This window comes from Vicugna pacos, chromosome 19, assembly GCF_048564905.1.
Source record: "Vicugna pacos chromosome 19, VicPac4, whole genome shotgun sequence".
NCBI classification, from domain to species: Eukaryota; Metazoa; Chordata; class Mammalia; order Artiodactyla; family Camelidae; genus Vicugna; species Vicugna pacos.
In genome coordinates this window covers 1,971,882-2,042,192 of record NC_133005.1, presented here as the reverse complement: position 1 = coordinate 2,042,192, position 70,311 = coordinate 1,971,882, and the positions used below count along the sequence as shown (strand labels likewise).

Genomic DNA, 70,311 nt, shown 5'->3' with positions numbered 1-70,311 from the left:
TTAGCCCTCGGTGAAGTCTGTTTTTATTTCTACAGCACTCAGCCTCAGCACGAACTCTGTTCCGCACATACATTTGTTGTTGCTGTTGTTTGGGGGCTGCTTATGGGAGTCTGTGAGCCTGCTTTTGGACGAGGTCATGACCTAAGCGATCTCTGACTGCCCGGCTAACTCAGACTGCTTAGGTGAGGCAAATCCTAGCAAATGCCTTGGAAGCTCTGCCCTGCCTCCCTGTTTGGCCGGCAAAACGATGCAGGAGACACTGAGAACTAGAGAAGGTCTTTCTCTCCTCCAGAATGGGGTGGGGGTGGGGGTGGGATGGTTAAAGAAGTTTCTGAACCGGTTTCCCATCGTCCCACTGAGATGCCAGTGGGATCTCGCACATCATTAAAATGACAGGGGGGTCGTGACCGAGGGGTCCGGCTGGGTGAAAGCGGCCTCAGAACCAGCCACAGCCAAAATCTAGCCGGGCCCAGGACTGAGGGCCCCTTGGCATTCCTGAGCCTTTCCTGCAGCTCTTGGAAGGGTGGCTCCGCGCGCCAGCGTGTCCGGATGCGCCCGGTGAGGGAACCAGAGGCCCGGATTTTCATCTACCCTGGGGCTGCGAAGCCTGTGGCGTCTCAGCTTCCCGCAGGCCCTGGGCCCCTCAGGGGTCCTCCTGAGCCTGGCACTGTCTGATGGCTTCTACTCCAGGCTTCCCCCAGACAGGAGAAGGCTGGCGGCTGGCTGTGCGCTCAGAAGCCCGCAAAGTGCCCGCAAAGTGCCTGCGAGGAGCCCCAGCCCTGAACGCCAATGGTTCGCAGACCCAAGCCCGAGCCTCAAGCTGGTATTTGGTAAAGAGACAGAAGCAGAGACACAGAGAGAGAGACCCCGCTCTCAGTGTCACGGGGCCTAGGCGGGGCAGGCGCCCTCTGAAGCCATCAAAGACAGGGGTGGCTGTTTCCCCCTCCTCCAGCCTCCTCCCCGATAGATATAGCACGAATTTTTAATGCGTCTTCCTTTCACAGACAACAATACAGGGTTTGAAAGCCGGACACAATTTGGGTTTTGTGCGGGTCCCTCCTCGCGCTCCCTCGGCCCAGCTGGCCATATGGAATCCAGCATGGAGTCCGCGGATGACAAAGGGACCCAGTGACAGGCCCAACAAAACCCCAAGGAGACTTCTGCCTGACTCCGGGATTCACTGCCCGCGATAAGCGCGCTGAATGGTGCGGGGTGGAGGGGGGCGGAGGGCGGGCCCCTTCTCCCTCTTCCCCTCTCTGTCCCCTGCGATCCTTTCTCTGGCCCTTTTTAATATGCACGCCTCTAACATCCTCGGCTCCCAGCTCTCCCATTGTGCCGTTTTGTGCGGCCCGCTGTAGATTGGGCGAAGATAGACTGCCCAAGCGGACCCCGCGCCGGGTGCGCTCTCAGGGCGCTGGGGTTAGGGCCACACAGGGCTTCGCGGGCGCTTTTATTGACTCCATGGGGACCCGAGGACAGAGAGAGGCGGGCGTCGGGCCCACCTCCCGGCCGCACGAGCGAGCGCACACCCTGGCTGCAGGCCCACGAGCCTGGCCACCAACCCCAAATGCGCCCTCAGCGCGCACACGTGAAAGCCTGCGCGAGAACTTGGACCTTCCACTTTGTCTTCTTCCTCTCCGGAGACCTAGGGGGCTCTTGTGATCATTTTTGGCCCCCAGAAGTTTGGGGTCCTGGAATAGCCCAAATCAACCGAGTCCTGGGTCTGTGCCTCAGGCGTCCTGACCACCCTACTCCAAGAGGCTCTCCCCTCCCCTCCGGCGGGTCAGGGTTACAGGGAAGTCAGGAGAGGAATGTTGAGGGGTTGGTATCAGGGCAAGTTGGACGCTGGACCATCGCACGACAAATGATTTGGGGAGAACTCTGGCCTCAGGAAGAACAAGAAATGAAACCTCAAATGTTCCCAAGCCAGTGTGGGGAGCAAAGGTAGACTTTTCCACATTTAGGAAAACCTGGATGAACCCAGTTGAACCCGGAGGTGGTGGGAAAGGACACTGGGGGAAATTAGAAAGAGTCCAGTGCCCTCAGTTATCTGGGGGCCGGCGCGCCATGCGGGAACAGCGTGTGATCACGGCCCTGCGCGTGCTGCGCTCAGTGCTGTCGACGTGTAGATTTGGTTACATGGATAATCATGTTTGCGTTAGATATTGAATTAAATCTGATCATCAGCTAGAAGGAGCGAGAAAGTCAGCTGGGACCGCTCCCTTCACTCGACCTCCTCTCCCCCGCCCCTGGCCATGAAGGTGGAGCTCGAGAGAAAATGAGAGAGAGTTTCCAAAGGGGGCCGATTCTATCCCCAGGCGTCTCTGAACACCGGCGGGGCTCTGAGCTACAGAGCCCCGGGTATTTTCGGAAATCCGCGAGATAGAGGAGACAGGCACCCTCCCCCCGAGTCTGCGGGGTCTCTGAGCTGCTCCCCCTGAGCGGGCAAGTATGCGCCAGCATCCTCCGGGGAGATCTTCCGGCCCCCAGGGTGGGATGGAATCAGCTCTCTACGAGGGGAGGACCAATGCGCCCTCCCCCGGGCGAACGAAGGCTGTGTGCTCGCTTCCCGTTCCCCTCACCCCAGCCCAGGAGACCGGGGCGCACCACCCCACCTCCAAATTCTTGCATTCTAGCAAGCAATTCACCCAGCTTCACGCCAAAGAGCTGGCCAAGGGGACCGCGCGCAGCCAAATGCTAGGAGGGGACGAGGCCTGGGATCCAGTCCAGGGGAAGAGGCTGGAAGCTCAGGAAGAATGGGGATGGGAGGCAGGAGGAAGGCTCCAGCAGCAGGGATGCTCTCTGACTCCCGCTCCCTGGATCTACCGACCAAAGGCCTAGGGAGGCCGCTGCATCCCCTCTGACCCAGCGCCCAGGCCCCCGCATCCCCCCTTGCAGCCAAAGCCTGGAGCGCCCCAAGTCCGCCCCGCCCTCACCTCCTAGACGCCTCCTGTCCGCGGAGTTACAAGGGGTAGGGGTAGAGAAGCCGACCCGTTTCAACCTCTGCCTCCCCGCACCCCAGCACGAGGTAAATCAAATTCAAGAGAGTGGAAGTCACTGCGTGTAGTGGCTTCAACAGCTTCTCAGGCTGAAGGAGCCACTCGTAGATTTGGGCGATCAACTGGGGCTTGTCTTCTTGCCTTTGCGTCTTTCAGTCACTTCCTCCCGAGCCAGGATGCCGCCGCCCGGATTCAGGCCGCGCACAAGGCCGGGACACAGGCCGGGAGAGGGCGGGCGACCCCGGGTGGCGGGCCGACCACTCGCAGGCCTGAGGCCCAGCGCTCCCGCCCGGCGCGGGGACCAAGGCGGAGGCCTGGCCTGTCCGCCAGGGTGAGGCCTGTTCCCGGAGCCTCCCCAGAGCCCGGGGTGCCCCAGGCCCAGGGGCAGCACGGGGTGAGAGCGCGGCCAGCAGCCAGGCGGGGCTTCTTGCCCGAGGTCTCTGGCCCAGCTCAGGGCGACACAGTGAGACAAACGGGAGGGCCGGGCTTGGTTTTTTTAAACACAGGATTTTTATTAAAATTCTTATTTAAAAAATGGAAAGCTTTCAGCACCCGGTGCTCTCGGGGAACTGCACGGAACCGCTGAGCTCCGAGTTCCGAGGCTCAGGACCCAGAGGATGGGGCAGGGGCTTCTCGCTCGCCTACACATTTTTATCCTTTTTCATTTCTGAGAAATGTTTGCACTGAACAAAATAAAGAAAAAAGCAGGGCTAACCAAATGTAAGCAAACCAAAACAAACCACAAAGAAAGGAGTGGGGCCCCGAGGGGTACAGGCCAGTCCTGAAGGTCATTTTGGCAACAATCACCACCGATATTTACAACGAAAAGCGGAATCTGCCACCAGTTGTCAGGACGTTTACATGGCCATAAATATTTAGCATTTTCTTATAAAAAACAAAAGGAGAAAAAATCCTCTATTTTTAAAGTGTTCTCCACTTGCTTTAGAAGAAGACAGCTGACAATATTGCTACTCACACAAACATATTTTACAAAATTCACAAAAGCGAGGGTGGGGGGCGTCTTTTTCTCCTTCTCAAGTGAGGACGTTAACTCTGGGACCATTCCGTGCCCCCAGGGAGAGGCAGAGAAGCGAGGCTGCGCAAACATTCTGTAAACGGCTGATGGTTCAGCCCTCCCCAGAGGTTCAGAGGGAGAGGGCTGAGGCAGAGCTGGCTGGGTGGAATCTGCCTCTCCAAGGAGGCGCAGGCCACCTCCTGACGCCTCCCCAGTGGAGCCGAGAGTCAACTCGACTCCGTAATAATTATAATAACACAGTAACCACCGTTAAGGGCCGAGTCCTCCTTGCCTCCGCCGCCGGGGTGGGGCCTGGGCCGGGGGCTGGGAGTCTCGGAGGGGCAGCTCTCACCAAGTCCACTGCTGGGCCTGGACCAGGGGGTGTGCTGTCGGGTACTGGGGAGTGCTGGCCGAGCTGTACTGGGCGTTGTATTGCATGTGCTGCAGAGACTGCGCGCTGTAGGCCGAAAAGGGGATGCCCGCCTGGAAGGTGGCGGCTGCCAGGTCCTGGGCTTTAAGCGCGTGGCACGGTTTGCCGTCCCTGACCAACACGGGCACGGCCACCCGGCGCGGCGAGGGCAGGGGCGTCACCTCCATACCTTTCTCTGCCCGGGCGCGCTTCATCTTGTAGCGGTGGTTCTGGAACCAGATCTTGACCTGCGTGGGCGTGAGGCGGATGAGGCTGGCCAGGTGCTCCCGCTCGGGCGCCGACAGGTACCGCTGCTGCCGGAAGCGCCGCTCCAGCTCGTAGGTCTGCGCCTTGGAGAAGAGCACCCGCCGCTTCCGCTTCTTGCCGGCGTCCCCCCCGCCGCCCGGGGTCTCCTTGTCATTGTCCGGTGACTCGTCGGCCGAGGGCTCCGGGGACTTGGAACTCGAGTCCTGGGGCGCCGCGCCGGCCGCCAGCCCGTGCACTGGGGAAAGAGATGCCCGTCAGGCGCCGGGAGGCCGCGCGAGGCTGGGCCTGACCCCGCGCGCCCCGGATCCTCCGTGCGCCCCCGGCCCTCTGTGCCCTGCAGCCCGGCCCCGCTGCCTTCGCCCTCACCCTGGCCCTGCTCCACGCCGGAGGTAGCCGCCGGCGTCCCTCCGGGAAAAGAGGAGACGGGACAGGAGTGGGGGCTTGGGGCTCTGGTTTCTGGGGGTTCGTGCAGTGTGGGTGCGCATTTGGGGGGGCGGCGGCGCGCCGAGAAGATCGTCGCGGGTTAAGGGCTCCGGCCCCCTTAAGCAGTTTCCTCTCTGGAGAGACGTGGGCAGATTTTTAAAAGAAAACCCCCACAATCCCGGCATTGATAGACTCGGCCATCCAAGGCAGATTTTTGGGGGCTTTCGTTTCTACTTCCCGACTTGCTGGACACCCTCCGCACGGCACAAAGCGTCCTCTATGAAGCGCAGGGGGCAGGGTGAGCTATTTATACCCGGGCCACCCTCTCCCCGAACCCCGAGGCTGGCTGGCTCGCTCCAGTGCTCCAGGCCAGTCCCTCCCGGCGGTCGGAATGGGGGAGGGGGCTCCGGCTGGAGCCGTCAGTCTGGGTTGACGTCTGTAACCGGCCCTTGGGAGGTACTCCCCTCCCCCTCTTCCTCCTAATTTCTCTCTTTGGAAGAAATATCTGAGAACGAGTCTTTTTCCCAGACTCGGGGGGGGGGGGCTTGACGAGGAGGAAAGAGTTAGGGCGCCGTAAACAAGCGTTAAAAATCTTGCCAGGAGCGCAGGGTTGGGGGTCGGCTCACAAGACTCCTTCCCCTTCCTCCCCCAGGGTCCGGCCCGGGCTGCGGCCGCGGGAACGGAGACGGTCACAGCCACGGCGGCCAAGTTTCGCTACTTACGGGAGTACTGCAGGCCCTCGGTGCTGGCCAGCCAGCGCGTGTATGGGTTGTCGCTGCTGTCGTAGAAGGGGTTCTTCAGGGGCAGGCTTTGCACCGTGTCCAGGGCGCCCTGCCCCAGCGGCCCGGCCCTCTTGGCGGGCTCCGGCCCCTCGCTCTCCTCCTCTGGCCCTTCGGCCACCGAGCCTTCCTCATCGTTGGTGTCCGGCAGGTCCAAGATGTCCTTGACCGAAAACCCCGTCTTTGTGTTGGTCAGCGACATGGCCGGGGCCCCGCAATTTATGCCGCAAAGTTGTAGCTTCACTTGGTCAATTCGCGGCGCTCTCAGTTGGGGCGGGGGAGGGGGTATGGGGAGAGGGGTTGGGGGAGGGGAGGGGGGATGGGCTTTAATTATGGATATTATTATTTTTAAAAAGGAGAAGGAAACTCTGGGAAAGGGGAGGGTGGGGGGAAAAGCCCAACGCGATGCTTGCGTCCTCTCTGCAAGCACGCGGAAACGGACGCGGGGAGCCGGGCGGCCTGCGCGCCGAGCGCCGCGGGCCGGGCCCGAGTTTGTAACTCCAGGAGGGGTGCCAAGGCGGCGTCAGCTCGGGCTCCAGCGGCCGCTCGGCGCGCGGTGGCGGCTGGTGGCGAGGGAAAAATGGGCCATTGCCCGAGCGATCAGTCCATATAAGGCTGGGCTCCACTCACGAACCTGGGGAGAGGGGGGAAGAGGGGGAGAAAGAGAGGGAGGGAAAGAGAGAGGGAGGGAGGGGGAGCGAGAGAGGGAGCGAGGGAAGGGTGGAAAAAAGGAGGGGGGAGACATTAAAACGCAAAGGTTGGACACGTGTGGGCGGGTCTTGGAAGTCAAGTGGATGAAGACTGTATTTGCAGATGTGAAATTGTGGGTTTTGGGGAGCTCCGCGCTCCCAGCCAACGGCCCTCTAGAGCAAGATGAGAGGTGTAACGTGTCAATTAATTGCAAAGACGGGGCGAGCCCTTTTTTTTTACCCAGTATTTACATACAAAGGACCACCGCGTCGCTCGCGAGTCCACACACTTGAAAGGGCCGTTTTAACAAATTGCATCTTTAAAAAAATAAAAGCAGGGGAGGAGGAAAGAAAACAAAACAGAAACCCGGAGGTGGAGGAGAAAAAAGAATCCTCCTTAACATTCACCGGTTCCTACCTCCCCGCCCCCGAGCGCTCGCCCCCAGCAAGCCGGAAAATTGGCGATTTGTGGCGCCTTTGGAAAAGGGGGAGGGGGCGAATGCTGAGCCGCGGAAATCTCTCCTTCCCATCGCGGGCAGTTCCCTAAACAAGATCCGGTTCAAATGGCAAGAGCCCAACTTCTGTAAGCCTCCTAGGTCAATATTTTGGTTGAGGCTTAAGGATGAGCACTAGAAATGACAAGGCAAGTAATTGATTCTAGTCAGCGCCGAACGAGCCCGAAGCCCAGGAGAGGGATCGGCTCGGGCCGGCCAGAGCCACCGCCGAGCGACACCTCCTCCCACCCTCCCCGCTCCGCCCCGCCACCCTTTATTTGCTAAAGACATTTATTTCCTTCAGCCCGCCTCCCCCTCTCCCCCTGCAGCTCGGGGCGGCCGAGCGGGACCGCGCAGTTCACTTTCTGCTTTGCGGGCGCCCGGGGAGGGGCGGTGGGGGTGGGGAAGGCTCGCCCGGGCGGCGACCGGCCGGGGCCCCGCCGCCTCCCGGCCCCGCGGGCCGCGCTCTCCGGGTGGAGGGAAGGGCAGACGGCCCCGCGCCCTTCCTGCCCCCTATTATGCCTCCCTCTCGGGCCTCCAGCGGCGGTGGAGCGGCGGGAAGCGAGAGGGGAGGGGGCGGGGCGGGGGCGCCGTCTCCAGCCCGGGTGAGGACCCCGAAAACCGCGGGGGAGGGGGTCGCAGGGCGGGAGGTGCAGCTGCATTTTCTCTGGAGTTTTCTTCCCAGAGAGCCCTTTCGGACGCCTCAGGGGCGCGTCCGAGGACACTCCCCAGGCTCCCAGCTTGCGTGAGGCTTGCGTGCGGGTCCCAGCCCCTCGCCCGCCTGGGAACTGAACTTTCCCGGAACGGCACCTCCTCCTCGGCGCCGGCAGGGAAACGTCCGCGCCGCACTGCCCGCCCCTCCTCCCGGGATTGCTTTTTCGGGGGAGGAGGGAGAAGGTTTGCTACCTGACGCTCGGGCACCCCAGAGGAGCATCAGGATGGCGCCTTGCCTGGGGGCGGGGAGGGGCGGGAAGGGCCGCCGCGGGGGTCAGGGCTGGCCACCCCCAGCCCTCCGCCGGGGCCGCCTCCTCGCCGGCCGGGCGCAGCGCGCGGGCGCCGGTCCTCCCCGCGCACAGCTGCGGCCGCCGCGCCCCGGCCGCCCCCGAGTTGCCAGCGCCCGGCGAGGGCGCCTCTCCCCGAGCCGCTCGGCGGCTTTCTGCAGCCCTTGCCGCCTGGCCCCCAGTATGTGACGTGGGTGACAATGGCCCAGGTTAGAGCGAGCCCCTCGTCGGCGCGTCCTGGGTGGTCGGACCCGGGCAAACACAAATACAAACCGATTGCTAAGCTGCGGACAATGAGCGAAATGTAGACAAATGTCCCGCTCCCGTTGGAAGCCTTTGTCCCCGCTCGGTTTTTGCATTTATTTCAGTGGCGAAATAATACATGATTGACGCTCTCTTTCAATGTGTCCTAACTGTTTGGAATAAATCTAAGGTTGTTCCTAGTTGTCATGGCATTCAACCCTTTTCAATGGACTATCTCTTCATTCATTTCTGAATCCGTCCACAATATTAAGGAAACCCCTTCATGTGGACGCTCCCCAGTCCTCTGTTTCTCCTCCTCCTTTTCCTTTTCTCCTTTCCCCCCTCCTTTCCCCTTTCTTCCCTGCAAGAATTAGAAACTGGTTTGAATCGTGTTCCTCGAACCCATTACTTTTCGTGCTCTTTTCCCCCCTCTTTCTCTTCCCAGCCCGTCTTTCCCAGCCTCCCTCCGCCTTGTCCCCCCTCCCCCCTTCCACTCGGGAGCTCCCGGGCCCCGTCCAGTCCGAGGAGGGAAGTTGGGTCTCCAGGCGTCTCAGAGGCCCAGAGTTTGGAAACAGAGGCTGTCGGGCCTGCCCCAGCCATTGTTACTCAGCTGCTAAATAAATAACCAGCGAGGAAAAGTTCCTCAACCCAAGCTTTGCAGAAAAAAAATCCTTCTTCCTGGTCCCTCCTCTTATTCCTGTCCCAAGGGAGGGGTGACTCTTGGGGACCAGGGTAGACTCCGGGAATGGGGAAGGGCCCGAAACGATTCTGGGTGGGCCAGGCCAATTCCTGGGCTGGGTGAGAAATGGCCTTTTTGGCAAGAAGTGTCCCTTTTGCATATCCCCGGAGCCATCTTTGGGAGGGGTGTCCTCAGACCCCTCCACGGGGCCTGGTCATGTCCTCACCTCGGAACCACCTATTTCCACCTGGCTCCCAACTTCTCCCTTCCCCCAACATAGTGGCCTTTCTCCCAGGATCGAATCAGCGCTGCCACGGCTGATAACGTCCCCTCCCTCGCATCTGGCAGAGCACCCGGGACACGACTGCTGTCCTACCCAGGGCTCCAGGCTCCTGGGAACTGATCCTGGAGAGGGAGCCTCTGCTGCCAAGGGAGGTCCCGGCCCAGTTCACAGGGGCGGGGCGTGGCCCCACACCTGCCGGATGGTCTCAACGAGCGGCAGCTCTTCCACACCTGAGGTTGCAGGGTCCCCTTCCAGGAGCACTTGCGGGGCCACCCAGCCTCCGCCAGCACAGGCCGCGGTCTGGGTCTCCACTCCCTCCTCACCCTCACCTGGCTGGTTTTCCCTGCCCCTGGCCTTGGGGCCAAGGAGCTGGGAGAGAGCTGTAGGGAGGCTCCGCTAGGCTCCTCAGCCCCGCTCAGTGCCCCGGGGAGCTGAGCCCACTGTGCTCTGTGTCTTCCTCCTAGGACCTCGTGAATCCATTTTGCCCAGCACTTGGTCGACCGTGTGGTTCCCGCATATGCTTCCAAAGCGCTGACATTTGCAATTGAAAAGGCCCAGGGAGACCACTGGGAGGCCCATAATTGAAGGGGAGAAACTCGGCTTGTTAGAGGAAGATCATAAAATGCAAGTCCCCCAGGAGTGGCCTGCAGGGGACCAGCTGGCGGCCAGGGACAGGTCCAGTGCCCAAAGCACGCTCCAGGGTCTCCTGGGTCTCCTGGGTCTCCTGCAACCCAAAGAGCGGGGCCAGGCACCAAAAGCACTTATCCACACAAATTAAACAGGTGATTGCCCCTGGAGGGCTCCGCAAGAGGTCTTGCTGGGAGCAGCACAGCCTGGCCTTTTCCAGCTGGGGGTCTCCTGCCTGGCGAGGTCCTGCACACCCAGCAGGCTGACAGGGCCGAGCCCCGTGCCCCTGGCCTGCTCCAGAGCCCTCCATTAATGTCTCTGCTATCCCCACCCTGTCAGCTCTGAACAGTGTCCTCTGGCATCAGGTCAGCTGTAGGATGTGCTCTAGTCTCCTTATCTTGGGATTCTTTAGTAAATCCTTTCCAGGTTCCATCTTGCAGCCAGGAGAGGACAGTGTGCTGGCTTCCATCATGTTTGGCTTTGGGTCTGGGCTCTGCGTAAGGCGTCGGGGGAGGGTCAGAGCGCTCAGACTTGGTCCTTCCGCTGCGAACTTGGGAAGAAGTTTAGACGGGCGCTGAAGTTTGATGGCAGCTGTTCTGCGCCAGAGGGAGACACGTTTAGCTCTCTTGGCTGTGCGACCACCACCTAGTACCCCTGCCAGAGTCACCCGAGTAGACAGAGGTCCCCTGCCACAGATTTTTATCCTCAGTGTTGGGGCTCCAAGTTCCTTACAAATCTCTAACATCCCTTCTTCCTCGGTTCAGGACTAGCGCAGAGGGAGTCACAGGCCCCTAGGAGCGGTGGGGGAGAGCAGGAAGGGAGTCTCCCTCCCTGGAGGTTGGAAGGAACCTTCTTAGGAGGCCTCTCAGGCCACTAAGCTCATCTGCCCCTCCGGGTTCCCGAGGGATGGAAGCGCAGGCGCCGGGGAGGGCGCGGAGAGCTCAACCGCCGCTAGAGGCCCAGGCGGGAGGCGAGTGTACACAGGCTAAGTGGCCCCACTCCAGGACAAGTGGCCCTCCAAGTCTGCCCAGTGTTTACCTGTTTACTTTCCCAGGTGGCTCAAACACGAACGCCTTTTCTGAGCTCCGGAACATGGGGGCGGCCCCAGACGCCCCTGGCCCAGTCCCACGCGTCCTCACCCTGGGCTTCACGACCCCTGTTGGGGGCGGGGGGTCTCTAAACCGCAGCGGACAAGGCAAGACAGGAAGGCACTTTGGGAAAGTGAGGAGAGGCCTGGGCACACCCCACTTGTGGGAGCCTGCCTTGGGGTGCCTGTGGGTGAGGCGGGCGTTCCAGGGTGCACCTAGCACCCCCTTGCCCCATCAGTCTATCCCTGAAGGCCTCTTGGCTTGGAGGCCTCTTGGGAGGCACTCTGCTCACATCTTTCTCCTTTCAGCCTGGTGAGACCTTGCTGGGTAGGTGTCTCCTCCAGAGGATTTTGGGGGCAGGAAAAGCCCTGGGGAGGGCGCCTTGAGGGTCCACTGTAAAGGGGCGGTGGCCTTGAGGAACCTGAAGCCTCGGCGGCGCCCCTCATCCTCCCCACCCACAAAAGCGCTTCCATCATTAAAAATACAAGGTCTTTCCCATTATTTGGAAAGGCTGATTTGACTTCCTTTCGTTTCTTTCTTTTTTGGAATGAAAAGAGGCTGAAAAGAAACTCCTTCCCTGGTGCAGTACGTGGCTGAGCTCTCGCCCCCTTCCCCCTCCCATCTCAGATAACAGCCTTCAAGTGGATTAGTTTATTGTCTGGTTAGCGCCAAGGTGCAAGCGTTTGTCTTCATTCACTCCAGAGACAAAGCGCGTTGCACCTTCCTTCTCCGCGAGGATTAGCAGCGGACACAAAGGTTTTGTTGGAGGAGGTTTATTTTCTCTCGGGTGTGGAGGCTGACATGCACTCGAAATCAGTGGGGAAGGAAAATGTCGCCCAATCTGGTCCGAGAGCTCGGCTATAAAGACGCCCACCTTTAAGATTCGCTCCTCCGAGGCGGCCCACGGTGGCTCCAACTTCGGGGAGGGGGGCGCTACAAAAAGCAAGGGGTGCCAGATGAAAGAATTCAGGAGTATGGCCTAGGGTGCCACCCCAAGCAGCACCTTTCCCACCTAGAAAATGAAAGGCAGGCTAGTCTCTGGTAGGTCCTAGCACCAATTGGCATCACCTTCTGCCCCCGGAGAAGGAAGCAGAGGTCCCTGGAAGTCCCTGCGGCCTGGGGGAGGGCGTGTGTGACAGAGTGGAGTGGCTGGGTGGGGGAGGCCTACAGCCCTGTGTGAGGCCAGATCAGGACAGGTGCAAGTCTCTGGCAGAAGAGACACGCAGCCATTGGACAGATGGACCAGAAGGTAGAGACTGGTGAGAAGGGAAAGGAAACCCCAGCCCACAATGAGTTCAAGCCTAAGGTGAGTTTTTTTTTCTTTCTTTGATTTATATTGTGTTAACACAGCACGGGAAGAGTGAGGGCATCCTCTGGGACAGCCCACCCAAATCGCCAAGAAGATGCTGGGCGGAGAGGTTCTCCAGGCCCAGAGGCAGAGCTCAGTCCTGCATCTCAGAACCCTCTCCCACACCTTCCCCCAAGCCTCAGGAGGTTTCTAAAGCCTTGGAGAGAAGAATTGGTCTTGGGACCCAGAGCCTGGAGCCCCCCTGCAATTAACTGTGGGTGCAGGATGCAGGCACCCGGGCAAGCTATCTCCCCCCTATTCTTCTTCAAGGTGAAATACACAACACTTTCCCAATTATATGCCTAAAAAAAAAAAGGCAGACATCTCCCGAGGATATAAATTGTAATAGAAATTAGGATTTCTCTTTCTATTAATCAGCCTCATTGTGTGGGCGTAAGACCCCGTGGACATATGCTAGGACTTTGATAAATGGGCTTTAATGAGATCTTTGAAAATGCATCCAATAAAATAAAAGGCGAGAAAAGCCGTTTAACTTTCATGGATGTTAAATTGAACACGAAATGTGGCTCGGGGCACGCTGCAAAATGGAACCGGCCTTCCTCCAATATTTTCTTTAAAAACGTAGCTCTAAGCCCCCCTTAGGCCAAATGAGCCTGTCCCAGCCAATCCATTGTCACCGGTTTATTGGGGAACCAAACACCACGTCCCCCCAGGCGAACCCCTTTGCTTTATTCGTTCGCGCGGCTCTAATGATTAAACATGTTACAAGGAGATTACGCGTCGTCAGTGTTGCCTTCGGGAACGTTCTTCCAGCCCAGCTAGCCCTTCCCCCGATTAGGGCGATTTCAAGGTAGGAGACTTGGGTTTCTCCAGGAAAGACGGCGCCGAAAGCACGTTCTTATCTGAATTTACTTAACACGTGACAAAGCCGTACCACAGGACTTCGAAAAACAAGAGGCCTCTCCTAACGGGTTAGTATCCGGCACCTCAAGCTGGGCCGGGGGGCGATGGGGGGGGCTCATGTAGCCTTCGCCCGCGCAAGGCAGGCGCCCTCCCAGCCTGCGCGGAACCTGGGAGCCGGGGCCGGGAGCACGAGCCGCCGACCCGCGAGGGCCCTCGGGCACCAGAGGGAGGGTGTTCCCTCTTGTTTCTCCCATATGAGCACCGGAGGTCCACAGCCCTCCTCCAGACGCAACGCCCCCTTTCCATCCTCCGAGCGCCACCAAGATCGAGAAGGCGCGAGAGGCGCGCCAGAGGGCCTCCTTGCAGTGTGTGTGTGTGTCCGTGCGCGCGCGCGGGGTGGGGGGAGCAGAGGGGGCGCCCCTCGGAGACCAGGGCTTCTGCAAACCCACCGAGGCCCATTCCTGATCCTCTGGCGAGCTCTACCGACGCAAACGAGAACTGTCCGGCTCCCCTCCAAGTCCAGGCTTGAGCCGCCTCCCCAGAGACCCCCGACCCTGACTCGGGCCCCAGCCCTTGCCCTTCCTGCCTGCGACTCCCGCTCCTTACCCTCCTCCTCGCCCGAACCCCGGGGCCCAGTTCCGCCCGAGGAGAACCGCTTTCTCCAATAGGCGCCATCGCCAAATTACCTTTGGGATCTCGCCTCTGCCTGCAACCCCCATCCCGAGCGCCCGCGCCCACCGGGGAGACTTACCCGGCAGAAGGGGTGCCGGGCTGCGCCCTTCCAGGCAGCGGCCCGGGCGGCCCGGGAGGCCCCGGAGCCTCGGGAGCTGGCAGCGGGGAGGGGCCCGAGGCGCGTGGCGCGCCCGCTCCGCCTCCCACTCCCGGCGCTGCGGCGACAGCCCCGCCGCATCTCCGGGCGCGCCTTTATCTAGTCCCCCACCTACCCGGACCCCCCTTCCAGCGCTCCCCTCCCCCGCCGCGCCCTCCCGGGCGGGGCTCCAAGCCCCGGCGCGCCGCTCCTCCCCGCGCTCCCCGCTGCCCGCACCTGCCGGCCCCGGCGGTCCGGCTCCCCGGGTGCGCGGCGGCGGGAGCACCTGGCCTGGGCCACAGGTAAAACTTTTCCCGGCTGCGGGCGCGGCGGGCGGGGCCCGGCCCCTCCCCGAGCTCCCCTCTCGTGACCAGCGGAGCCGCTGGCGGACTTGAGACGCCCGGCACTTGCCCACCTGCTGCTTCCAAACCCCGCGGCCGGGCGACCGAGCCGAGGCGGGAGCCGCGAGAGGGAGCAGCGCAGGCGGGCGCGCGGGGACGCCGAGCCCGGCACACCCGGGCGGGGCCGGCGGGACCCCAGACCCCTCTCCCCCGGCCCGCCGCGGGGCCCCGGCCCCGAGCGCGTTCCGGTCCCCGGCGGCTGCGGAGGCCCGCGCGGGGCTGGGGCTGCATCGAGGGGGAGCGAGGGTGCGCGCCGACAGCCGGGGGGTGGGGTGGAGACGCCGGGCTCCGGTGCGGCTCCCCGCGCAGCCGCGCGCCCAGCACTCGGAGACCACCCCCGGCCGCGCGCGCGAGCGGCAGGCTCACCTGGAGCGCGGCTGCGCCGGGAGCCCCGGGCCCGCGAGCGCGTAGATCCCCGTCCGCTCTTTATCCTGAGCTGCGGGCGGCTGCGGAGCCGCGGGCGCTCGGGCAGTGGCGCGGCGAGCTCTCCCCCTCCCGGCTCCGGCTCCCGGCCCGGTGGCCCCACCCTCCCCGCTCCGGCCCCGCGGCCGCCGCGCAGCCCCAGCGGAGGGGGCCGCTCCCCCGCGCCGCGCGCTCTGTTTGTTTTCCTTGCCCGACTGACGTGAGTCAAAATATTGGCCATATGTTCAGCGGTAATAAATTGGGTATGAGCGCAAACACACTTGGGCTTCGATGGCTCTTTCAGCTGCCACATGGCCCGCTTGGAGGTAGGGGGGCTGCCACCTTGCCGCGGCCGCCACCCTAAACAGAGGGCAGGTCCCTCTCCTGAGCGCCCCTCCCGAGCTGGAGATCTGGGATCCCTGGGCTCTCCCGTCCGTCGCCCCTCCGCCGTCCCCAGCCACGCCTCGGACCTCGCAGCTCCAGGCCAGCCCGGGCTGCTGCCTAACAAGGTCGCCATCTATAAATTGCTCGGTCGCTAAGACGCCATAAAATCGAAGGGCCAGATGTGGCACGTTATTTATGTGTGAAACCGCGTTTACTCTAGATATGCCATCCAAGGCTGATAGCACGGCTTGGCGGGAGGTCACGGACCTCTCGCCCCAGGCTCCTGGCTCCTCCCCCCGCACCCTCCCCTCCAGATCCAGGGATGTTGGTCTTTCTGGGAAAGGGATTCAGCTCTGCCACCTAGGAAGAAAGTGATTTCAGTGCACTTGTGCCAAGGTGCCACCTGTCCAAGGATTGGAAGCAGCCTCTGGGATTTATTTCTGGAGTTTTCTGTTCTTTTTTTTTTTCTTCTTCTATAGGGCCTGTGAGGCTGGTTTATTTTCCAGACAGTTGATGTGTCCCATGGGACTGTGGTCTGAGCGAGAGGTGGTATTTGAAAACTGAAGTTGCTCAACCCTGCAGCTGGGTGGGATGTAAGGGTGAGGCCTCCTGACCCCCTAGGGAGGGATTTTTTGTTTTTTTGAGGAGAGGCAGAGCTGGAAGTGGAACAGATCACCTGGCTGAGGGAGCACCTGGGATCATCCCTGCCTCATGCCTGACTGTGCACTCCAGTGTCACATGTCACCCACCTTATTCAAATCAAATGGCAGGCAAGGCACTCAGACAGAGGCCATCGTGCCTTGGATGTGAAACCCGAGCCGCCCTGTGTGATTCGGGAAAGAGAGGCCAACACTGTGGAGTAATAGAAACAATTGTTTCATTTTTCTCCTCCAGAAGGCGGCCTCCGGACTGCACGTCCCCAAACTGGTCACCTCACATGAATTCATTAAGAGTCATTGTCTCTCCTGTGCCATTACTTTACTATTTCTTGAAGTGAACCAAATTCTCTCTGTGGTTAATAAGCACTGAGCTGGGCCCCCTACCTTCCTTTTCATCTTCAAAACACCTGGGGTTCCCTGAATGACATCTTCCATCTGGCCAAGGAAAATCAGAGATGAAAAATGTTGCCCTACTGCCGGGAAAAACATAAGCATTTGGCACCACTATTACAAGTTACCCTGGGTCTGTGTTCACTGGATAACTGTCCTTAGTGGCAGGTAAGGGGGGGGGGAATGATGCTGTTGAAAAGGGTGGGAGAGAAGAAGAGAAAGGATGTGGGGTGAGGGAGGAGGAGGGACCTATTCAACAGGTGCAAAAAAGAGCTATAAAATGTACCTCTTAACCCTAAGTGCTGAGCACCAACCGTGCCTCTCCAGATCCGCTCTCCTGGGCCTTAGAGCGAGCTCCCAGAAATCCTCAGTTACCACAGAGAAACCTGGGGCTCCACTCAAGCCTGCAGGAGCTGTTAATCTTGGAAAATTACTACTGCATTGCACTCTTGTTTTTTTCTTGGATTTTAAGTCTTTATTTACGGTTCAAAACAAAATCAAAGTGCAGTTTGCAATTCACATCAACTCCCATGTAAACTCTGTGATCACCGGTAAAGCACGTCTTTGGGTGAAACTGTTGCTTTGTGCTCCAAACTGGACAAGGGGATTTGAAGACAACCTTCATCTGTGTAGTTCTCCCTGGGAGGGGCAGCTCTGTCTGACGAGTGCCCCACGGACAGGCTCGTGCTCTCCCCCTGCCCATGTCACTGATAACGGCTATGCAGTGAGCAGGGACATGAGCTTAGGAAGTCGGTGTTTGGTGGTCTCATGTGGAACACTAAGAGACATGAAGCAAAGGGTACATCGAAGTCAGTCTTTATGTAATTCCCCTTTGGAGAAAAATTAAAAATAGCAAAAGTACCAAGGCACCAACTAGGTAATTGAAAACAAAAACCTGTTACTAAGGCGATGCGGCGGAGGGCACGATTTAGGTGAAGCACACTTGCTCAGGTGAACGCACCCGTGCTCTCTCTGGGCTTAGCTAGCGATCCAGTGCTGAGCTCCAAGCATCCTTAGACCTGAACAGATTTCAAACAGTGACTTTTCTTAGTTCCATGATCTTTATGCTATTATTACTTCAGAGACATTCCTGTTCTACCCATGGACTCAAAATTCATGGGCTTTGTCGCTGGAAAAGCTTTCCTCCACATAGTTCCCCAGCGGTACCACTAGCTGCCAGGTGCTTGTTTTGTTTCCCTCTGGGAGTAAGCAGTTCTCGGAACTTACAAGTAAAACATCAACCAAAACCAAACCTTGAGACTGCTTTGGCCCCGGCTAGGAAGGGTGTAGTTGCATTGTCTTGAGGAGAGTTACACAGTGGTTCCCGCGGAGGGAGTTCCTTCCTCTTCCCAGCTTCTTGGGCCACTACGAGGTCCGGTCAATCAAGGAAGGCAGGTGCCTTGTTTGTGCTTTCCTCGGGCATCCTGCTTGGTGGCCAGAGGAGCCCAGGGGAGGTGAGAGCCAAGATGCACATGGAGGGAGGTCAATGCCCCCCACCCCCGACAACGGGGGCTGTCACAAAGTGTGGTGCACCTGCAAGTATCATCATAATGCAAATGGAGTGTGGAAGAGACTCTGTAGATGGTGATGCCCCTTCCAGGACCTTCAGCAAGTGAAAGGGTCACCTGAGCTCTTCCGGCATGGAAGCCTGGTCCACTTTATCTGAAACCAGACTGGCTTCTTTCCCTCCATGCATCCATCAGCAGAGCCAGAGGGCAGAAACCATGGTGTAATGAGGCTCTTGGGTTCCCAGAGGCTGAGAATGACACCAGCTCCCTCCCATCTCCTGCAGAGAACCGGGGAGAGCAAACACAGCGGGATGCGGAACATTTTGTTAAAAGCATTGGCAGCGGCCAAGGAATTTGGTGCCATGTGTCAGACCTTCAGGAAGTAAAAATCAAGTGCATCTAGAGATAGAAAGCAGACCAGTAGCTGCCTGAGGCCGGGAGGCACCGGGTATCCTGGGGGGTGATGGCTAAGCGGTGTGAGATTTCTTTTTGGGAAAATGACAGTGTTCTAAAAATGATGGTGGTGACGACCACACAACTCTGAATACACTAAAAGCCACTGACTTGTGCACACTAAATTGGGTGAATTGTATGGTATGTGAATTGTATGTCAAGAAAGCTGTTCAAAAAATCAAACTTACCTCTTTTTTCACCCAGGCTAGAAGGTGCTGGGCTAGAAGGCAGGAGAGAATGTGGGAGTTTGTGGAAGACAGGTGATCCTCAAAGCTGTTTCTCATCTTCCCAATTTTCATTCTGAGTATTTTCAAACATACACAAAAAGTTGAGAGAGCAAACATTTGTATGCCCTGGACTTGGATTCAACAATTGTTCGCATTTTGCTACATATGATTATCACTCTATATAAATGCATTTTTTTGGTTGAACTAGTTGGAATTAAGGTTGTAAACACCATAATACTTTTTTCCCCACTGAATATTTCAGCATGCATCGCCTAAGAATAGACAGTCTTCAACATAATCACAATACCATTACCACGCTTCAGAAAATTAGCAATAATTGCATCATTTATCTGATATTTATTCCTTATTCAAATTTCTTGAATTTTACCACCCCCAAAATACATTTTCATAGCTAGTTAATTTCTTCCAAACCCAGGACCTATTCAAGGTTCATGTCCTGCACGGCTGCATTTGATTTTTTTTATTTTAGTTTTTTATGTCCTAATTCTCTTAACTTACAATAGTCTTTTTTGTCTTCCTTCCTCCCTCCTTCCCTTCATTCCTTCCTCTCTCCCTCACTCACTCACTTCCTTCCTTCCTCCCTTCCTTCCTTCCTTCCTTCCCTCCCTCCTTTCTGGCACTGACTTTGGAGAACCCAGATCATTTGGAGAACGCCCTCCTCCCCTTCCTGGACTTCCCAGACTGTTTTCTCCTGGTGTCATTTCCCCTGCTCCTCTACCCCCTTCACAGCCACAAACTGGATGCTAGATCTGGAGTCTGGATTAGGTCCATGCTTTGCGTTTGTGATGGGAATGCCACGTGGCTGGTATGCCACGTTGCATGTTGCTTGGAAGCACAGCACATCCCTCTATTAGTGAGACTAAATTTGATCACTTGGTTGAGGTGGTGATCGCCGTACTGTCCTGTGTGAATTAATACAAGACGAGTCAGTAACCTTAGGGGTAAGCGATGCTTCCGCACAGTTTCAGGGCTCTTTGTCACTGTGTCCCCACAACCTGCATCCGGTGGGTTTTAGTGCCCGTTGCCTGGATTCTATTGCTCTGTTGGTATTTTTCTGAAAGAAGAGCTTTCTTTCCTTCAGCCCATGGAAGGAAAGGAAGCTCAAGGAGTGAACAATTTCAATGTTGTAAGCAATTAACACCGTTCTTTTGATGCTTAGATTATCCCACTGTCCAGGGCGCAGCAGTGGGAGAAGTCAGACAAAGAAAATGAGGAGGAATGTGGAGGAGACCATGAACCTGCAGAATTAGTGGGCTTTGGTGGTTCTTGGCAACCCACGTCATCATGGGCAGCTTCTGTGTCTATTTCCAGCTAGCAGTGAACGGCTCCTCGCAACCACAGAGAAAGCCCACGGCTCCAGGGAGTCCAAACGTGTTCCAGCTGCAAACGACTCATATACTGAATGTACCTCAGTTACATGTGTCGCCATTAAAGCAAAAGGAAAGAGACTGATTTTTAAGGAATCGGTTACATGTAAGCACACAGGAATAGCAGCTTGAAGTTTCAGTTCTGCAGGGTGGGCCGGCGGGCTGGAGACCCAGGGAGAGCCGACGTTGCCGTTAAGTCTGAAATGGTCAGGCTGGAGAACCTCCTCCTGCCTCGGCGAGGGAGACACAGCCTTCGCTGTGCTCAGGCCTTGCCTTCAGCTGACTGGAGGCGGCCTGCTCCCATGGCAGAGGGCTACCTGTCTCACTCAGAGTCTACTGATTAAAAGGCCAGTCTTGTTCAAACACATCCTCACAGAAACCTCCAGACTAGTGTCTGGCCACATGTGTGGGTCCCATGGCCCAGCCAAGTTGGCCCATAAAATTAACCACCCCACCCCCTGATGATGTGATGCCGGAAGTTCCAGCACCCAGAAGCGCTGGTGGAAAGTCTTAAGCTACGTTTCTGAGCAGTTCCAGCCACGTGATGCCACACAGTGCTGTGTCCTCTGCTCCAGATCTTGGCCTAACTCTTCCCAGCATCGGCCTGGCCTCTTATGGTGACATTCCTGGTAAACACTCTTCATTATAACTCGGACTTTTGCATCAGACACGAGACATACTTCCTATAGGACAAATGCACGTGGCCAAGGGAACGCCATTTGCCGCCCGTGAAGTGATCCAGCTGTTTGCAGGTGGGAGGAAGGTCACGGGCCTGGTTTTGGCTTTGGGAGGCAAGCTGAGCCCTGACTGCAGCTGAGACCTTCCTAAAGCTGACTGCAAGAGCGTCCTGGAGCAGACCTAGCCTTGCAGGGTACTCTAGAACAAGGCTGGATTCTGTATTGCTTCTCTGATTGAAGTAAGAGGACTGGTGACATTTTTAAGGCCATGGGATTGCCTGCTTTCCTAATAGAGATGTGCAAGTTTGGGGAAAGCCAGGCTGAACACAAGCTAATACTTAGAAGTGAACGACGGAAACCATGAAATGGGGACCCGCTATAATCTGGGGCCACTTTGGGTAGTTCCCGTTTAACTTCTCGCCAGTGTGGGGGCTTCATCCTAACAGCGCGCATTTTATTGAACACTTAGTATGTGCCGGACACTGTGTGAAGGTCCTTCCAGTGCAGCGTTTGATTTAATTCCCCAAATAACCGCATCAGTTAGGAAACACCAATTATTAACTTTGTTTTAAAGACACGGACACCAATGTTTAAGGAGGCTTCCCACAGATTGTGGGGTCAGGGTGTGCGGCCTGAGCCTCCCCTCCTCCGTGTGACCTCGGGCAGGTTACAGAACCTTTTTGAGCCTCACTTCCCGGCTGTGTGAAATGGAGCTCAGAACAGAGCCGATTCTCAGTTTGTCACAAGGATGAGATGAGACTGTGTAAGTGAGGCGTCTGCTGGCGCCCGGTGGTAAACACCCTCTGTCTTCTTGCTTCAGTCGCCTTCCTTGTCCTTCACTCTGACTACAGGGAGCTGGCATCCCGGCCAGGTCTGTCTGACCCTGGAAGCCACGCTCTGGCCCATCACACTGTGAAGCGTGACTTGGTCACACAGCGGCAGCGGCAGAAATTTCGGAGAGGGCTTCCTTACCCCAAAGGGAACTTTCTTGTTTTCCCCCCTCCAGTCCCTTTTCTCTTTTTCGCCCTGGTACTGTGTTCTTTCTCTTCTATTCCTGGCCCGTTCTGTTGGTGGCCGTGGGGGACCCTCTCTCGGCCACCGATGTTTGGGACCACGCAGACAGCAGACTCACAGGTCCTGCGGCTTCCTGGTGAAAACCTGCAGCAAAGACCCAGTTTAACATGCAAAGTCATGGCACTTTCAGATGCCTTTGGCTTAAAGAGGTGCTGCGTTTTACATGTGAGTTAAGCCTAATGCTGGTTTCTGGTTGGAGGGTTGGTCTCCACGGGGTCTGCCTCTTAGGGACAGGAAGCCACCAGACAGGAGCAGAACCGGGTTGAACGGGGACCTGTGGTTAGGTGGGGCCGGGCTGGCGGCAGCCTGGGGGGGGGGCGGTTTGCCCCGTCACTGCGGTGCTCTGTGGGCTAACCCCTCCTCTCCGGTACGATGTCCCCACTCCCTCCTTTCTCCTGTCTCCCTCTCAGGGCTGTGAGGTCCCCGCCGCAAAGGGAAAGCCGCGGGAGGTCATGCTACTTGGGCCCGCAGCACACAGAGGAGAGCCGACCAGCCTCGTTTCCCTGGCAGGCGCCGGCCTCCCTGCCATGCTGGAAACGAACCGCCCGGCACAGGGCACACGAGCGAGTGCGCCGGCATCCCCCAGCTATCCTGGATTCACGGTCGCCGGCCCCTCACCTGTGATCACGTCAGAAATAGGAGAGTGAAGGTGGGAAGTTATGCTCGGTGGTCCGTTCCCCGTCCCGAGCGGGTCTCCACAGGCGCCGGGCAATCCGGCGGCTGAATTTCAAGTTTGCTTTGAGCCCCCTAGGGTTTTCCTGGAGAAGTTAGTGTTTCTCTGCCCGCAGTGGGCTTAGCCCTCTGGGTGATCTTTTGGGGGAAAAAAAGGTACCACAGTGAAATAAGTGACAATGTCTGGGCAATTACAGCCGTGGAGGAAGAACAAGTTACACTCGGACTCAGTCACAAAATTGTCATCTAGATCGTGGTTGTCAAATCCGACCCAGTGCTGATGCAGCTGCTGGGGAAAGAAACGGGTCACCATCCATCTCAGGGATTCTTTGACAGGTTTCAATTTCAACGGGCGGCATCGTGGAAGGGAATTTGATAAAGGACTTGGCAATGAGGAGAATGCTTTCCTTTTCTCTCTCATCAATTTAAGGATCATCTGAGAATTTATAAATCTCGCGGGGCTTAAGGCTTCAAATTGTTTGCGTGTGAACTATTTATATCGTGAGGATTTCACTCCAAAGGAAATAGCGTGACCACACCACCCTTCGCAGGGAGTGGAAAGACCCTCATTTCTTCTAAAATTAATCAATCAATCATCAGTCTGTCATTAACAAGCTCATTGTTTTTACTTAGACTTGTCTGATTAGCTGGTGTGTTTGTTGGCTGGGGCTGCAGTAACCGATGCCACAAACTGGGAGACTTAAGCAACAGAAATTTACTGTCTCACAATTCTAGAGACTGGAAGTCGGAAATCAAGCTGTCGGCAGGGTTGGTTGCAGGGGAGAGCTGGGAGGGGAGGCTCTGCCCCGTCTCTCTTCTCGGCTGGTGGACAGCTGTCTTCACCCTGTGTCTCTTCTCCACGAGTTCTCTCTGTGCACCTCTGTCCGTGTTCCCAATCTCCCCCTTTTATAATGACACCAGTCATTTGGATTAGGGCCCACCCTAATAACCTCATTTTAACTCGATTACCTCTGTGGAGACCCTACTTCAAATGCAGTCATCTTCTGAAGTACTGGGGGCTAGGATTTCAACGTATGTTTTTTCATTTTTTTCAAATCGAAGTATAGTCCATTTACAATGTTGTGTTAATTGCTAGTGTACAGCATAATGATTCAGTTTTACATATATATGTATTCCTTTTCATATTCTTTTTCTTTATAGACTATTACAAGGTGTTGAATATAGTATCCTGTGCTGTACAGTAGGACCTTGTTGTTTATCTACTTTATATATGGTAGCTAGTATCTGTAAATCCTGAACTCCCAATTTATCCCTCCATTTCCCCTCTCTCCCCAGTAACCATAAGTTTTTTCTCTATGTCTGTGAGTCTGTTTCTGTTTTGTAAATAAGTTCATTTAGGTCATTTTTTAAGATTCCACATGTAAGTGATCTCATGTGGTATTTTTCTTTCTTTCACTTGGTATAACAATCTCCAGGTCCACCCATGTTGCTGCAAATAACATTATTTTATTCTTTTTTATGGCCGAGTAGTATTCCATTGTATAAATATACCACAACTTCTTTATCCAGTCATCTGTTGTGGACATTTGGGTTGCTTCCATGTCTTGGCTGTTGTAAACAGTGCTGCTACAAACATTGAGGTCCATCAGCATATCTTTTTGAAGAGGACTCAGTTCAACCTGCAACATTTGGGGTCGGTTTAGGGTGGGAGTGATGAGGGTGTCATGTCCTGGTGATGCCGGAGTTTAGTCTGATCCTGGCGCCTGCCTCTGAGTATAAGGAACCTGGGGTTGGGTGTGAAGTGGTTGGGGGATACTTAAGGCATATGACTTCAAAAGGGATGAAAAAAATATTTGGAATAGCAATCCCATTGGGAATGGTATGTTAGCTCAGGAAACCGGCAGGAAGTTTTCTGGGACCGTTCTGCCTGCTGACGGGCTTCGTATAGTTCAGCTCTGCCTGCTACGCCCTGTCGTGTCTTTTTTGTCATCTATTTTCAGTATCGCAGCATCTAATTGTATGTCTCAGATAGACATCTAATTCTCACTGAATTAATGAGGGATTTTAGGCCTTTCTAATAACTTGCAGTGAATACTGAGAGGTAATTCTAACACCTCGATCTTTCTGTGACTTCTGACTTTTAGGCGCTCACGGCATACCAAGGACAGCCTTGTTACTGTCATCCTTTATCATCACTTGGACCTGAGTCTGCAAGTCTCACTGCTTCTATCTTGAGGGGGGAGCATCCAGGGAACAGAAGAGCAGGCTCTGTTTTCTACACCATGAAGAGGGCAGTAAGGCCGCCCTGTCCCTTTATTCTGGAGAGTTCTCTGTGTAGCTAGATCGTCTTCCAAAGCAGTCCTTCTGGTCTATTTTAGCATCCCTGTGTACACTGGCTGGTGTCTGGGGCAGGAGCAGTTCTGGATGAATTGAGAAGAAAGCCAACAAGACTTCTATTATAATGCACTGTTTATTATTGGATCAATATGATCGATGTCCACCTGTCAGATCTGTAACATTATCTGGGAACCAGCAGATGGAGCTGTTACAGATAGCATTCAGCGGTTTGTTTATTCTCCTGAGCACGTGCTTCCATCCTGAGGGAAATGCCGCTTCATTGTTCGAGCGGTGGGGTTGTTTGTACCCAGATGTTGACCACGCCTTTCTCTTGGCTCAGGCCCACGTCTGTGGAGCGGGAAGGTCGTTTAGGTTGGGGGTGGGGGCAAGGTTTTCATGTGGAAAAGGTCCGATGGCAGTCTCCCGCCACCTCCTGCAGGCCTCTGCATGGCAGGAACGGGAGCTTGGGGCGCACGAGGAGGAAATGAGACATGCTGCTTTCGGGCAGCCCGACGCTTAGAACCACAGAAACGTTTACATCGGGCAGACTCGGGGGGAGAGGGAGACGGCTTGATGACGACTCATTTCATAAACAGAGCACCAGTGTTGATAGACTCCGAAGGGTGCATATGCAGAGCGTCCCTTGGGATCTGCAGGGACTGCTGGTCCAGGAGAAGACGCGGTTCTATTCGCTCCAGCCGGCTCGACAGATGCCTCTTACAGATGTGTTCTGGAGGGTGGGGGTGGTTGCTCGTCACCCGGGGCTTTTGAGGACACTCAGAAACACTTCAAAGGTATCCGTGTTCTCTTTTCCAATGGAGGGCTTCCTTTCCTGGGGGACGCTTAGCACACGCAAGGCCACCAGAGCAAGGATGGGACTTCTGCTCTCCTCGGGGAGGCCAGAAGGAGAGGGAGTTCATCTGGGGCCGGGATCAAGGGCGTGGAGTGACAAGGTGTTCCAGCAACAGCGTCCTTTTCCTCCAGGGTGGTCCATGAATACCGATTTGGAAAATGATGTACGAAGACCCCCAGGTGCCATAAGCGTGAGACAACGTGGGGGAAAATGAACACCCTGCGTGATGGCTTATGAATTACAGGTTTTTGAAACCTACTTGTTGGTTTTCCTGAGGGAAGACAGTGCGGAGTTAACCAATCAACTACTTTTTGAAATGTTTAGAGCTTAAAAAAATGTTTTTTTCTTTTTAACCCAAACTAGAAACAATTAGTGGGATTTGGGACCATGTGTTCACTTTATTCTTTTCTAAGTTATGTCACTTGTAGAGTAAACATTTAAATCACAATGAATGCTTGAGGAATGAGGCTTCCATGGTTACAACACTTACAATTTAATTTAGAGCTAATATAATTTTTTTTTACTGAAAACATGACCTTATTTTATTTTATTATTTAAAATAATTGGAGTATAGTCAATTTACAATGTTGTGTTAGTTTCTGGTGTACAGCACAGTGATTCAGTTACACATGCATAGACATATATTCCTTTTCATATTCTTTTTCATGACAGGTTATTAGAACATATTGAATACAGGTCCCTGTGCTCTACAGTAGGACCTTGTTGTTTATCTGTTTTATATGTAGTAGTTAGTATCTGCTAATCCAGAACTCCCAGTTTATCCCTCCCCACCCACCCCTTTCCCCCCTGAAAACCATAAATTTGTTTTCTATGTCTGAGAGTCTGTCTCTGTTTTGTAAATAAGTTCATTTGTGTCCTTTTCTTTTTTGATCCCACATTAAGTGATATCATGTGATATTTGTCTTTGTCTGACTTACTTCACTTAGTATGACATTCTCGAGGTCCATCCATGTTGCTGCAAGTGGCATTATTTTATCCTTTTTTATGGCTGAGTAGTGTTCCACTGCATATATACACCACAGCTTCTTTGTCCACTCATCTGCCAGTGGACATGTAGGTGTTTCCATGTCATGGCTGTAGAGCTAATACATATATAAAGGTATTATATGTATGTGTGTGTGTGTGTGTGTGTGTATAGATAGATAGATAGATAGTATCTTTCAACATAGTTGGAAGCATTTCTAGAATGTATTTGTCCAAAGTCTTTCAAAGTGTTTACAATATAGTAAAGATAATTGTGCATTTTAAGAAGCGGTCTAGGATCTTGCAATTTTTGGTGCTACTGTGCAATTTTAGGAGACAAAGGGTGAGTGGTTAGAGTGTTCTGACCTAGGGAGCAAGCTGGATCTCCCTCCTTGGAATGGGAGAAGTGGATTCTGTATCCCTGAACTGAACAGGCCATCCCTCTGATGAACAGTGCCTTTCTCTGAGAGGTGGCAGCCAAAAATCGGCTGGGGTTCTGTTAGCACAGCTCCAGTCAACTCAAGTTCCGTGGGAGTCATGGCTGTCATTTATGGTCTCACGTCTCAGAGGCTCTTTGAAGGATAATGCATTTTTCTATTTATATTTTAAAATCTATTATGACATTTCCCCCAACAAATAGAAGTAAGGATAAGTTTTGAAGAAGGATAAGTTTCTAATTTGCATGAAACCCCATTGAACAGCACTGGCCTATGTTTACACACATAAAATTACACACATATAATGCACCTATATTCACACACAGTACATCTGCATAATACTTCATATATTATATCACATTATATCACCTTTTTCCACTTACCAATATATCTTGAAGATTTTTGCACATCTTTCTTTCATCCTTCTTAATGACTACATAATATTCCACTATGTCAATGCATCATAATTTATCTAACTTAGCTCCTCATGAGGGACATTAAGTCATTTCCAAATTTACACTGTATTAAATGGTGTATGGGATGTAACAATCTTTGAACTAACAGGAGAGAATTTGTTTAAAATAGTTTCCTAGAAGAAATTCCGAGTTAAATGGTTTACTTTGACATTTTTAAACAGACTGCCAATCTAAGGCATTTGTCTGAGCGCCCACCTGCCAGTCTATGACGTAGCTCCTGGAGTAAGTGCATCATAAGAGAGAGGACGAATTAAGCCTTCAAGGGTTCCACACATCTCTTCATAGCATTTGAAATGAATTCTCTTACCTCCTTCTTGTAACCCTGCCAGTCGCACTTTCACTCTCCCTTCATTGCCTGGGCCAGCATTTACTAACCCCAGACAGTGTCTGGGTGCGTCTGCAGGGGATGAAGCTAATTGCTATCCACTTTCTGCGTCTCTTGGCACCTGCCCTGTGACAGCCAGTCCTACCCTATTTTGCTGGTTGGGTAAAGAGATGGCAAGAACTTTTGCTGCCCCTTCAAAGCCATTTCTTAAATGCTCCCCATGGGAAGAGGGTCTCAGGACAGTGGCGATGGGCAGATTCCACCAGGCTCAAGATCAGGTGAGGAGAGAGTTCTCCAATCATGGGGAATCCTCTGGACCAAGGGAACACAGGACGGACGGGCCCCAGGGGGCCCAGCAAGAGCGAGACTGCAGCACAGTCGGGGGACTGAGGGAGCAGGACCAACCTGGCGTGTGAGATGCTGGGAAGAGTGAGGACCCCGAGGGAGAGGTGTTTATTGGGAAGCAGGGAGCTTAGGAGATGGTACTGCACGACTTGTCAGACTAAATAGGAGGCACCAGAAAAAAATGACAAGGGGTAAAGGCAGTGACAATTCCAGGGGAGAGGACGGTGGCAGTTCCATCATTAGCTGTGATCTGAGATCAGTACAGCCTGTTTGGTTTGAGTTCCCTTACTCTTAACTCAAGTGCTGCTCCAGTGTCATCTATCGGCAGGCTTTTTACCTGGGCACAGATACCCTTCACAGTGTGCAGCATGGGGTGTGTGTGTGTCTGCGCATGCTCACACATATACTGTCCTGGAGGATTGTTTCAATACAAGATTTGTGAGTAACATTGGATTCTCAAAACACAGTAATGCCGAGAGAAGAGGAACGGCTTGAATGCCGACTCCGAGAGGCAGCACCAGCTGTCTGCACCAGCGGCCAGCTTTCCAGAGTTCCAAAGATGTGCATACACAGGGCATCTTGCCAGGTCCACAGCGAAACAGGTAAAGGAAGCGCCTCTCTCCCCTTATGTTAGAATATTGGTAACATTTAAATTTTTTAAATTGATGTATAATCAGTTACAATGTGTCAATCTCTGGTGTAACATTATTTTTTGATATGAGCACTGCGGATCTAAGGTGGAGTGCAGGGCAGAATTCATGTGACTTTTCATGATGAAATATAAGCGATTGGGAATTTCGCACCTGCTGCTGGTTGCCTCAAACTACACTAGCCAAATAGACCAGAAAGTTTACTTTCGTGTGCTTCAAACTCTGATTTTTCATCATCTTTCTCACCTTGAATGTCAGGCGGGGCACCCGGACTACCTTTCTTTCAGAAGGACGTAATCATCAACATGCCTGTCTTTGCCGTTTCAAAACAAGGGTCCATCCCTGCACGCTTTATGGAATTTCGTACTTTCTTACTGCACGGCTTCTGCTGGCTCAGACATGTTTCTTTAAAGAAAATCAGGAGAAGACCAACAGCCTGAGAACCTTGGAGATCTGTTGACTCTTGAATTTTTTCTGAAGTTGGCAGGACACTTGCCCTCCTCTCTGCCCATCACTTAGGTGGGGATGTCCACGAAGGCACCAGACCTAAAGGAAAGGCGACTCTGGATGAGTCTGTGGCTTCCTGGGCACGGAACGCCCTTCTCCAGGAGCAGACACAGCCCGCCTCGGCCAGGTCTGGACTCACCAGGACTGAGTCATTTCAGGTGGACACGCTTGTTTGTCCCGGGCACAAACACACAAAGGCACCCTGTTCCCAAGTGGCGCAGGATGACACGGGAGTGCCTGGCACAAAACCACACTCCTCGGCCACCTGGAAGTCACTTGCGATGGTGGAAACCAAACAGAAGCTGAGGCACCAGCCTCCCTTCCCGCAGCTCAGCGGGCTGGGCGGCGCCGCGGAGCACACGCTCCCGGGCGCGGGGGACGCTGCCCGGAGCTGGTGCCATCCTGCAGTCTGGCTGCGTGGCAAGCTGAGCTGGTGAGGGCAGCTGTTAAACAAGGGATGGTGTGCCCCCCGCAAAGGACTCCACCACCTGGCTCCTTGTCACAGAGGCAGTGAGGACAGCGGGGATTTTTCAGAAGCAGTGATTTATGCAATGAAACTTAGCGGCCGATTTCCAGGGCGGTGCCTGGTGCCTGGTGCTTGTTCGTGCTTCCTGTTGGGAGCGTACTGGAGGACGGCCTCTGCTTGTCGGCATCTTGGGTTTCCATTGCTGACAGCAGCCAGAGCTGCCATCTGCACACATGAAGACCGTCTCTCTCTCTCTTTAATTTGTCACGTCCAAAAAGTATGACTACTCTGCAAAATCATTTGGATGAATGAGGTCTGATTGACAAGCACACAGCCTGTGTGTGAGAACTTTGGGGCTGAGGTGACGAGAAGCTCCTGGAAGGTTATGTTAATTCTTAACATGCAAAGACGGCCACAAGTTGGAAGCTAATACTTTACAGTGAAGCTGAAATCTATTATTATTTCAGGGTATTAGCATTGTTTGGCATAGAATAACTTAACCATAATGACACATTGAGAAATCAATATGACACGGGAGCCAGGGTGCATTTTCTTAAACATGAATTGGCTGATGGCTTTAGCAAGGTTTTAACAGAAGGAGTAAGCAAATTTCAAAAGTAAATGAATCAGAAACTGATGAGCAAGTAATACATCTGTAGCACATAAATGATTTTGGCTTAGCTTGTGATTATCGCCATATTGTTCTAGAAATACATGTTACTCTCTTTTGCTTTGTGTTCAAATTATTCCATGTGTCCCAGAGTTGCACACATTTGATATATTTTAGGAACTTGTTACTCATCAGCAAGAAACTCAAATGACCTTTTCTTTTTTTTTTTTTAACATTTTTTATTGATTTATAATCATTTTACAATGTTGTGTCAAATTCCAGTGTAGAACACAATTTTGCAGTTATACACGAACATGTATATATTCATTGTCACATTGTTTTCTCTATGAGCTACCATAAGATTTTGTGTATATTTCCCTGTGCTGTATAGTATAATCTTGTTTATCTATTCTACAATTTTGAAATCCCAGTCTATCTCTTCCCGCCTTCTGCCCCCTTGGCAACCACAAGTTTATATTCTATGTCTGTGAGTCTATTTCTGTTTTGTATTTATGCTTTTTTTTTTTAGATTCCACACATGAGCGAGCTCATATGGTATTTTTCTTTCTCTTTCTGGCTTACTTCACTTAGAATGACATTCTCCAGAAGCATCCATGTTGCTGCAAATGGTGTTATGTTGTCGGTTTTTATGGCTGAGTAGTATTCCATTGTGTAAATATACCACATCTTCTTTATCCAGTCATCTGTTGATGGACATTTAGGCTGTTTCCATGTCTTGGCTATTGTAAATAGTGCTGCTATGAACATTGGGGTGCAGGTGTCATTTTGAAGTAAGGTTCCTTCTGGATATAAGCCCAGGAGTGGGATTCCTGGGTCATACGGTAAGTCTATTCCTAGTCTTTTGAGGAATCTCCATACTGTTTTCCACAGTGGCTGCACCCAACTGCATTCCCACCAGCAGTGAAGGAGGGTTCCCTTTTCTCCACAGCCTTTCCAGCATTTGTCAAATGACCTTTTCTTAAGAGACACTCAATTGAGTATTGCTCAGCAAGGTGGTATGAAACATTGAAGATGGTGCGAAAGATGGCTGGATTTTTTTAGTGACGGAAAGAGAAAATAATGTTCTCCCCTAAAATTCCCTGCTCTTTTTCTCAACATGGAAATCAGTGACATTTTTTTTTTGCAGCTAACTATGAGAAAGTCAAATACTTGTTGAAAGTAATTTAAGTAACACAAAGTAATAGGTGAAGGCGACTCTCTAATTCTACTCAGAGGTTACAACTGACAATAACTTGACACATGTACTTCTCAATTTTTAGATGCATAGATACAAGCAAATACATGCAAATAAGATGAATGGGGTTACCCAGTGTCTGCTGCTCCGTAAACTGCTTTCCCGCGGACTAGCTCTCTAGGACGGTAAACGCAGATCCGGCATGAAGAGAGATGCTCCATCATTTATTTCACTAGTCTCCTGCCGACAGGTGTTTAGTCGGTTCCAGTTTTCTACTTTCATAACCAGCATTTCAGCCACTATTTTGTCTCTGCGTCAGTGCATATTTTTCAGGTGTGTTCTGAGGGTAAATTACCTTGGGTGCTATTGCTGCTATTTTTTTTTTCTAAAAAAATTTAAGCAAATACTTAGGTTTTTGGGTATAAACTCTAAAACCCTCTTGATTATCCACATGGTGAGACTGAATTCCAGGCTGAATTTCTCTTGTCATCCGGGGTTTTGTGGGCAGAATTCTAAGGTAGCCCCCAAGATGCCAGCCCCCTCCCCCTGCTGTATGCCCCATGTGATCCCTGCTGCTGAGTGGGGGGAAGACTGTGAATATGGTGGGGTATCTCCCCTGCGGTCACATCACTAATTGGTTGAGTTTGAGTTAATCATAGGGGAGATCGTGGGTGGGCCTGGCCTAACCAGGTGAGCACCCCCTGCTGGCCGGGAAGGAAGCCAACAGCCATGTTGAGAACTGCCTAGTGGCCGCATGGCCAGAAACCTTGAGTGGCCTCTAGGAGTGGAGGTGGGTCCCTGGCCAGAGGCCTCAGCCCTATAACCAGAAGAAATTGAACTCTTCCAGTGAATTAGGAAGAAGACCCTGAGTCTCAAATGAGAATTGCTGGCACCTTGATCTCAGTCTGGTGAGTCCCTGAGCAGAGGCCCCAGCCAACCTGCACTTGAGTTACATCTGTCTTGTTTATGCAGCTACGTTTGTGGTGACTGATTATACAGAATAAAAAACCAGTATCACAATGAACGGAGGCCGGGCACTGCCGGGGTGGTCTAGACTTTTTCTGTGGCTATCAGGCCCGGGGACATGGACCCTCCCCAGTACCCACCCTGCACAGAGACTCGGTGGGCCAGTCTGAGCTCTCGGCTGGGGCCTTCTTCCTGGAGGCCAGAGCTTGGCACTCAGGCCACAGTCCTGCCCTTCAGGAAGGCTCTTCTGGAGAAGAGACACCCAGCTTTCCTCTCTCAGCGCTGGGGCTACCCACAGGGCCACATGAGAGATCCTTGTTCGTCTAGCAGTTTTAAATGATTTAACTGGCTTTTCCTAAGGTGCAAGGAATTCCCGGCTGTCACTTTGGGCTCGTGTAGTCCTGTTTTATTCAAAGGACTGTAAGCTGTTACTGTCAATCATTTTGATGCTCAGATTGTCATAGGTGTTCCCAGTGGGTGGCCCTTCAGGCTGTCTCCTGTGTCCTTCTGATCCATCCCATCACTGAGCACTTATTTCTGTGTTCTGACACAACAAGATATTCCACGTTCATCCCGTGCCTTCCCTGGAATCAGCCATTCCTACAGGGAACCCTTGTTCCTTTTTGTGGCGAATGGTATTTAGAAACCAAGATCTGGGCTGTAGAGGTGCTCACAGCTCCTAGGGTCTCCCGAGCTGAGAAACTGCTTTTCTCCCTCCTTCCCTGACTCCTTTTTCTTCTCTCTCTCTCTCTCCATCCATTTATGTTAAAAACCCTAAGTTCATGCTGAACTCATTTGCTTCATTTGGGATAGAAGTTCAAAACAAATACTATGAGTTTGTTGAAATTGTTGAAAGATCTTTTCTTCCATTCCTAAAAAAGTGACCTTTGTGGACTGGTTTCTGTACTGTCGTGTTATTAAGGCCAAACTAGAAACAGTCTAACTATACTTTCTGTGCTGGGAGTAGAATTGTCAATCCAACCTGGGTCATGTTTGTGAACAAGAGAGGAGAAGGCTCATGTGTCATGTTAAAAACTTTGAATATTTTGTGTAGTTTTTGTTTGGGTTATCTATTACTAAACTGCCCCCTAAGCCGAGTGGCTTAAATACAACCACATTGCATCATATGTCATGAATGTTCATGATGGGAATTCAGACCTAGCTCAGCTGGGCACATCTGCTTTACCTGGACGCTGCCTGAGGTTACTGGGTGCTGTTCAGCCACTGGCCGCTCTGGTCTGGAAAGTCCAAGATGTGCCTGGTGCCTTGGAGGGTGTGGCTGGGACACTGGACTGATGCTGTGGACTCAGGGGCTCTCTTCACAGTCTTTCCCACAAGGTCTATGTGGTGGCTTGGGTTTCCAAGAGTGTGTGTTCCAAGACACAGGAAGTAGGATTTTCCCTCTCTTGAGGCTCAGGCCTTGAAGATGGTGCATTGTCACTTGCCCCACATTCTCTGGGTCAGTGTTGTCACAGAGCCTGCTCAGACAAATGGGGAGGGTACAAGTCCCACCTGCCCACGGAAGGGTGTCAAAAAACGTGCGGCCCAGACGAAATGCCCTTGATTTCAGCTGCCGAGCAGCAAGGACTCACGGGTGCCACTGCCATTTTAGACGGCCGCCTTGACACTCCTTCAGAAGAACGTGCCCAGTTCTCAGCATTCTTTTACTTCCCATGATGCTGGTTTTGATCGTGTTTATTGAAATGCAGTTTTCTCTCTGATTAATCTAAAAAAGAAAATCTGGGCTTATATTTTGTTTGTCTTTTTTATTTTATCTTCTGATAATTCGTTGTTACTGTATTTTACAAAAATACTGGTCTGAGGCTGATTGGGAACTTAGAAAAACCTGGTCTTCCCCCTCAGATGCTTTGAGAAGCGCTGTGACAGAAGACTGGGTTCTCAGAGTTTGTGCGATCCAAGCGGGTGGACCCACGGGTGAGCTGGGGCAGTGGCGCAGGGTGGGGAGCTGGGTCCAGCCTCTCCTCCCATCCCACGCTGGGCTCTTTGGAACCCGGGTGTCCATTCAGTGAAGGAAGAACTTTTTCTTCTCACAGATGTGAGATTCCCGGGAAGCCTGCCGGCAGCTTCCTGCCAGAGGGACAGCTGTCTGTCCACGGACGAGCCATGCGCCCAGCCAGGAGGGGAGCCAGTTCCAACCGAGGCCCCCAGAGACTCCTGGTGGCATGAATCAGGGCCCCCAAAGGTCTTCTCTATCAGGAACATCAAAGGAAAGGGTATTTAGTGTCCAATGTAAAGGCTTACATCTGGATAGTCACAACCCAGCCACACAAGTGTGGAGCAAAAATGACACATGAGAAAGGGGTGTGGTTGATCCTCAGTAAGGCCAATTGAAGTCACTAAGCCAAAAACAGAAGAATTAAATTAAATTTTAAAAAGAATGTTTCTAGATTCCATTCATGGGAATTCATATCTGGTCCAAAGGAAGTGTTCTGCTCCATGGGGAAAACGTGTGCATCCACTTGTCAGTGATTAACGCTCCACGGCCCGGGCTGGACTCCAGCGACACAGGAATGAGTGAGGTGCCGGCCGGCCCTGGAGAAGCTGCTGTTTGTTTTCCTAAGACTCACAACGGGGCGCCCACACTGGGCTAACTGCAGAGGGCTCGGACCCGATGCCACGCCATCATGGGGGTGTGGAAAATTGCAGTGAGTCCCGAGGACAGAACTGGAAGGCAAGAGACTCCGATGGTCACATATGGAGGAGGCTTAAAAGGACTGAGGCTGGCTGACCTGGTGACGAAAAGAGAGGGGACGATTGCTGCCACTTTTTAAATCTCCCTAACTGTGCCCACTGCTGCGAAGACCACATGGGGCTATTTAAACAAACTTAATTACAACCGAGTACACTAAGACGTTCAGTTTCTTTTTTAAAGTTGAAGTAGCCTTGATTTGCAATGCTGTGCTCGTTTCTGATGTACAGCATGGTGGTTCAGCTACACGTATGTAGACATACGTTCCTTTCCATATTCTTTTTCATTACCAGCTAGTATGAGCTACTGAATATAGTTCCCTGTGCTACACAGTAGGTCCTTGTTTAGAACCTCAGGTTCTTATTGCAGTGGTCGCAGTCCGATGGTCAGTAGCCATAAGCGCCTGGTGGCAGTCGTATCGGACCGCACAGACGCAGGGTCCTTCCCTCGTCCCAGGGGGCTCTGGTGGACTGTTCTGGAAGGACCCCACGTGGAAGACGAGTCCCCTTGTCCTCACTTTGTTTAGATCTGAGGGTTGAAATAATGATGATAAATAGTTGAAAATGTGAGCTGTGTGTTAGGAAAACCTTCTGCGCAGAAACAGCTCTTCAGAGGTGCCCCGTGGGCAGTGAGCCCTCCGTCGCTGGAGGAATGCCACCGGGCGGGTTGCTTTGGCTGACTTTTTCCTCTGAAGGATTCTCCAGGTTGTGAAAGGTCTTCTTCACCAAATGCTCATTCTATTCTAGCTGCTGAGCTCCAGGCTTTCCGGACATGACCCCCATTTATCATTTCAGCAATTCTGCAAGTCAGGTGTTCTTATCCCCTTTTGACAGATGAGGAGACACAACCAGCCAGGTGAGTTGCCTAGGTTCTGGAAAACGCAACGGGTCAATGGACTTTGGGGGTCTGATTCTAAAGCTCTTCACAGGTGCGCTTTAATCTTGAGACTGTAGATGCTCAGTAAAGACGGCTTGGCTAAACAAACTGCACCACGTAAATACACTAGTGTCTGAAAACAAAGCACAGATGAACAACATTCTTGTGTGGCTTGTGATCTCAACCAAGTGAACGTAAATTACGTGTAGAAGAAAGGAGCATTAATGACAAAATATTAGCTTTGGTTGATAGTTTTGGTAGGAGTAGAGTTCATTTTTCCTTTTGGACAAAAAATATAACATATATGTTGTTTATTCAACAAAACAAACTTTACTTAAAAATATTAGATGTTGAGGGAGGGTGTAGCTCAGTGGTGGAGCGCACGTTTGATGCAAGAGGTCCTGGGTCAATCCCCAGTGCCTCCAATAATGCATGCATGCATTAATAAATAAATAAAGCTAATTATCTCCCCTCATCAAAAAAAAGAATAAAAAAATAAAATAGTTGGACAAAAAAAGAGAAGAGTTTATTTTAAGAAATGTTAGATGTGCACTAAGAGAATTTAGTGCCCACATAAAGTTGTAGTTAACTGTGGCTAGATTACAAGCCACCCCAAACACAGCGGCTTAAAGCAACAGTTTATTATTTCGATTCTGTGGTTGGCCGGGTGGCCCCTTAGCTGGTCTTCCCTGGGCTCACTTACATGGCCACGTTCGCTGGAGGTTGGCTGGGCTGGGCGGTCCCTCGGGGCTTCACGCGCGTGGTTGGCGGTGGGTGCTGATTCCTCCACGTGTCCACTTCCCCCTCCCTACAACAGGAGGTTTCACCTGCTTCCTCATGGCTTCCAGGTAGCGTTCCAAGAGGACAAGGTGGCCCGGTAAGTTCTCTGGAGGCCTACGCTTTGGAACAGACCACATCAGCATCTCTGCCACATTGTGGGGCTAAAAGGCAGCCCAGATCCCAGGGATGGGAAGACAGACTTCACCTCATGATGGGAGAAGCCATAAAACATTGCGGCCGTTTTTGAAAATCCATCATCCATCACAAAATATGCATTTACCCTCATCGAAAAGGGGCAGATAATGGTCTGTGGATTGTCTCAACCGCCATCATGGAAGGCTGGATTGATGTCCTTGCCATCTCTGGATGATGTGGTTAGACGACCACTGCTAGCAGCAAGGCGGCTGGGACGAGCGGGCTTTGGAGTGGGCTGGCCCATGGTGGGCACATCTCCTGCGGTCAGTCCCCTGGCCAAGGTGCTGCGCATCCACCTGACTGGCAGCCTCTGCACACCACCACCTCCTGGACAATCACCACTGGAAGCAGAGCTCTGCCCAGATGTCAGGGAAGCTGGGGGGGCCTCCCCAAGCCCCCTTGTCTACTCCCCCTGCTCCCAGCAATTCCCTTCATAGCGATAAATCCCTTAAAGGCAAGACATTCTGCGTAACTTTACCTAGCATTTGGTTTGGCTTAATATACATTTGTTAATTTTCTGAAATGATTGGATTTTTTTCCTCTCTTGTCTGAGGATAATTCCAGGCTGTTCCAGGGCTGGTCACTGGGAAGGGGCAATAGGACAACAGTTACTAGAACACAGGAATGCTTGACTTTGCTTCGAGATGGCAGAGAGAGCAACTTCACCTTGGGGTCTGCTCCTTCCCGTGGCTTGATGCCTTGTGCCCACGCCTCTCTCTATCCTCTGCCTTTTGCTGGGTCTCTGCTGGCAGGTGCACCCAGGTACACTTGGTAGCTGACTCGGTGATGCAATGAAGTAAAAAAAAACACAAGCTCTGCCTTTCCCCTGATGACAACCACAGGGTTGTTTAAATAGCAGGGTTATTGATGCGCATTTGTCCCTTTCTCTCTCATTCCGCTTAATCATTGTCAGGAGGCAGAGAATGGTCTGTATGTTGATCAAGACCTGGAATCACTAACTTGGTGCTAAACCTCTAACGGGAGTGCAAGGAGGGGTGCCTGCCTTCCCAGGACACTCACTTCCTTCTGGATCCTCACGAGCCCCTGGAAGCCCCAGAGCTGCCTGGAGCAGGCGGGGCCCAGGCGGGCAGCCGGGGCCGATTGGCACCACAGACTGACTTGTATTTTCTCACTGTCCCTGTTTCTGAATCCTCAGTTTCTGAGGTCTTCCTGGGCACACTATAATTTCAGGATTGACAATGAGGCTGACAAGAGTGAAAAGAAAATATATTTAGGGAAACAGGAATTTCTCTCAACCTTTATCCTGACATTCAGCAGTAGATGATGGATGTTTTAAATTGCTCTTGATAAGAAGCTATCAGTAGGAGTTATTTTGTTTCACAGATACCTGGCAGGTCAAAAACATACTCAAATTGAACAAATATTCTCAAATTAAGTACAGGGAATCGTAAGGCCAGGTAACTGGTGCTGCAGAAAGGAAGGGATTCAGAGGAACACATCTTCCCCCCAGCACTCGAGTGAGCCAAATTGTGTGGGAACAGACAGACAACTGGGGAGGTCAAAATGGAAATCAGGTGCTAGCTGGTTTCATCCAGAGAGCTAGGGATGCTTACGGAAGACCCGCCACCCACGCTGTCAGGAGAGCTGGGCGGCTCAGCTGAGAGGACAAGTGGACGAGGGTCATTTAAGGACCCTTCAGTTTCAAATGTATTTCACTAGTCACTTTACCTCTCTGGGGCCTTAATTTCCCCGTCTGTAAAATGGGATGGTAATATCTTCACCACTGTTTGAGGAGTGAAGGTGTATACGTGAAACTGCTTCGAAAATGACAATGCTCTCTTTGGCTAAGTGGTACCTGCTGTAATGATTAAGGCAGTGGGTGTGCCTCCCTTGCAAACCGCTTCCAAGCTGTCAGAAGTCGTGCACTTAATATATACATAAAACATCTATGACAGGTACATGATACATACATTATTTTAAATAATAGTCATCATTCACACATGTTTTTGGTGATTTCATTTCTTTTTATTTAAAGAGTGGTTCCAAATTCCTTCTGGAGAAACGCAGATTTTTTTTATTGAAAGATAGTTGATTTGCAGTGTTGCGTTAGTTTCAAGTGTGCAGCAAAGCGATTCAGTCATACATCTATACACGTATGTGTATGTATGTAGATACATACATTCTTTTTCAGATTCTTTTCCATTATCCGCTATTACAAGATATTGAAGACCCTTCCCTGTGCTACACAGTAGGTGCTTGTTGTTTATCATCGTATACACTTTGATTGAGCACCTACTACCTGCTGGGCACTGTGCTCAGTGCTGGAGATGTAAAACCAGTGAGGCAAAGCCCAGGTAATAATGCTCTGTCATAACATCACAGCCCATATCACCTGTTACAGTTCGTAGATAAAGAATTGTGAATATTTTTAATGCGAAGAATTTATTTCATGGTTATATTTTATATAAAGTATACAACGTATTCATTTTATGGCTGTCCACTAGTCTCATGTGCAGTAAGTCATACACATGGGACAAAATGTTCCAGCAGTAAAGGAAGATGGGACAGTCTTTATGTGAATTCGCAGGGCATTCTCAGGCATTCTCTAAGAAGCAGACCCTAAGAGCAGGATTTGAGAGCAAGGTGTTCATCTTGGAGAACCGATGTGTAGACACATGGAAATAGTGGAGTGAGGGCTTACGTGTGTGTATGTGTTCCCAGTACGTCTGGGAAGGCAACTCTGCAGCCCAGCAGATGGGGCTGGTTGGGCGCCTTGTAAATATGGCTTTTTGGCCACACTGCCTATATTTGTACTCAGCTGCTGAGAAAGTTGAAACACTCCAGTTATGCCTGGACCACTAAAATGTAACTGCAAAATATTCGGTGGATCTTGCGTATAAAAGTGTCTAACACTGATCGGGGTGAACCCTGACTGTGTGAGCTGAGCCCAGGTGTCAGACAGCGGGTCAGAATGGAGCACGTGACCTCGCTCAGGCCAGGAGGGGTGGGTGGGGCCGGGAGGTTTGGGAGAAACGTCCCTTCCTCCTAAAAAAAGAAATTGTCCTGTTTATTATTGAAGGCAAAAAACTGGAACTGACTCACCTTTTGTTACGTGAGATCATAGATTTTCTTTGTTGTTGAGCCATTTTGAGTTGGGTTTTCTGTGACTTTAATTTGAGAGCATCTGAGCAGCCTCTGGAGCTGAGACAGAGACTGTGGTGGGGGGGGGGGTGGACAGTAGGATCAGCCTCATTCCCACAGGTGGGATTTGCTGGGTTCCGGCTGCTTTTAAAGGTCTGGGAGGAGGCTGGAGCTGTGTGTCATCCCAACGGAACCGATTCACACTTCGAATTCGGATGGCATGAGAAGTACGAGTAAAAGTACCTTTAGTGGTTGGCTACGACTCCTGCTTACTCTTTAAGACATTTATGTTCAATAGTGGTAAAATCCACTTAATATAAAATTCTCCATTGAGGCGGGAAGCCCTATAAAAAGACCAGCAGGACCCCAAGCAGGGCCACTACTCTCGCGCCGGCACCATCCGGTTCCCTGGCCCAGAGGCTCTTATCTCACTTTTTGCCTCTGAAAGGGCTAACTTACCCCTAAAATTCTATTGGTTCCCTGAGCTCACTTCTGATTGGTTATTTCCTTCACTCCTGATTGGTTATTACTCTCACTTCTGATTGGTCCACTTCCCTAACTTCTGATTGGTCCATTTGTAGTACTTCATTTGCGTGGAGCTCACTCCTGATTGGTTACTTCTCTCACTCTTGATTGGTCTATTTCTACAAAGCTTGTTCCTGGTTGGTCCACTTCTGTTATACTTTATTTGCATATGATGTTGCAAACTATAAAACTGGCAGCCTATAAAGGCCTGTGTAAACCTACAGACAGAGTCCAGAGCTTCGAGTGTTAGTTTTTGTGGGCCTGCTGCCATGATAAACCTGAGTTCTCCAACTCTTCGAGTGCTGCGTGTTCTCTCTCCTGGATCCAGGTTGCTGTCATGTGTGAACTATAACACCTAGCTGTAACACATTTTTCCACAACACTATCTTAACATTTTTAATTGCACAGTTCAGTGAACTAAGTAGATTAACACTTGTGCACCCACCTCCCCCATCCATCTCCAGACCTTTTCCATCATTCTCAAGTGAAACTCTGTCCTCATTAAAAAATCACCCCCCATTCCTCCCTCCCCCAGGCCCTGGCAACCGCCATTCTAATTTTTATCTCTGTGAGTTTGACCGTCCTAGGTACTTTACGTACCTGGAATCATACAGTGTTTGTCTTTTTGTGCCTGGCTTATTTTGCTCAGCGTAATACCCTCAGGGCCACCTCTGTTGTAGCATGCATCAGAACTAACTTCCTTTTTGGGGATGGGGAGCCGTCATTAGGTTGATTGATTAATTAAGTAATTAATTTAATGGAGGCACTGCGGATTGAACCCAGCACCTCGTGGATGCTAAGCATACACTCTCCCACTGAGCTACACCCTTCCCTCCCTTGCCCAGTTTTGGTATCAGAGTAATCTTGGCCTCATACTGAGTTGCACAGTGTATGCCTTCAGTTTTCTGGAAGAGTCTGTGTAGAATTTCTATTACGTCTTCCTTAAATATTTGACAGAATTCACCAGTGAAGCCATCTGGACCTGATGCTTTTCGGGGAGGTTTTACCTGATTCAGTTTTTTGGATAAATGCTGAGCTATTCAGATGATTTATTTTTGAACGAGCTTTTGCAGTTTGTATCTTTCACATATTTCGTTCATTTCATCTAAGTTGTCCGATTTTTTTTTTTTAGAGGGGGAGGTAACTAGGTTTATTTATTTATTTTTGAATGGAGGTACTGGGGATGGAACCCAGGACCTCGTGCAGGCTAAGCAGGCGCTCCACCCCTGAGCTGTGCCCTCCCTTCCTCTCTCCTTTTAAGGCTGAAAAATATTCCTGTTTACTCTTCAGGCTGCCGTTTGGGGTCTTATGAGGTCTTCGAAATTCATGGTTGTGCTGGGAACCCAACCCAAGGAGAATCCATGGGAAATCTCATGTTGTGGGGGTCCAGACCTTCCATACGGCAGCATCGTGCTCTGCCTGGACCTTCATGGCTCTTCTTTGCATCTGTGCCTCCTGGGTCCCCAAGGGAGACCAGGAGTCCTCTCTCCAGTCACCTGTGAAGGGCGTGGTGGGCTGAGAGGTGCCTTCACACGTCCTCTGAGTCTTCCCAGAAACCAAACACATACGGTTTCTCTGTAATTATGTTCTGCATCATTTTTAGGTGGTGGTAGTGGTGGGGCTTGTTACAGCAGAGAGGTTCCCAAATAGGTGAAAGGGACAATCATAAAGGAACATGTCTGTTATGAAGTGGAGATTCCTTTTCTTTTTTAAATGTAGAGATTGAATACTTTTTTTTTTTTTTTTGTTAATTCACATACACCTCTTTGGATAAGCAAGCCCCTCAGATGGAACGGCCCTCCTGTGGCAAATTCTAGTCCTGTAAACGGTTTAAAAAAAATAAGAGTATTTTTGTCGCCTCCTTCTCCTCCCACGAAGCTAAAACAGTTGATTTCTCCGGCTCTCACCTGCAGTGTGAACGTTGAATTAAACACTTACGGCGTTATCAATTAATGTGAGAGAAAAACCACCCAGCGAGGGCGATGAGCCGCCTCTAAACCCGGTGGAACTGAATGCAAATAAAAGGGGTTCAACAGTGTCATCTTCCTGCCCCGGACTCCTGGGAGGTTTTCCTTGAACTGGTTCACGTAGTCAGAAGCCTTACATTCTTTTCTGAAGGACGGTTGAGATAATTTTAATCATAATGGAGACGATATGCCGTGAAGTCTTTACAAAAAGGAACGGAGTGCGATGTGGGGGCGGGGTGGCGCCTGCATTAACGCGCACCCCTCTTGTCCTCACCGCGACGCGTGGTGACGGCGGAAAGTGACGCCAGGCTGCGCGAGGAGCCAGGGCTGTTCAGCGTGTTAACATCTCCATTATGTCTAGAAGCAGAAAATGGAACAGATAAAGCAGGTTGGGTTTTCCCCGCACTGTAATGTATGACAGAGTGTCACGGGAACTCATTGTCTGCCATGAATACAAAAATATGGGCCGTTCAGGCCCGACAGTGAGAACGCCAGTGAGTCCGTGAAAGCGCCCCGCTCGCAGGAGTCTGGCTTGCTTTTACTCTTATTTATTTCCCCCCACTAAGGCGGTTCCTTGAGTTGTCTCATCTTTAAAGTTTACGTGGCGTCCAGAATTGCTTCTTTTTTCCCTTCCTGCTCTGTTTCTAAAATGCAAGAAAGGCAGGATGAAATACAATGGAACCCTCGCATTGGTTTTCCTGGCCCCTTCATTCAGGCCAAGCGCCGTCTTGTTTGAGCGAACGATGGAACCATTTTCACAGGAGGCGCAGGCAGGACGTGGCAGAGCCCCCGCGCCGTGGGCCTGCTTTCCCGGCAAAGCGCGGGCTCCGACGCCCTGGCGGAGGCGGTCCTGATGGGCCCGCCCGGGGCGCACGCGTGGTCCTGCCCGCTCCCGAGCCTGGGACCTGCCTGCTGGGCACCGGGAGCGGAGCGGACGCCGTCCTTGGAGAGAGCCCGGGTGGTCTTCTCTGTGTCCCCGGGGCTCCTGGCTTGAGAAGAAGGGATTTCGGGAGGGAGCCCTTAGGACTCAGGAGTGATTCTGACCTCGAGCTGACGTTTTCAGGGCGAACAGCCTGCGGCGGGGCTGGCACGTTGGATGTCTGGCTCTGCCTGTGGCCACAAGGGGGTGTCAGGGACCGGGCGTGAAAGGAGAGGACATCTGAATTTGGGGAAACTTGAACATGTTACTTCCTGCCCCGCTTTGGAAATGACTGCTAATTCCGTGTGGGAAAAGCCCACATGGAGCCCTCGTCTCGTCTGGTTCACTCAGCCTCGGCCCCTGGAGACAGAAGCCGGGACAAAGTAGGATGATTTGGACTTAGTACACGAGGCCACACAAAGGTCCTACCTGCCGCAAGCAATCAGAAGCTTCGGGTCGACCCGTGCTTGGGTCTGCACAAAACTGTTTTTTTCAACCTAAAAGTTACTCTTGGTGCAAACTGTATCCCTGTTTCCTTAGCCCTGTGTCCTTTTTTTTTTTTTTTTAATCATTGCTGATCCTGCTTACTCTGGACTCACTAAACATGCAGCCTCCAGTGCTGCCCTCTGCCCTCTCTCCCTTCTCTCCGTGAACTCAGAGCTCACGGTTTTCTTCAGGCATCAAGCTCGAGGTAGCAAGAAAGACGGGCTGAACGCTGAGGGCCCAGTCAGTTCAGAAACCATCCCAGCAGGAAGAGGGCAGAGGGAGGGAGAGGCCAGAGGTCTGCAATCCAGCTGGAAGTGGGGGAGGGGTGGAGGAAAGGGGGGCACCGAGGCCGGGGATTCTCAGAAAACACGGAGGATGCTTTCCTAGAAGCCCAGCCTCGCTGAAGCTGCTCCCCTCCCAGAACCCTTCCGGCTCTCCCAGCCCCAGGGCCTGGCCCCGTCCCTCTCCCCACCCCTTCCTCCTCCACCGACAGGAACACCCTCAGCTCCCTTTCTGCCAGAGCTTGGCTTGTCCTGCCACCTGCAGCCTGGACCTGAGAACCTTCACCATTTCCCCCAAGTCTGTCTAAATCGCCATCTCCCCCAGACCCCCGTCCTTTCTCCAGGGAAAGTAAGGTCTTCCCGGCCCTGGGCTGAGCTCCCCCTCCGCAGGCGTTGGGATGTGCTGCCCGGTGGCTTTCCCTGTCTCTCCAGGCTGGCATCAATTTTCTGTCCTCAGCTTTGCATCGGCCACGCCAGTGCCTCTCAGGCCCGAAGGCCGAGGGCACGCCGCCTGCAGCTGTTGAACTGAGCTGCGGGCCACCCTGAGGTCGCCTGTCCACTCTTGGTCGCAGCCCGAGGCCCTCTCAGTGAGGTCTTGACCGCCTGGCTGCAGGCAGGCGGCGCGCCGCCGCGAGCCAGCTGTCTTTGAAAACAGGCGAGACGGAGGGCAGCCAGTCCCTCCATCCGCTGGTTGGGGTGAGAGACGCAGAAAGCCTCGCCGCTAGCCGAGCTGACTTCGCAGCCGGGGCCCCGCTCTGCTGGGCGGCAGCAGCTTCGTCTCAGTCTCGGGGAGCACGCGCTCCCCCCGGGCTGGGGGCCGGGGGCGCGGCCCTCCCGGAGCCTCCTGCCGCCTGCGGGCCCCTGCCCGCGGCCCCGCCTGGGCAGCGGTGCCAGCTGTTTGTGGACGGAGGCCCTGGGGAGCTGCCTCCAGAGAGATGTGACCTGTCTTCATTTTACCCACGAGAAAACCAGGCCCATTTTGGTGAAATGATTTGCTCCAGGTCTCAGAACTGGCTTCCGGAAGATCCAGGATCAGAGCCCAGGCTTAACATTTCAGGGTCTAGAGCTCCTCCTCCCCACTCGCGTTTATAGATCGTTTTTGCGAACAGCAGTCTCGCCTCCGGGCGGGGCGCTCTTGCCCCCGGGGTGTGGGGACGAGGGGGCGCGGGGCGCACGTGCGGAGCCAGGTCCCCGCGTGCCAGCGGCTCCGCTCGCGCCGCATCTGCCGGGCTCGGGCTCTGGCTGGGCTTGCCACTGCCTCTCGCTGCCCCGAAGCACAGCTTTCTCCCCTGCCGTGGCGGGTTCGCTTAAGCCAGCACAGCCGTCGGGGTTCACGCCGCGGAGCGCGGCGGCCGCCTGCCCGGCGGACGGACAATTTGGTAGTCGTTCCACAAAGCGGGCAGCCGGCTGTCCGGCTGGACTATACCCCGAACCCATCCTTTGCTGGCGTTCCCCCTGCCTGGATCCGTTCCCCTCAGTCCTACTTCCTGGGGTCCCCTTCCAAACAAGCCCCTGCACCCAAGACCTGACCTCTGGAGCTGCTGGGGGCCCCACACTAAGGCAGGTGAGGAATGGAGCTCACAGGCCCAATTCCATCTGCCTACCTGCTCGGCCAGCCGTGCCAGGCAGAAGGTGCACCCCAGTGCCGTGTGTGTGTGTGTCTGTGTGTGTGTAATTTTTTATTTTGGGGTTAGGTTTATTGAGGTATAACTTACAGCACAAGTCACTCGTTTCAGTGTGCGGTTCGATGAATGCTTGACCAGTGCACACAATCGTGATTTAACTACCACCAAAATCAAGATTCAGAGAAGTCCCACAGTCCCATCACCCCTCAAATTCCCTCATGACCATTTCAAGTAAACGCCTGTCCACTCCAGCCCCTGGAGACCCCGGTGTGCTCGCAGCTTTCCCAGAAGGGCTTAGAAATGGAATCGCATGACATGCAGTCTTCGGAGTCTTCCATCAGCACGCGGCGTCAGAGGTTCACCAGGTTGCTGGCGACGTCTCTAGTTTGTTCTCTTAATCGCTGAATGGCTCCGCCTGCTGTGGATGGACCGCAGTTTGTTCCTCCATTCACCTGCAGAAGAGCACGGGGGTTGTATCCACGTGATTGTGAATAAGACTGCTGTGGACATTTGCGTGTGGGTTTTCATATGAACGTGATTTTTCCTTTTCTCTGGTAAATACCTTGGAGGGGGACCTGGATCATGTGATACGTGCTTGTTTAACATGTTAAGAAACTGCCAGGCTGTTTACGAATGGAGTTCCAGTTGTCCTGGATCCTCATCAGCACTTGATGTTGGCAGTGTTTTGACTTAAGTCGTGGGAATGGCTGTGCAGTGATAGCTCACCGTGGGTTTATTTTGCATTTCCCTGATGACGAATCATGCTGAGCCCCTTTGGGGCGGCTCGTGGGCTGTTTACATACCCTATTTGGTACATGTCTGTTTAAATCTAGTCCCCTTTAAAAACAAACTGAAGTTTTGTTTTGATGCCAGCTCCTTGGAATTTTTCAAGAGAATCCAGAAATTGAGATTTTTTTACATGGAATCTTTTGATTCTTAAAGTAGGACCCTGTTTAAGAGATTTAGAAAGATTACATGGCATCTGCAAGGTAACAGTACTGGGTTTTCAATCCCAAGACTTCTGAATCAAGCTCTAATGTTCCTGTCCCCGCCACGGAAGCTCCAGTAGGCAAATGAGGGGCACCAACTGGGGGGACAGAAGACCCCTCCTGTGACCCCATTTGGTGAATTTACTCTATGGTCATACAGAGAATCCCAAACTCACTTGCTGGGCAGGTGACATGTTCTGACTCTTGTCAGGATTTACCCAGCCATGAATCATGCATATGTCACACGCAGAAACAGACGCAGATTCATAGAGACAGGCGGTGGAGTGGTGGTTACCAGGGGCCGAGGGGAGGGGCCTGGGGCATTAGAGTTTAATGGGCAGAAAGCTTTGGTTTTGCAAGATGAAAAGAGCTCTGGGGATGGGTGCTGGGGATGGCTGTATAGCAATATGCATGAACTCAGTACCGTTGCTCTGTACTCAGAATGGTGAGGATGGTCAATTTTATATTCTATGCATTTTGCCACAATTTAAAAAAGTAAAACAACAACAACACACTGAAACAGAGGAAGCAAGAAGCAATGCACTTCGTAATTTTCCCACCAGTTACACAGTAGCTGAAGTGTCTTCCGAGGCAAGAACGTCTGTGTCTTCACTGCCGCATGAACTCCATCCAGAGGCAGTTTCTTTGGGTTTACGTGGCTGTCGCTAGTGACCAAAGTTTCTTTAGAGCTTTTGTGCTCACAAGGAGTGCTTTGCATTTGGACCTGAGGGCGAGCCACACAGCTGTGATGTGCTGTAATCGCTCGTTAATGCAAGTCCGTGATCTTGTGAATGTCAAAGAATTCCACAAAGACATGGTTAAAAAAGCATACAGATCCTTAAGGCAGGGGGTCCAAACAAAGCACTCCGATCACCTATTCAGTGGGAAGGTGGGTCCAACGGCGGCGGCAAGGATGCGCACGGATGTGGGTCAAGGCTGTCGCCGGCGGAGGCGTCTGACTTCGCCAGGACCCGAGACCCGAGACCTGGAGCGGAGCTGGGTTGAAGCGTTCTGAGGGCCCTGTCTGAAATCCACTCTCTCATTATCTGGGGAACCACGTGTGTGTCCCTGGTCGTCCTTAAGAATCCGTGTTCAAGGCTGCAAGGATTGCTCTGTGTTTGTGAAGCCCCTTTCAGGCCCACCCTTCCCACGTGATCGGGGGACCGTCACCCGGTCTCGCTGCTCACGGTGAGCAGGTTTGGATAATTGGCAGCCACTGATTCTCACTGGGGAATGTTCACATCCTTGGGGCTGAAACCTATTTCTTTACCTGTAATAAGGGGGAAGTCCCAGGCGATCTGAGTGGGATCTTAGTTTTCCACAGAAGGAGCGGTAAGGGCCAGAGTCCAAACGTTTAAACTCTAAGCCAAACAAACAGCGGCGATTAAGGCCCTCTGCCCGCCCCACCCCTTGCCGGCTCCGGGGGTCTCTTCCAAGGCTTGGGGTGGGATGGACCTCCTTGGGCGGGGCAGGCCTTCCTACCTTTAAACTCCTGGAGGCTTCTGTGCTGTAGGACGGTGCTTCCTCAAATCCAGTGACTCCTGCACAGCTTATGAAGTTTTTGCTATTTTCACAAATCACCTACATTTACTTCGCATTTTTTCACTAATACACTTTTTAAAAATTGAAGTATGGTCAGTTACAATGTGTCAATTTCTGGTTACAGCACAATGTCCCAGTCATGCACATACGTACATATATTCGTTTTCATGTTCTTTTTCATGAAAGGTTATTACAAGATATTGAATATAGTTCCCTGGGCTGTACAGAAGGAATTTGTTGTTTACCTATTGTTACATATAGTGGCTAACATTTGCAAATCTCAGACTGCCAGATTTATCCCTCCCCATCCCCTTTCCCCCAGTAGCCATAAGATTGTTTACTATATCTGTGAGTCTGTTTCTGTTTTGTAGATGAGTTCATTAGTGTCCTCTTTTTTCTTTTTTTAGATTCCACATATGAGTGATATCATATGGTATTTTTCTTTCTCTTCCTGGCTTCACTTAGAATGACCATCTCTAGGTCCATCCGTGTTGCTTCAAACAGCATTCTTTTATTCTTTTTTATGGCTGAGTAGTACACTAATAGACTTTAAATCAGTTTTTTATTGACTCCTCTATAGCCAGTGGTTCTCAAACTCGAATGCACGTCGGAAGCACCTGCAGGTCTTTTACCCCCAGGGTTCCGTAGGTCTGGGGAGGGGCTGAGAATTTGCATCGCCAGGGATTTCCCAGGTGATGCTGAGGCTGCTTGTGTGTGTGTGTGTGGGGGGGGGCACACTTACACAACCACTCTTGATAATACTACCCCGGAAATCGCAGATTGGATGTGGCAGTTGTGCTGCTTTTCTAACACACGTTAATATAAGGATAAAACCACCAGAATGAGCCCTTCTGGGCACCAGCTGAAACGGTCCTGTGGGCCACTGAGTGTCCCTGGCGTGGGGCGAGGACATTGGATTTGGATTCAGAATCCCGCACTATGTTACCTTGGAGAAGCGCTAATCTCTCCAAGCCTAGCTTCCTTATTTGTACGATGGAAAGATCTCAGACCTGCCACCTTTAAGCCCAGCACACAGAGACGGGGCTATGACAGGGGCCCAGGAATGGGGTGGAGACAATGACTAAGACTCCCAGACCAGACGGGTAACGTGGCGGCGAGGGGCCGGACTGCAGAGCATCTGTTTGGAGGAGAGGTTCCCCGTGGAAGGCAGGAGGACACGACGCTGGTGAGCTGGCGGGACTGCGTGCGGGAGGGACGGAGTGCTGGATGAGGTGGAGTCCAGAAAACAGGAGTCTTAGACCTGACTTAATTCAGGCAGGAAGTTGGCGCCAGAAGCAGGAGCGTGACAAGCTGGGATGTGCAGGAATTGGTTTCAAACTAGGAGCAGAGACTGGAGGTGAGGAAACCAAGCAGGCTTGGACATGGTCACAGACCAGCGGGGAAGGCTCGGGTGAGGTGGGGGGTGGATTTGACGGCAAAGAGGAAAGTGTGGCACATGCTGAGGTGGGCGCAGATCCCCCAGGGACAATGCCGAAGGGACACAGAGATGTGGAAGTGTCACGTGCAGCCTTCCCCCCGCCATCCCTGAGACAGTAACTGGAATAACTGTAACGGGGTTTTGAGTTTTCAGAGCAGTGGGGGGGGGGAGTGATCGCTTCACAGAAGTGCTGCTTCAACGATGCTCCTCGCAGTGAACTGCACAGCAGCACACGAAAGGCTCTGACAAGGTCTGCAGTGAAAGGAATTGATTGTCAGGCCGCGTCTGTTCAAATACCCACAAACACCTCAAGAACCAGTGTTCCCAGGGACAGCGCAGGATCAAGCGGAGAGAAATGATTTTTCCCATCCCGTAGCTCGGCTCTGTAGAGTCACCTACACCCTGGACTTCGTGCTTCCCACGACAAAGCTTCGGAGGTCAAAGGAGAGGTAGCTGGCCATCTGTACAGGCCCCCACGTCAGGTCCGCGCTTCCCTGGGTTAGACCGTCAGTGAGAAAACCAGCCTAAGCGAGTGCCTCTCCTCAGTGTGAGAGACCTGGAGCCGCGGACAAGGGTCGGCTGGTAACAGTCCCACGCAGCTGCTGCTGGTCTGGTGTGAACTCTACTAACTACTGTGCACCAGGCACTAGCCGCTGAGTGAACGAAGACGTGTGAACGCCGTCTTCGTGGAGAAGTACACAGAAGCAGGTCCGGAGACGAGGGAAGAGCTGGCGAGGTGGTGCTAGGCAGTGAGTGGGAGGCAGGCAGTGGTGAGGGGCCCGACTGAGCGGCGCGGCTGGGGAGCTCCGCGGGGCGGGGTGGAGAGGCACTCCCGGGTCCCTCCTCCTGCCGGGCGATGGAGGCTGGGCGTCTAGGGCTCCCGTCACTCTGGGTTGATGACTGATTCCGGGCATGACGCTCCTGCAGGCAGGGAGAGAGGGCGCCAGTGGGGGACCGTCTCCTGGGGGAAGAGAGCCACAGGCATTTACGGAGAGCAGCCTTGCCGTGTGGATGTGAGTCCCTGAGGATGTGGACAGGGCGTGGCCGTGACCACCACAGATAAGGACCACGCGGCATGGGGAAGACGGGGTCCTCCCGGGCCTGAGAACCAGGAACAGCACCGAGACCGGGGCTCTGCTGTTTTCCAGCTGACTGTACCTCGCCTCGCACCCTGTTGGACTCTGCCTCCTGCTCCCACATCGAGACATGTCAGCCACGGTCACTGCTTACATAAGTTACTTCCCCTTGGGTTCTCTGGAGCAAAGCGCTGTCCTGGCAGGCAAGCACCGCCCGTGTCCCCGGCCTGCCGGGCTCCGCCCGCAGTGTGCTCGCCACGTCCGGCTGTCTGCCCGGGCAGCGGGGGGCACTGCGCGGCCCGCCGAGGGTCCCGGGAAGGCTGCGGGTCTGCCCCGCACTGGGGGCCCCGCCGGCCTGCTCCCGTGGGGGCGGGCGGACGCCGCCCCTCAGAGCAGCTGCAGGTGTAGCTGCCGCATCACGCGTGGCGCCTGTCTCCTAAAAGACAAAGCTGCTCCAGGTAATGACATCAGGTAACACCGAGAACTAGCCGCTGTCTTCTTGATTGTTTTCCTTTGGCTCTAAAATGAATATTTAAATTATTAAGGACAAATATCAATATTAAAGCTATCCTTCGCGTTAGCACAATTTTTCAGATTTGAACTCAACTTTGCACTTTCCCAACTGAAATAAGTCCCCACACAGTGTGCCTTCTGGTCACTGTTTTGAATTTTAATCACGAATTAAAAAAACTCCAACCGGTCACACGGGGGGAGGAGCTGGGATGATGCGAGGCGCGCCGCTTTGCGCTTCTAACGCCGCGCCAGGCATCCCCTGGTGACCTGCGAATACTGGCATCCCAGGCGCTCGAGACCGGACTGCGCCTCCAGGCTCCGCGAGCTCCAGCCGCTCGGAGCCGAAGAACTCGCGTGTCAGGCACAGCCCCGCGCTGCGCCCACCTGGGCCGGGGGCTGACAGAGTAACTGCGAGTTCTCTGCGTCAGCTTCCATGGGGAATGCGGTGCCAACCACGAAGGCTTCTGATCTGTCCTAGGAGATCCAGATCCCACCCCTGGAAGCAGCCAGAGGCATTTCTACAAGGACTGCCCACGAGCCACGGAATCCTTACATTAAGGAGGTAGATGCCCCTAAAAAAGAGTGATCCTGGGGAACCTGCTCGACCAGGTCGCAAGAGTTGTCACAGAAGCCCAGTAATGCGGACGTGGATGTAAGTGGTGTCCTTCCCTTTTAACCTCGTGTTCGAGCTGTTCATTCTGGGAGAGAAATGCAATTGACTTGTATGTTGATGTGCAACCAGCAGCCTTGTGGCGCGCCTACCATTTTCACTTTCTTACAGGTTCTTTTGGTTTTCTCTATACACAGTCACTCTCTCTGCAAAATAACAATAGTTTAGCCCCTTCCTTTTAAATCCTTATGCCATATATGTGTGTGTGTGTATATATGTATTTTTTTCTCTGTTGGCTAAAACCTCTGTTATAAATGTTGAAAGGGAATAGTTACTGTGGGCATTTAGTTCTCACCCTGGGCTCCTAAGAAAAATATTTAATATCTCACCACTAATTTTGATGTTTTCTGAAGGGTTATAGTCGGTACCCTTTATCACATTAATAAATCACTTTATTTTACTTTGTTGATAGTGTTTATTTTAAATGATAAATGAATGTTACACTTGATCAATTAATTTTTTGCATCTATGAAATAATCACGTGATTTTTTTTTTTGGTTTATCCTCTTACTGTGATGAATTACATTGATTTTCTAACATTAAGTCAACTTTGTATTCCTGAGATAAACCAAGTTTAGTAATGCGGAATCTTCCTATTTTACATCACTGGTTCAGAGTGTTAATTTTTTTGTTTAGGATTTCTGCATCTACGTTCATATATAGTATTGATCTTAATTTTTTTCCTTCTATAAATTTGGGCATCTACTCTGTGTTAACCTCATAAGATGAGTGGAGTAACATGCTCTCTTCCATGTTCCAGAAGAGATTCTAAAAGATTGGAGTTATTTCTCACTTAAGTGTTTTGTAGAATGCACACGTGTGCCACCTCATTACATAAAAGGCCATCCCCCAAATCATGTTAAAATTGACAAAACTGTAATTGTGTCAAATTATAATTATGTAATTACAGAAATTTACAGTTACAAAATTATAGTCAGATAAAAATCACGTAAGTTACAATTTCACAAAAATTACATAATAAACTACAAAGTTACATTTCAAAACCTTTGCCAAAACAGACTTTGGAGTCAGATTATCTCCAGTGTGAGTGATGGCCCTGCTGACAGGCTGTGCAGCCCTGTGCTGCTCTCTTGACTTCTCTGAGCTCTCAGTGTCCATCTGTCATGTTTGCTCACAGTCCCTCTATCTCCTGAAGACGTCTCAGGAAGATTAAATGCAAGCTGGGTACACAGCAAGTGACCAATAAATGGTAATGATTTTTATGATCATATGTTAATTGCTCAGTTAGCCACCCAGGCATTTATTGAGCACCTGTTGTGGGCCAAACGTGGTATGAGTACTGGGGATACACCAGGAGGCAAAATCAGACATGGCGGCCCATGCATCGCAGCAGGGATTCAGCACTGTCCCCGCAGGTGGATGTCCCGCCCCCACTGAAATGAAGTGAGGTTATTTCTGGAAACACCCTGACCGTCTCTTGGGTGTCAGACAGGCAAGAGTAAGCGGAAGCAGTGATCTCTGCTCAGGGGCAGTGGGAGCCTAGCATCGAGCTCTCTGGACCAGCTGGGGGCTGTCATAAGGAGGAGCCACTTCCTTTAGGGGGTGAGTGAAGACGTCTCGCTTCTCCTGACCCAGGATCCTTGCCTGCATTTCTTTACAGGGGCTGAAGGCTGCCCATGAGGGTCTGTCTCCAGGGCCCCATCTTTCCTCCGGCTGCTGCTGGGGTTACCAGGAACCCGGCGGGAACACGAAGGAGCCCCTGAAGAGCCTGGCACGCTGCCGGGAGCTGAATCCAGGTGGCCTGAGGTTGAGCCCTCCTCCACATCAGGTAACTTCTCCCACTCACAGCCGAGGTTGCGCCGTCGGCGTCCCTGGAGGTCTTGGCACCAGTGCCTCAATTTCTGCCTTCTGTGGCTTTGATTCTTTGGTGCACATGGCCCGGATGGGTTTTTGGGAAATGCCTTGGTTTGGTATGGGAGTGAAAAGCAATGGCTAGAGAACAGGTCTTCTGCCAGCTAGGATTTCTACGGAAAGTTAAAAAATTCAGGCTGTGATGCAGGCGGATTTGTGTTTGTGGAAGGATTAGGACAGTGGTTCTCAAACGTCAGCGAAAAGTTACGTGGGGGAGGTTTTAAAACGCAGAGACCCGAAGCCGAGCCCATGACGCACATTCAGTTGTCGGGGAGGGGGGCCCTGGGGGGAGGGGTCCCGGATTCAACGTTTCTGGCATGGCTGCCGTGCTGATGGGGCTGGTCTGCACACCATCCTGTGGGGAGCGCTGTGCGTGGATGTTAATTTTGGTTCTTGAAGGTGTGTGTAGAGAATGGCTCTCAACTTTGGTAGCGGGGGATTTTGAAAAAAAAAATCCCAGAACTATGCACATCCCAGACCAGCTGCAGCAGGATCTCTGGCCGCAGGGCCCGGGCATCAGTATGTTTTAAAGCTTCTCTGACGGTTTGGTGGGGGCCTAGGGGGGGAACCCCAGACCAAGGGAGATTCCTGGGTGATGGCAGCCGGAGTTCTCTGTGCTCACGGTGCACCAGAATCACCTCGGGAGCTTGTGAAATGTGCTGATGCTCGGCCCCACCAGGGAAACAGGGTCTGTTGGTCTGGAGTGGGGCTGCGGCACTGATGGCATTTTTAAAAAGCTGCTCTGATGATTCTGATGGAAAACCAGGGTTGGAGACCACAAATATTTAAAAAAGTGTCCTTTACTGCCCTGAAACGAAATTCCTAGTGTAACTTACTCATCTGCACTATGAAGGAGAAGTAAAAGGAAATAAAAAGTAGCATTTGGCAGATTTATATATGTACTTGACACAATGAAGTGGCCAAGTGTTTGTCCTGCCAGAATGTCACTGGCCCAGCCCCAAATCCAGACCACGCCTGGAGTGTGCTGTGGGTCACTCAGGTTCCACCAGCTGCGCAGGCACCTGGCCTTGGTTTCCCAACCCTGTGCCAAACCCTTGGTCAATTCTGGACATAACAAAGCACCCGGACTCACCCCGCAGCTGGATTCTACCTAAGTGAGCGCACTAAACCAGGCGATGACACCTTATGCTCCTGCGTCTAATGAGGCAGAGTTAGGGTCCAGGGGGCGAATTACAGTCGGTTGTTCACACACGTGCATTCCAGGCTGAGCTGTGGTCATTTCTAATCTCTAGCCTCCGCCTCCCCACCCCAAGGCCAGGCATTCTCTCCAATCTCCTTGCACAACCTCGAACGCCCCCTCCATTTCGCAGCTCCCCCCATCCTTCTTAAATGAAGGGATGAAGAGGAGCTCGTGGACATGCGCTCAGCCGCCGGTTCTGCTTTCTGCGCGGGGGCAGCACCGCGTGGAACCCACCGACGGGGAATCTGTGGTCCTGCCGGGGAGAATGCCTCCCACCCCCACAATGCCCCCTGCGGGCAAGGGGGTGGCGGGAGGAGGCCTCGGGCTGCCGGCCGAGCCCAGCCCTCGCTGCAGGCTTAGGTTTGTCCCCCGCCGGAACGTGCACAGGGCGCCTTAGAGAAAGAGGCGAAGGAGCCTCCTTGACTCCAGCGCCCCCGCGCCCCCTCCCCCAGGAAGCCCGGGACTCATCCCGCGATCTCTAGTGCCCTCTAGTGGCCGACATGCGTCATGTCCGGTACCCAGAGATTGATTTTTATTGTATATAAACCTACCCGAGTGGGCCCTGAGCAGGGACATCACACACACACACACACACACACACACACACACACACACACACACACACTGTGTGGTCCCTCTTCTGGGCGGCACCGCGGGTGCTCAGAGCCCTAGCGCGTAGGAGGGTGGTTGCCAGGGGCTGAGGGCGGGAGAGACGGGGAGCTATTCTGCACTGGGTGTCAGTTCGGGAAGGAAGCGTTCTGGAGGTGGATGGGGGTGATCGCTGCAGAACGATGTGAGTGTCCTGGGGCCCCTGACCTGGACACTTCACAGTGGTTAAGAAGGTGAATTTTATATTATGTATATTTAACACACACCCTGCTACACAAGGGAGATTTCAGCCTGTGGGGGTTTCCAGAGTGAAAAGTGCATGCGACCTCACGTTTCCTCCGCAGTTCCAGCCCTGCTGCACCCCTAGAGGGCATTTCCACGCTAATGCTGCCCATTTTGGGGGTGGGGTGAGGTGGGGTGGGGTGGTAATTAGGCTTATTTATTTATTTTTTGTTTGTTTGTTTTTGGGAAGGAGGTAATTAGGTTTTTATTTACTTATTTATTGTTAATGGAGGCACTGGGGATTGAACCCGGGACTCTGGGCATGCTCAGCATGCGCTCCACCCCTGAGCTGTACCACCCTCCTCAGGTCTATCCATTTCAAAATTATATATGTGTATTATATGTACTTGTTTCTCTATGTGCACACAGAAATGTAGATTTATAGAATTACCTACTATATATATATCTATGAGATGCTTTAAGATGTATGTATAAAAATAGGTATTTCATTTGTGTTTTTAACTCTATTTTATATTTATGTATTTTTTAAAGTTTTTATATACAGATATATAAGTGTATGTGTATATATGTACACACACACGTTTTAGATATAAAAACTTTAAACACATCTTAAAATACAGAAGGGATCTGGCCATGTCATTGCCCTGTAGCAGGTGGCGGTGTGGGTGTCACCTGACTTGCTCGGCTTCCCGCTCTGCGGATGCACATTGTGGTGGTTGTCATTTACAGGAACGCCTCGTAGAAGTAGCTTTGTGCGCATGTGTGAGGTTTTGTGTGGGATGGTTACCCCTATGCTTCCAGCTTCTCACTCAAATCAGAAATTCCAGTCGGCAGAGGGGCCCAGTTTGCCCTGGGCTGGGAGCCGGCCCCTGGGGAGACTCCCCTTTCCTGCAGTTCTGTGTGTGTCTGTGAGTAACCGTGTGGGAGCCAAGTCCTCACCTGGAGCTACAGATAAATGAGGGTGAAGCCGCAAATATGGAATCAGCAACTCAGGAGGGTGGAGGGTGTTTTGGCTTAATTGCTACTAAAAACAATGTCTTGTTCCAATGTGTCCATTCATCAAGATGCCCAGTTTCAAAAGTAAATGCCCCTGTGCCCCAGTGGCCATGCGAGGGCCTGGCGAGACTTGAGTGGCACTAAGAACACAGCGGGAGGCGTGGCGCCCCTGGCCAGCTGGTTCCGCTCTGGGACTGCGGGCTCCTTGGGGTGGGCCCCGTCGTTGCTGCTCGGGAGGGGAGGCTGGGGTTCCAGACGGGGATTTCATGATTAACTGGGAGTGGGCTTGGGGATCTGGTGACGACTAGGGCGGCTGGGCCCCCATATCATCCCTTGGTGCCTCCCTAGGTACTCAATTTTGTCAGAGCTCCTGAGTTTTCAGGAGAAAGCTGGAAATCCAGATTTTTAAAATCTGGAATACTAGGATTTTAAAATACAGGCAATTCATTAAAAACAAAACATAACCTAAAGCACTGTGCAGGTCAAACTGAGCAAGAGTCATCTGGGCACGAGTCTGACGTCACCTGGGATGTTGGTGAGAGGCTGCCGACAGGCCCGGGGAATCCACCTGCCCGTCACCTGCCCGTTCAGTCTGCCGTGGTTGCTTCATACGATTGACATCACCTGCAGGTGTGTCTGCTTGAAGGACTGATATTGGAGGGGGTGAGAGTGTGTCTGTGCTGGGAGCATAGCTGAGCTGTAGGAGGCGAACCCCTACCTCGAGTGGGGCACCGCTGGGGCTTGTGTACACTGAATTAACCCACTTTTACAGCTGGCACCACATGAACCCGGCCACTAGCTACTGAGGATGGCCTGGTGCCAATAATGAGGGACATGTGACCTCTCCACGGAGAGTGGAGGTTTCCTCGCACTTTCAAGTGTAGCTGGGGTCCCCACACTCCGTGTGTTTTGTTTCATCTTGTGCTGCTTGTGCATGAAAGCCTTCTGTGAGGTTATGTCCGTGAAAACAAACGCCTTTTTTCTTTTCCTAATAAGAGTGGGGTAATGAAAGATAAGGGTGAGGTTACCCCGTGGCTCCGGTGGCTGTCAACAGCCTTTCGAGATTTTCTTTTTCTGTTGAAATCGTTAATGAATTGGAGTTTTCTCCGGACCTTGTAGAAGGTAGCTTTTCAGATCTGGGCTCAGAAAATCAGAGACGCTTGTTCCATGCGGAATGTCGAAGGGCTTCGTTTGGTCTCGTGGCTGCAGACGCCGCCGGGTCCGGACCAATCTTGCTAATTATGGCAGGTGGCTCTTTGGCCCGGGGAAGAAAGCAAGGCTTCTCTGTGCCCGCCTCGGGGCCTTCAGAAGTGATGGGAAGCCAGTCTGAGGGCCGCTTGGCTTCTAATGGTCCTCGAATGGGCTTTTGTGCGGACGTGGAACGTGATCTGAGGCATCGGGGACACCAGACAGGATGCTTTTTATGCAGCTGGGGATGTGGGCAGAGAGCAGAGCGGGGTCAAGACGGAAGCAGGGCTGCGGCCTCGAGCATCGGAAAGCAGCTTTGGAGTTGGGACAGTGAGCACCGCGCGGGAGTTGTTCTCAGACTTTGCATTTTCAGAAGATAACCATCTGGGTGTTTGCTTCTGGTGGACCCGGGGCGGACCTAGGTGTTTCATACATGAGAGGCCTCGCTCACTTGGCCTTTGCAGCGAACTGGGGAGGTGGGAGTGATTCTGGTCCCCGAGTTACAGCGGCCCGGCTGGGACGGGGGCCCATGGCTGCAGACCCCAAGCTTGTGCTCCCAGAGGCTCAGGAGACGACGGGTCAGCAGCGGAGCAAGGTCAGAGCGAGTGGCTTCGATGTGGCCTGACGTCTTCTGCTTTCCTGTCCCTCTAAGGCGGGCAGTGGGAGGCGTCAGGCCGGCGAGCACTTGCTGCGAAGCTCAGACGGCCTTAGGCTGCTCAGAGCCCTGCTGCTTTTTTTTTTCTTTAATTTTTTCTTAGGTTTTCCTTTTTGAGATAAATTTTATATTTTATATTTTTATCTCTTAGGGGATAATTAGGTTTTATTTATTTAGAATTTTTTCTTTTTAGCAGAGGGACTGGGAATTGAACCCACGACCTCGTGCAAGCTAAGCACACGTCCTACCACTGAGCTGTGTCGCCCCCTCAGTAACCTGTTTCTGCTCGCCTGACAGATTTGCCCTAAACCCTGGTGGTTGGTGCACATTTACGGCCAGCATGAGAAAAAAATCGTGCATGAGAGAAAAATCATGCGTGAGAAGAAAGCCGTGCACTACTGGTGCCAAGTGACGAGCCACTCTGGACCTGCTCCGTGACTAATGATGCCGGGCGGGGATTTTCCTTCCTTTCCTGTTTCCTCTTTTTCCTGTAAACTCTCCAGCCAGATGCCTTGACCAGCCCCAGCCCCTCACACCTCCTTGGGAAGTTTGTGGCCTCTGCTTGCTTTTCCCTTTGAACAGTCTTCCCTGTTACCTTTTGCATCAATGTGAAAGCTGGGAGAATCGGATGGAGCCCACCTGCACACGCAGCGCCGCGATGCTGCTGTGAGCACTTCCGCTTTCTCACGCGCTGCCGGGTGCCTGCCTCCCCCGCCCGCCAGTCCTTTTTTCCCCTTGAAATGCACTCACAGTGCATCACAGACATTCTCCACTGCCTCCCCAGACACTTCAGCGTGCGTATCCTTGAGATTTCAAAAATATTTATTTTTGGTTTCTTTTCTGTAAAGTAAAAATGTACTTATGGTGAAATGCAGACTTCCTCTGTGTACCTTTCGTAAAGTTTTCTTTCCATTTGCCTTTGTCCACATTCAAATATCCTCTCGTACTAAGTGAAATTGGTCAGACAGAGAAAGACAGATCATATGACATCACTTACATGTGGAACCTAAAAAAAGTGGTACAAATGAACTTGTTTACAAAACAGAAGGAGACTCACAGACATAGAAAACAAACTTACAGTTACTGGGAGAAAGGGGATGGGAGGGACAAGTAAGGAGTTCGGGATTAACATATACACAGTACTTTATATAAATAGACAAACAACAAGTCCCACTGCCCAGCACAGGGAACTGTAACACCTTGTAATAGTCTATAATGAAAAAGAATATGAAAAGGAATATATGTATACAAGTAAATGCATAACTGAGTCACTCTGCTGTGCACCCGGAGCTGACGCAGCGCTGTAAGTCAACTGAACTTCAATAAAACAATCAGACCGCCATGCCTTCAACCCCGCAAGATCTCCTTCCGCTACTGCCCCATATCTCTCACCCTCATCTTCACCCAGGCTCCGAATGCCCCCCCCACCTGCTTGCCCCCTTCTGGCTCCTTCCCCACCCCTCCTGCTGTCTTCACGGACGCTGCCAACAACCTCCGATCCCCAAACCCAAAGGGTGTTTCCAGCGGTGACGTCCTCACACCCTCCGTGGCCGTGGACACTGGCCTCTCCTCCCCTCGGCACACTGTCCTCTTGACCCTCAGGGGCTCGACTGCCGTGGTGACCCCCCGCCCTCTGCTGCCCGTTCTTTCTCTGCTGTGAGGTCACGTTCACCACCTTCTCCGCAATTAAGCACAAGATCTGCCTGGGGCTCCAGGCTGAGCCCCACTGTCCTCCCGCCTCTTCACCTCCCGAGATGCCCTCACCCACTCCCCTGGCTCCCGTGTCCACCTGCACAGGTGCGGCTCTCAGATCCAGGCTCCGGCTGGTGCCTTTCCTCCAGCGCTGCACCCGGTGCTCAGGTCAGCATCTCCTCTTGGTGGCGTGGAAGCCCCCGCGGTCTTCACGTCCAAACCAAGCTCACAGTCTGTCCTCCTCACACGCACGGGGCCTCCTCCGGGGTCCCCAGCACACTGGGATGTTACCCAATGGCATTACCTGTTAGAGCCACTCCATCCCCAGCTCTGTGATTTGCCTTCAGCAGCAACCATCTCTCGCCTTCTGCTTCTCGCCACTGCCGAGGTCAGGGCTCCCGCCGGTGCCCTCCCGCCGCCCATCTCCACCAGGCAGCCACGCGCCTGGGCCTGGAGCTCCCCGGCCTGAGACCCCGGTGCTTTTCCACAGCTTTCTGTCATCACAGGGTGGCAAGGACCCCTGCCCGCCTGTCCCGCCTGCCTCCCACCCCTCCACCCTCACTGGGCACCTTTAATGCCCCAGCACGCCTGCCCCTTCCCACCCACCGCTGGCCCCTCCCTGTGCCCGGCTCCCCTGTCACCCCCTCTCTGCCCGCCCAGCACCCTCTCCTCCACGCACACACCTTGCCCCCGGACACTCTGTGTCTGTGAGGACCACTTGCCTCCTTTCAGATACTTAGACAGTCACACCTCTGCGTGTCCGTGGGATTAACGTCCACCTCCTCCCATTTCCTTTCTTATTTATTTATTTATTTATTATTTATTTATTTTTGCTTTTGTTTTGTCTTCAGGGCCCAGTGCAGTGTCTGGCACATACTAGATGCACAGCAGTGTCTGTGGACCGAATACGCGCACGCTCATGCTTTCGGTTACTCCTCGGCTTCCAGGGTGGAAGGCACTTAGTGTGACCCCAGGCATCGAAGTTGGAGAAGTAGCATGACGGCTGCCAGTTCAGACTAAAGAGAACGTTCTGATAAATCTGGGAACCTAGTTCCTCGGGTAGGAAGCAAAGGCTCACTCATGTCCCCTCAATTTTGGTTTTGTTTTGAATTTGGACTTGGTGGCCGTGCACCCCGTGGCTCACGGCTGGCAGACGGCCGCCTCCACCCGGGCGCCGCTGGCGAGTCCGGCCCTCCTCCTAGTGGTGGGACCTTCGCGGGGAGGCGGATTAGTGCGCTTCACACGGCCGCCTTCATCGCAGAAGTTTCGAGAAACGCTTTGCTGTTATTACTGTTCCTGGTGTGGTGTCTGCAACTGTCTGCACACGCGGAGTCTCTTTATTAAAGCAAATAAAACCATAATTAGGTGCAGCCCAATTCAAACAGTGGCAGCAGCCTGGAGCAGGAAGCCATAATTCAAGAACGAGGGGGTTCTCGGCAAGTGGCACGGCGCCTGCCCGGTAACTGGCTGTGTGCGGGGTGCTGTGAGCCGCCCCGGAGAGCTCTGACCTGCGTCCCTGAAGCCTGGCAGGGAGGGCGGACAGGGGAGGGAGGAGGCAGACCACCAGGGTCACGCCGGCAGCTGCCTGAGGCCAAGCCCTTGAAGAAACCCGGGGGACGAGGCCGAAGCGGAAAGAAGTGTCCCCGCGCGCACGGCCGGGGGACGCGCAGTCCCGAAGGCTTTGGGAATCACACGGAAGCTGGGAGTTCAGAGAAAATCCAAAGGAGGCTGTTCCCTGCGCTCAAACTGTGGTTTCCGGGAGACGAGAAGGATGAAGCCAGAGATCAGATCAGCAATTCGAGGGCAAGCAGACAAAGACCACGGGTGGAGCCTCGACCGCGGAGGCTTCGAAGGGCTGCGCTCCCGACGGCCGGCGGCTGCGCTGTGAGGTCGGCACGTCGCCGAGTGGATGGCGGCCGCTTTAAGTGAAATTAATGCCCGGAGCGCGTAGAGCGTCCTTCATTATTCTCCGTGATGCGGAGACGCGTTGGAGACCCTTCCCGGCCTCTCAGTGACACTCTTCACGCAAAATTTATCTCTTTTATGGGTTTGAAGCTCTTTCAGATACATATCAAAGACCTTCCATGCCTCCACCACGCGTAATGCATTCTGCAGCCGCTGGCAATTAATCATCTTCCTTCCCGGCCGTCCGCGGGAGCAAGCACGGCGCTGCCCGGGGCGGAAGGGGCGCCTGGCGCTCGCGTTCGCACGCTGCCTGCTGCGCCGTGGCGCCGCGCTCCTCACCCCGCTAGGGCCCCGCAGAGCGGCGAGGCGTGGGGAGCACCCCAGTCACTCTTCTGCTTCCGAAGCCACTGTCCGTGTCGCTGGAGCAGGAGATGTAGTGGACCGACCGCGGCTGCCTCTGTTGCCGCCTGTTGACAGAGAAACCAAATGAGACACGAGGGGCCTCGGGGCCGGGAGGGGCGCCAGCATCCTCCTGGCTGCCACGCGGGGCAGCGCCCAGCCTGTGGCTCCGGGAGCTTCCGTCACTCAGGTGACTGGTGCCGAATCAAAGGCACTGGGCTTTGCAGAGCTTGTGGGTCCATGGGGCTCTGTGTGTGGTGTCGATCACAAAGCAGCAGGACAGGTACTTTCTAAAAAAAGGAAACAGAATTTTGCTCCCTGTGGTGTCATTTCCAAAGGCCAACCTGTGTTGGAGGAAAGGCGCCCTGTAGGGGAGATGGCTGGGTGTCTCCATGCCCATCTGCCTTCCTCTTCTTCCACAGGAGCAGAGCCCAGATTTACAGCTGGACAAATGATAGCGCAGGTGACCGCTCCCAGTCTCCTCTGCAGCTGGATGTGGCCCTGGGACCAAGGTCTGGCTTTTTGGGATGTGGAAGTCAGAGTGTCTGACGGCAGGTCTGAGAACTCCCTTACATGGCAGTTAGTGTGTGCTCTTTGCCTCTTTATCCTCCTTTCTGGCTGAGATACTGGACGTACTGGCTGGAGCTGGAGCAGCCGCCTTGGGCCATGTGGTAGAGTGGAGGTTGTACACAAAGAAGCTACAAAATAAGAGGCAATGAGTTCTTGAGGCTTCATGGTGTAGAGACGCTTAATAAATGGGTCAGGATGGCCTGACTGTGGACCACAGTGGGTGAGAGTTATAGACTCCAATCCTGGTGACCGATCTTATAGTTCAGACAGAGGCTCAGCTGTACCCTAGTTGGCGGAAAAGAGAACTTTCTCTTTCCTCCTCCTTTCTCCCTGGTGCGGGTCCCCGGTGAGCCACCTGGGCCACAGGACACCCACATGGATTCCCTAACTCAGCCTCCCTGGTGCTAACGGGAGTACTACAGGACGCATCCGGGAAGGGGTGAGGAGGTGAGGGTCGGGTGCACAGGGGAAGAGCATTTGGACAGAAGGATGTCTTGTGCAAAGTCCCTGTGGTCCGAGAGACCGAGGGGAGTTAGAGGACCTGACGGAAGACCAGTGTGGCTGGAGGGCAGAGAGGGGTAGGGTTGGGCGTGGGGACAGGAAAAGACCCGGAATCGGCTCTTCCAGGGGTTTCATCCTAATAAGAGCAGATTGGGAAACTTTAAGCAGTGGGGCACTGTGGTAAGATCTGTGGTTTGATCAGGCTGTGACAGTGGCCCCAGAGAGAGACGACAGTGGCATGGATGGGAGGGGGTGGTGGTGCAGGAGGAGGGAAGTGGGTGGATCCAGAAACCACGCAGGAGGCAAAGCACCTACTGTGCGCCAGGCGCCGCTCTAACGAAAGCTCAGCGAGCAGAGCTGGCGTTGGGAGGCGCGGGAGGGGGCCTTGAACTCAGCCACTGGAGGCACTTTACACGATGTCAGTCTGTTCCGTGGCTCAACATCTCCAAACGCCATCAGCCCCTTCAAGACCTGCTGCTGCATGTAACTAGGGTTCACAGCTGACACGAAACCCTTCCAGATGCTGTTAAACCCATGGCTGCATTCCTGGCCTGTATCTCAGGGAGGCTGGGGAACAGCTCCAGGTCACCAGGCAGCGATGCTCGGGGGACAGTGACGCAGTCTGCTTTCTCATCTGCCAGAAGTGTTACCAGCCTTTTTAATAATGTCTGAGTCCTTTTAGTTTAGTTTGTTTTACTCTCTCCAGAGGCTCAAAGGTAAGGTGTGTATTTACTCGATGCCAGCAGCTTAAAAGTGAGGACTTCATAGAAATTAAAGTCCATCTGTCCGGGTTGGTAGAACCAGCAGCCTCCGCTTGTCAGGATTTAGTGAGCGCTGAGAACTCCGCTGAATCCTGACAGGCCACTGATGTGCACTGAACACATGGCCACCTTGCCTCTCACCCCCTCATTATGGTCTTATTTAATCGAGGGAAGAACTATTATTATTCCCATTTAGTAGATGAGGAAACTGAGGCTCAGAAAGATCAGGTAAAGCTTCCTAAGTTATACAGCTAGAAAAACAACAGAGGCAACATTTGAAACACTGTCCGTTTGCTTCCATAAGCAGTGACCTCTGTTGCCTTCTTTTAATCTCCTAGAAGCTAAAGGCTTCCAGTTGGATAGTTTTTAGAATTTCCAGAGAGGAAAGAACATGCTTAATACCCAGCAGCCCCGCCCCTGGGCGTGTATCTGGGAAAGACGAAAACTCTGATTCAAAAAGACACCTGCACCCCAGCATTCACAGCAGCACCATTCACAATAGCCAAGACACGGAAGCAGCCTACATGTCCACCGACAGATGCCTGGGTAAAGAAGATATGGTATATGTACACAATGGAATACTACTCAGCCATAAAAAAGAATAAAATAATGCCATTTGCAGCAACATGGATGGACCTAGAGATTATCATACTAAGTGAAGTAAGTCAGAGAAAAACAAATACATGTCATTTATATGTGTAATCTAAAAAATTTGATACCAAGCAATGAACTTATTTACAAACCAGAAATAGACTCACAGACATAAAGAACAAACTGTGGATACCAAAGGGGAAAGGGGTCGGGGGGAGGGATAAATTAGGAGTTTGGGATTAACATACATGCTATTATATATAAAATAGATGAACTACAAGGACCTACTGCACAGTGCAGGGACCTATATTCAATATCTTGTACCAGCCTATCATGGAAAAGAATCTGAAAAAGAATAAATATATGTATATTTATATTTATAACTTTATGGTACACATGAAGCTAACACCACATTGTCAATCAACTGTACTTCAATAAAAATAGTCTAATAAAAGTGGACTTGACTTTATTTTATCAACTACAGATTATCTTCTTAATAGGTGACGTGTATTAGACATCAACAAACAGAAACACATCATTGGGACAATTACTGAACAGTGTCTCATAAATAATAAAATAAAGTGTACTTTTAACCAGCTTTAGGGAGGAACAGTTCATACACAATAAAATCCATGGGATTTGGGGCAAGCTTGATTAGTCTGGCAGGTGTAGACAGTCAGGTGCCCACCCTCACAGACATTTCCGTCTCCACCAGAGCCGCCCTTCCCGGCACCTCGGGCCCCAGGGAACCACTGGTCTGCTTTCTGTCACTGCTGCTTTGCCTTCCCTGGGATTTCAGATATACATGGAATCATGTAATATTTAGGGTTTTTTCACAGCGTGTGTCTGGCTTCTTTCACTTGGCAAAAAGCTCTCACGATGCATCCATCCTGCTGCGTGTGTCCGCAGTTCCTCTCTTTTTCTTACTAAATAGTGCTCCATTGTGTGGAGGTTCCCTGTTAATGGCCGTGTGGGTTGTTTCCAGCATTTGGCTGTTGTGAATAAGCTGTTATGGTCACTCCTGGGCACATCTGTGGTGAACGTAACGTTTCCTTTCCCCTGAGTGCATACCTAGGAGCGAGTCCAGTGGATCGTACGTACGGAAGGTACACGTTTAACTTTGCAAGAGACCGCCAAAGTGCTTCCCAGCGTGTCTGTACCACAGAACCCCGCCAGCAGCACACGCGTTCCAGCTGCGCCCTGAGTGGTGGCTGAGCATCCCTGGGCCCTGCTCGTTCCCCCGGGCCCTGGCTCTTCCGCTGTGAAAAGTGTGCGCTTGCTGAAGGCCCCCACCTCCCATGACTCAGCGAGGAGTCTTTACGGCCCAGGCGCCACCTGCCACGTTCCCCCCGGGCTGGTGGTGCAGAGGTGCAGAGTTTGAGTTCCCCGGAAACCTTACTTGTTCTTTTCTAAAATTTTCTTTTCACCAGAAAAAGAATTCTAAGTAGATGTGGTTGAAACCTGGGCTTTCAAAATTCTGAGGCTTAAGATATGATTGTGTTTTATACAGTTTCTTAGAAGTTTCCCCTGCATGACCCACTGGGCTGTAGCCAGGCTATCGGTGGTTCCAGTGATTCTTTATTTCACCTTGGCATGTCTTTTATCAGAAATCATATGGAAACTTTTAATTTATGGGCTTTTATTGCAATCCACAATTCACCCTGAGTAGGCTATTATTAAGTGTCCTCCAAGTTCTTATTGTGCCTTATCGGAGAATTGTATCTCAGTGCAATTCATCTGGAGTCATTCTTCACAGAGAGACTCTTTCATATTACCTTTCTTTCATCAGACAACGACAACCCTTGAATACATCATTATTCCACAATGAGCTTATGAATTATTATCATTAGGCAATTTTTTATGTAATCTGATGTTATAAACTGTTCCTTTGTATGACCGTTAGGGGAGACAGTAAATGTATCTGTCTGTTTTGATCCGCCATGAAAACAGTAATAGAAAAACCCAGTACGAACATCACATTGAGCCACAGACACACCGGATCTGCCGTGAGCTCGCCTGGGACGCTCACGCACGCGTAGCCAAGCACCTGGCCCCGCTCTAATGAGCCACAGGTGCCACCTGCAGTGCTGACTTAATCGGTCACGTTGAGTTATCAGAGTGTCTTAAGCAGGATTTTTTCTTCTTCACAGCAGTGAGTTTTACAAAAGGAAAAATAAGGGGGGAAGAGGGCAGTGGAGGGATAAATTGGGAGTTTGGGATCAGCAGACACACACTACTATGTATAAAACAGGTAAGCAACAAGGACCTGCTGTAGAGCACAGGGAACTGTGTTCAGTACCTTGTCATAGCCTAGAATGGAAAAGAATATGAAAAGGAATATATATCTATTAAAAGGCAAAGGTGTATTAAAAGGCAAACCAAATATTTTTTAAATGGAGCAAAAAGCCAAAGTGGATTATTTAGAATATCCGATTCAGGGTGTGACCTGGCAACCCAAAGAAGAGCGACCCCCTGCTGCGCTCCAAACTCGGGGTCACTGCCCCCCTCACCCTTACCTGTTCTGAGGGGACACAGAGTTTTCTTTCTGGTCGTAGAGAAGTGAGAAGGAACATTTTCTGCATGTGGCTTTTAGACCAGCATTGTCCTGTGACTGTGGCGGTGGGGATGTTTTCTCATCTGCCCTGTCCACTGTGGCACCCACCAGCCACTAGCCACGTGTGTGGCATTGAGCATGTGAAACGTGGCTAGTGCAACTGAAGAACTGAATTTTAAATTTCATTTAATTCCAATTAATTGAAATTTAAGCTGAAATAACGTTGTGGGGCTGGCGGCTACAGAACTGGACAGTGCGGTTTTAGATTGTCCACAGTTTGTGGTATTCATAGTCTGCATGACTGCTTGTTTCCATTAGAATGGGTAATTGAGAACAGACTTATTATTTTCCAACCTGGGTGATGCTCCAGCTGAGTGGGACATGTATCGTCCCTGAAGTAACGTCCTGCAGCTACAGACCTCTGGCCGTGGTGAGGCGAGGCTCTCACACTTTCCCTGGGTTGGCTCATCTCCTCCTCCCAACAGTTACAAAAGAGGTACCGCTTTTACCCTCATTTCACAGTTAAGGGAATGGAGGAAGCACAGAGAGGTTGAGTGACTCACCCAGGGCCACACAGCTTAGCAGCTGCCTGGTTCCAGAGTCCCTCTTTACCAGTCTACCAAACTGTGCCCTGGGTCTGACTCTCAACTCTTTCGTGACGGTCGTTGGAATGAGGTTAAGATGGGATATGCTATGATGATGCTTATCTTGGTGAGAGATTGGACTGGATAAATTCTGACACCTGTCCTATCTCCAAATTTCTATGATTGTAAAGATTAAGACAGTTTAATGGAATTTTAATTTCCTTACAGGTAAGACCCACTTTTTTTTTTATGATTAACTATAACTCAATAAAAATTTTTTTTTTTTAAAAGAAGACCCGCTTTTTAAGGGAACCTAGTTTAACATTCCATCTCCCGCTTCGGAGGCTTTGGGGATGACGGGCTATTTTCCTGTTTTCTTCCTTTTTTCACTGAAGTACAGTCAGTTACAGTGTGTCAGTTTCCGGGGCTCGGCCGGCGCAGTGCCGCAGTCACGCCTGCGCGTACACACGTGCATTTTCGCGTTTTGTTTTCTTGTTTTCTTGATCGGGCGCGCGGCACCGCGCTGACTGGTAGTCATGCGCGCAGCCGGGGGAAAAGGGCCCCCAGGAGGTCTGTTCTTCTCTCCTTTGACACCAAAGGGAGGACACCCGGGCTGCCACCGCGCGCGGATTTACACAAACTGCATGTTGGAACTCAGCCCAGGTTACTGAGAAGTCTAATGTCTTCTCCTTCTACCGTGTTATTGCTGGAATTCACTGTATGTTCTACCGAAAGACTAGAGGGCAAGTACCACGTACACAGACTGAAGGCAAATTACGAAGGCTCGTGGGAGATGCTACATCCGGTAACACACAGAGGATACGAACACAGACTAGATCCAGGACATGCGACGGTTTTGTGGGGTCCCTGCACTGCCAAGCTGCAGCCAGGCCTTCGGGGGGCCGGCTGAGTCTCCGCAGTTTCACGGTAGCATGGAAGGAGTGCCGGAACATCCAAGAAAACGGGTGTGTACATATTTTAAAGCTCGGTTAGGAAGTACAGTTGTCTGTCTGTTATCCACAGAGGACTGGGTCCAGGACCTCTGCGGGCACCAGAATCCTCGGATGCTCAAGTCCCTTATAAACAGTGGAGCAGTCAGCCCTCAGGGTGCTTTTCCATCCACAGGTGTGGAGCTGTGGGTACCGAGCAACTGCTCTACCCATTCTTGGCTATGAAGACAGGCAGACCTTTCGAGATCAGCTAATTTAACCTTATTCGCTTCCTTTCTAACTCTATTCGTAGGAGTATGTGTTCTTTTTGGCTTCTGAGCAGTCTGTGTGCACGTGTGTGTGGTGTCCTCTCTGTGCGTGGTCCTTGTGTTTTATATTTCCTAATGTGATCTTTCGCCACACATCCATTTAAAAAATCTGAATTGACCAAATTATGACTGTTTTTCTTTGCATTCTTTTTAAATGGGAGAAAATCACATGAAAGTTGAATAACAAGTATACATGACTGAGACCCAAGAAAACTGAGGAGCTCACCAAAGTGGCCGAGGCCCTCACCGTAAATCTGCATTTTGTTTTCAATAACTTTTTCCATCGGCTTCACCGAGGTGTAACTGACGTGTAAAGCTGTATACACCTCAAGTGCACAACATGACGACCTGATGTACATACACCCTGTGAAACAGTTACTGCAACCGAGGTGGGTAACGCATTCGTCCTTTCACATAGTCACCTTTTTAAAAAAATAACTTTTAAAGAAGCAATTCTTTGCTTTCTAAGTTTGTAGTTTCTTAGACTGAGCTTAAGATTTTTAAAGGCCTCATGCCCATCCCTAGTTTGTTTCTGTGTGTGCTGTGAATAGGAAACCTGCTTTTATCTTGTTTTTGCAACACCGCCCATGAAGGAGAGCCTCCCTCGCACCCCATCAGCCTGTGCTGCCGCTGCGCCCACCCTGAGGTGGGTTGGCTTTTTATTCTGCTGCATTT

General features: G+C 52.2%; 1 protein-coding gene and 1 long non-coding RNA gene across 3 annotated transcripts; one reads left to right on the top strand and one right to left on the bottom strand.

The window, feature by feature from the left end:
- Positions 1–3,491: 3,491 nt before the first annotated feature.
- On the bottom strand, positions 3,492–14,901 carry NKX2-2 (NK2 homeobox 2). Its single transcript, XM_072943546.1, has 3 exons — positions 14,784–14,901; positions 5,836–6,526; positions 3,492–4,925 (listed from the first exon to the last, which is right to left on the bottom strand). The coding sequence occupies exons 2-3, from the start codon at positions 6,092–6,094 to the stop codon at positions 4,363–4,365; spliced, it is 822 nt and encodes a 273-aa protein (XP_072799647.1). The 5' UTR covers positions 6,095–6,526; positions 14,784–14,901; the 3' UTR covers positions 3,492–4,362.
- A 36,882-nt stretch (positions 14,902–51,783) lies between these two features.
- LOC140687228 (uncharacterized) lies at positions 51,784–61,447 on the top strand. 2 transcript variants are annotated; one of them, XR_012061403.1, is made up of 3 exons: positions 51,784–52,039; positions 53,679–53,846; positions 61,365–61,447. It is a non-coding gene; the product is annotated as an uncharacterized lncRNA (long non-coding RNA). The 2 variants fall into 2 exon arrangements; XR_012061402.1 differs by lacking the exon at positions 61,365–61,447 and adding an exon at positions 59,119–59,577.
- Positions 61,448–70,311: the final 8,864 nt, after the last annotated feature.

What these genes read in the sequence shown, in the direction of transcription:
- NKX2-2 (XM_072943546.1), bottom strand. Translation starts at nt 6,094, where the DNA reads ATGTCGCTGACCAACACAAAGACGGGGTTTTCGGTCAAGGACATCTTG. An exon ending in CGAGGGCCTGCAGTACTCCC is followed by an intron (nt 4,926 to 5,835) that starts GTAAGTAGCGAA and finishes CTCTTTCCCCAG; the next exon opens with TGCACGGGCTGGCGGCCGGC.